Source organism: Ranitomeya imitator, chromosome 1 (genome assembly GCF_032444005.1).
Source record: "Ranitomeya imitator isolate aRanImi1 chromosome 1, aRanImi1.pri, whole genome shotgun sequence".
Classification (NCBI taxonomy): domain Eukaryota; kingdom Metazoa; phylum Chordata; class Amphibia; order Anura; family Dendrobatidae; genus Ranitomeya; species Ranitomeya imitator.
The window spans coordinates 342,585,445-342,657,533 of NC_091282.1; positions in this window are offsets into that span (position 1 = coordinate 342,585,445).

The window sequence follows — 72,089 nt, forward strand, 5'->3', positions numbered from 1 at the left end:
ACCAGAGACGCGGAATTTCCAGGACAGACAGACAGAAAGACAGGCAGACAGACAGACAGAAAGACAGACAGACGGAAAAACCCTTAGATAATTATATATATAGACTAGATTGTGGCCCGATTCTAACGCATCGGGTATTCTAGAATATGCATGTCCCAGTAGTATATGGACAATGATGATTCCAGAATTCGCGGCAGATTGTGCCCGTCGCTGATTGGTCGAGGCGACCTTTATGACATCATCGTCGCCATGGCAACCATTATGACATCATCGTCGTTCTGCCCGTTGCTGATTGGTCGAGGCCTAGCGGCCTCGACCAATCAGAGACGCGGGATATCTACGTCCTTTATGACATCATCGTCGCTGTGCTCGTCACTGATTGGTCGAGGCCTGGCGGCCTCGACCAATCAGAGAGCCGGGATTTCCAGGACAGACAGACAGACAGACAGACAGACGGAAAAACCCTTAGGCAATTATATATATTGATGCTGAACCAGTCCATCGGCAGGAGCGCATCCCCGGACGACCCCGCTCTGAGATCAGAGAACAGCATACCGATATATATAAATAGAATTGAAGGACAGATACCTCAGAATACACCAAGCGTTCCACCCTGGATCGCAAGCCGTACTGACCGGATAGATGTCACTGGCCCTCCCACCTATAAGGCTTTCCCCTTTGTGCTCTAGGGTGTGCTGTGTAATCACTACAGCGCGGAAATGCGCATGCGCCGCATTTGAGCTGAGCATAAGGGTTTGACCATAAGGGTTTGACCCCTCTAAAGGGTCACTCGATTGTAGCTGGCATAGACTCTATCTCCCAGAATGTTGGTATTTACATTGATCGAATCCTTAGGCCTTTTGTACTATCACTGCCATCATAAGTGAGAGATACTTCACACTTGCTGGGTCTATTGGAGGATGTCATGGTGGAGCCTCACTTCAAATTAGCATCAAGCAATGTGAAGGCGCAATATAGCAGCATTCCACATGACATCGGAACCCAAGCAGTGGACCACTTTCTCAGGACACAAGCTGTGGAATGTCTTGAACATAACATACTTGTTGGACAGCTTCTCCACTTAACTCTTACAAAGAATTACTTTATTTTTAATGGGAAGTACTTCCACTATCTCAGTGGCATGGCAATGGGGAGCCCCTGTGCTACCACATATGCTAATCTGTTCCTGGGCTGGTAGGAGGAAAGTACCATTTTTGTGGCAGTCGCTTATCTGTCTCTGGGCCAGATATATTGATGACATCTTGATTCTGTAGTCTGGCTCAGAGGCAGAATTCAATCGTTTTGTTGAAGAGATTAATGTGAATAATATAGGGATGAGGTTTACCTCTGAATGCCAAGATCAGAGCATTGCATTCTTGGACCTTACTATCACTTTATCACTTTAATATAATTGATATTTTATTTTATTTGATTACTGATATGTTGTTATAATGATATAGTTAGCACTTTGATGATAGCACATATTTGCACTTTATAATATTTGGCAGTGCGCATGCGCTGTCTTGATTACCTTGAATTCTTGAACTCTGGCAGCCCATGTGATTTAATACGGTCATGCACATTATCACTTTATTATAGCATACTTGATTATTATATGTTTATTTTACCTAGCTTTAATATGGTTACGCACATTATCACTTTAATACAATAGCAGACTTGATTACAATATGTTTACTATATACATACACCTAGCATTTCACTTTACAGGGTTGTGCACATGCGCTGCTTTGATTGCTCTGGATCTCCTGGCTCCAGCCGCTGATGGTAGCGGGTGACTTCCGCCAGGCTATGGTTGGGTGGAACGCATGCGTTCCATTGACCAGAGGTGGGTGGTTCCTGTGTCGAGTGATCTCAGCGCCGGATGCGCCGTTATGTCCCTGTCGTTGCACTTTTTCATCACGGACACCTACATAGTTTCATTAATGGCGCTGGATCGTGATTGGCTATCGGGTAGTTAAAAAGACCTCTCGCCTCCCTAGCAGACACCCCCCCGGAAGAAGAACAGACGAAACGCGCATCGGGGTGGGACGTCACGGCAGCTTGGGCACGCTACAGGTATTATATCGATTATAAGCATATTTTCATGGTCCCTAGTTATTTCCAACTTTGCAGATGGTCCTGATCAGCGTTTTCTTTACGAGCCACTGATAAAAAAAAGTTGCAATATTGGCAGCTTTGGCTATTTACTAATTATACTGGAGATTCATAATGCTTGGATCACTGATGATTTCAGATCAAGCTGCAGTTATTGTTATGGGTACCATATAGCGTTTATTGTATTCACTGTGACTGTTTCTGTGGCCATTTCTTTTGTTTCTTTCTAGTTCTATTTTGAGGTACCTATATGTATTGATATGATTTTATATGGATTTTTCTTATAAATAAAATTATTGACTTTTCTTACATTCCTTGTGCCATTAATTTGATTTGGCTTTGTGAGTATATTTAATTACAGTATATGTATTAAATGTCAAACTGAGGGTCTGTGTGTAGGGGAGACAGGACAAAAGCTGGGAACAAGGATGACTTCTCATTGACACACTATAAAAGAAAAAGAATACATCTATCTGTGGTAAAACATTTTTGTAGCCCTGATCACAGCATAATGGAAATGAAATTGTTGATATTGAAAGGTAGCTTCAAGTTTCAGAGAGTCTGGGAGTACAAACTTATGATGACCTTCGACACATTCATAGCAGGAATAAATGTGTCACCTGGATTTGTCTTTCTACATCAATTAGGGAATGTGCTCCTCAGATCATTTAGGGGCATTGCAACCCTGGACCAGACCTAGATCAGGGGACAATAAAACTTTCACACTCCTTATCTATGAACTGCTGCAATATTTACTGCCAAAATTTTTCTCCTCTTCCCACATTGACAGTTCTACTTCACATCTCTTGTCTTATCTACTGCAGTATTCCTATGCCCTGTTGTGTAGAAATGTGTCGCTTGAGATTTTGTGTTGTACTATGTCAGATGAGTAAGCCTAAGTAGTCCTGAAAGCCTGTTATTTGCTACTATCTTTTCAGTTAGCCATTAAAAGGTATCAGTAGCTGAGGATTGCGCCAATCCTCTGGAATGCTCTACCCCAAGAAATTAGGACCATCCACAATTTGCATAGTTTTAGGCGCTCCCTCAAAACACATTTGTTCAGAGCGGCCTATCATGTTCCCTAATCAGTTATTTTGTTTGTGTGTAGCCCATTCACTACTTCCATCTATCCCCCACCCCCTGAAGATGGCTGGACCATCATTGTAAATACATCATTGTAAATACACACCTGTACTTTGTATCTCCCCCACCTCATTGTAGATTGTAAGCTCTCACGAGCAGGGTCATCTTGTGTTGGTTTTGTCTCTATTTTCAGCAGGCCCTACAATGTTAATGTTCATGCATATTTGATGAATATGGCAATCATTTTTTTGTGGCTTGCCTTTTTAGCTCACTTTTTCAAAATGAACATCAAAATGAATTGCACCAAGTTTAATATAATCATGTGGCACTTTGATAAATTTGTCTCATAATAAATAGCAAGAAAAGCATAAGACAAGTAGGAAAACTTACCCCAAATTATTCCTTCATGTTAAGCTCCCCCTTTTAACTAGAAAAATATTTAGAATTGAGAATCCTCAGTGGTTGATACCTTTTAATGGCTAACTGAAAAGATGGTAGCAAATTGCAAGCTTTCGAGACTACTCAGGTCTCTTCATCAGGCATAGACTAATACAAATTCTGAAGAATCACAAATTTATACACAACACAGCACAGAAAAATATGCCCACAGCAGGGCAGACAAAGTACGCCTGCGCAGGAGCCACGACAGGAAGCAAAGAAGAGGACGTCATCGTATGAAGATGGGAGGCGCCAGACCCGGACCGTGACGCCCATTGGACCGGACCGCACAGGGACCGCCCCTGGGTGAGCATAATCTAACTTGTTTTTCTTATCTTTCAGGTTACATCGGGGGCTTATTTACAGCATTATAGAATGATGTAGATAAGCCTCTGATGGCGGTGGCCTTAGCTTATAGGCGAAAAATGGGGTGACAGATTCCCTTTAACACAATTTTGTGCATCTTTTGAGCTAGTTCACACATTCAGGCTGATTCATCGAAACTTTTAAGCCAGAAAACTGTAGTAAAAGCTTTAAAAAGTCAAAGGTTTTGTACAATGGGGACTTGCACAATCATGAAACATTTGCCATTTGCACACCAGTTTGAATCAGCTGTGCCAAAATGGGAGGACCTGGGAAGGAAGCATAGAGGGACAGGAGTGACCATGCCCGCACATCAAATTCCTCTAATGTGCTAGTGTTTTGTATGTCTGAAATCCTACTTCAGCCTCTGATTAGAATAGCATTTCTAGCACAGTGCAAAGAGGGACCCACGACATAGAAGAGGCACCAAATTCATTTTTTTCTGTGCATTTCTGTTTGTGCAGAAAAAATGCAGGGTTTTACAATTAACAAATGAGATTTCTAAAATCTCATTCATACAGTGCATTTTTCTCCAATAACTCCCCACAACAGCACCACAGGAGGATGTCACCTCATCCTAATAGTGACAGAAACGCAAAAGAGGTCAAATAAATTAGTATTTTCTATCTTGAGGAGCTTCTGGGTCTGGGCTTCATTCGCCTTTCTCCAGAAGTTCTTCCTGTATAGACATCGCCTCTAGAGAGTCCAAGTCTCCTTCTTGTACGATGATAATCTTCCTTTCCTTAGCCACGGGAAGGGTAATGCGAGCAGATGTAGGCTGAGAGAAAGAGGCTAGGGAAGATTGTATGTCAGGTAGTGCAAGCAGGGGGTGTAAGCGATGGGGTTGCGGTTCAGTTAGATCTGGCTAGTGGGGAAGTAAAGAATATTCTTAAAAATATGCAGGATTTTCTCACCCAATTGGAAGTGGGAGCTGCGGCGCCCGGGGCATTTAGAGGCGTGGGGTGGTCCACAGGTTAGTGGGTATGTTTTGCCATGGAGGGCATCAGAGTTGTTGGATAGGCTTTCTGAGCCTGTTTCGGTGTCAGTGCAGACGGGAAAAGAAAAGGAGTGTAGGATTAATTTGGATGATAGAGCGCATGGGGAGGTTTATGTTTGTTTTGAGGGTCCGTTGGGGGTTCATCTTAAAAAGGATGTTAGGGAAAAGATCTGGAAGGACGAATATGTGGAGATTTTTTTCTCTGCTTCTGCTAGAAAAATTTATTTTAGTTAAAAGCAAGAAGAATAACAGTAAGAAAGAGGAGGAGAAGGCTCGGTGGCATCTGATCCCGCAAACGTTTGTCAGTTGGCTACAGGCTTTTGCCATTTTGGCAAGCGATGTAGGTGAAAAGGCGCTGGAATAGAATTGCTATCCCTTATTTTGTTACATGGACACCATTGGTGAGGCCCATAGGACTTACGAAGGAAAAGCATGAATTGATGAGCAATTCCGGCAGAGGAAAGCAATTAGGCCTGCGATTCGGTGGCATCAAAAGGATATAGGTCTATGGTTGCGGTTCACGGCTCCTGCTAGTTTCGGCCATTCCTTTCATGGGGGAGCTGGAAGCGCCGGCCAATTCAATAGTCAGTCCAGCACACAAGGAACTGCGGGACAATCAGGTCAGTCAGGTGTGCAAAAATGGGCTTATGCTGGCAGTTTAATGAAAGCCAGTGCAAGTTTGGAGCCAACTGTAAATTCACACATTGCAGTGGCTCCTCTCATGGGGCCGCTAGATGTTTAAAGAGAGCCAAGCCCAAAACAGGGGGCAACAATGCACAGGGGGGAGACGCCAGTGAAGCTGGTAGAGATGGTCCCTTATCTACATTGGTATCCAGACAGAGACAAGGCAAAATTGTTGTTTTCAGGTTTCGAGGAATGTTTTGTCATTCCTGCTTCCTTTATGGGAATGTGGTTTCAGAGAAGTTGGGAAAGGAAGTCGCTTTCGGGGGATGTTGGTGATGAATGATGAGATTGATCCGGAGCTTTGCTATGTGGTCTATATGTCATTTGACGAAGCAGCACAATGGGTTAGGAGATATAGAATGGGGGCTCTGATGGCGAAGACAGATATTGAATCTGTGTTTCGGTTGTTGCCGTTTCATCTAGACAGTGTCAAATTGTTGGGTTGTTATTGGAAAGGGGAGTTTTTTTGTTGACAGATGTTTGCCTATGGGCTGTTCTTTATCTTATGCTTTCTTTGAGGCTTTCAGTTCTTTTTTGGAATTGGTTGTACTTGATATTTCAGGTTTTGATTCTCTCATTCATTATTTCGATTTTTTTTGTGCATTGCCCAGGTGATTCGGCTTGCTGCGAAACAATTCTGAAGGCAACTGGGGCCAAGCGTTTTGGGGTGCCTCTGGCCCCAGCAAAAATGGAAGGTCCAAGTACACGATTGCATTTTTTGGGCATTGTAATTGACACCATCAATTGGGAATTCAGATTACTGGAGGAGAAGGTGGTTGCTTTGAGGGAGGAGGTGGCTAGAGCACGACGTGTAAAGAAACTGTCTCTGCGTGATCTTCAGTCGCTGTTAGGGAAGCTTAATTTTGTGTGACGGATTATCCCGGTGGGGAGAGTTTTTTTTCAGAGGTTGGCAGCGCTCCCACGGGAGTTCGAGCTCCTCACCATTTTCTCTAGCTGTCAGCGGAACATAGATCGGATTTGAAGGTTTGGGGTTAATTTTTGGAGCAATATAACGACTGTTCATTGCTCATGGAGGAGATGGTGGATATGCTCTTTGGATTTGTTTATGGATGCGGCAGGATGAACTGGTTTTGGAGCATACTTTAGGGGCCAGTGGTGTGCAGCAAAATGGTCCACGGATTGGGTTACATCAGGTTTGGTTAGAAATATTGCGCTGTTGGAAATATTTCCCATTTTGGTGACTGTGCATTTGTGAAAACAGGGGGTTTGGAACAGATTGGTGTATTTCATTTGTAACAACATGGGGTTGGTGTGCACAATTAATAGTTTCACTGCAGTGTCACCTCCAGTTATTTGTGTGCTTTGGTAGTTGGTTCTGACGTGCTTGTCGATGAATCCACATGTGATGGTGTCTCATGTCCCGGGGGTTCGGAATGCCATTGCTGATACTCTTTCTCATTCACAGTGGGAACGCTTTTGGCTTTTGGCTCCAGGGGCAGAGCTCAAGTTGTTAGAGTGCTCGGCGGAGCTTTGGAGTGTGGTCTCTGGGCCGTGGAGTCTCTAAATCAGTCTTCATTGGCTCCCAAGACTTGATTGGCTTACCAGTCCGTATGGTATTTATGGAAGGGTTTTTGGCAGCGAGCGTGGGTCAACCAGCGCTTGAGGATCAAGTAGGAGTATTGCTTTTGTGGTTAAGTCGCAGGGCGGCGGAAGGTTGGTCATCGGCGAAGGTGTCGTGGATTAATGCAGCTCTGGCCTTTTGGTTTTAAGTTATGGGGCCAGCAAGATTTGACTAAATCATTTTTGCTAAAGCAGGCAGTAAGGGGGTTTCGGAGGGGTAATAGTCACGGGGACAGTAAGCGTCCTGTTTCTTTACTTTTTTTGGAGAGACTGGGGGGTGCTGGGAACGTTATGCAGCTCGTACTTTGAGGTTTGCCTTTTTAGGTTGCCGTTTTCCTTGCTTTTTGGGGGCTTTGAGAGTTGGGGAAGTGGTATCGCCGAGCCAAAATAAGATAGGAGAGTTCAGGGCTAAGAATGTGGGGGTTACATCTAATGGCTTGGAGTTTTGGATATCGAGGTTAAAGACTGATCAGGAGGGCCAGGGTAAGCGTGTATTTTTGGGACTGGTAAAGGACCCTTTTATGTGTCCTTTCTTGTCTAGGTACCAGTTTACAGCAATATTCAGAATGGGCTTGCAATTGCGTTTGGACGAATCTCACTTTGCACCTCATTCTTTTTGTATTGGGGCAGCGACAAAGGCAGCAATGTGAGGGCTTGGTGTGGAAGCTGTACAGCGGATTGGGAGGTGGCGTTCTAGGTGTTATCGCAGTTATGTTAGGCCTCAGGGGTTAGTTGCAGAATTTGATGGCTGAGGTCTTCATTTAAAATTTTGTTTTGTTGTGCATGCAGATGTTTCAAAGCCTTGTGTTTCATTTCAGGTTCCAATCCGTTGTTAGTGTGGATTTTCGGGTATTCGTACGTCCGTTGGGGAGCGCTGCGATCTGACGTGAGGAAGGAGAGTAGATTGTTGTGAATTCTGCTCTTGGGTTCCCTCCAGTGGTTGTAGGTGGGAATGCAGTTGTCTCTGAGTCGCAGTCCTGGCCAGGTGTATCTGCTGATTGCGGTTCTGACTGGGATATTTAGGTGTGCAGGATTCATTAGCCCTTGCCAGTTGTCAATGTTTCTTGTGAAGTGCTGGATCACTTTCTGGCTTCTCCTGCTTAGCTGCCAATTCAGCAAAGATAAGTATCTGTTTCTTTTTCTATGGCACACATGCAGTGTGCTTATATTCTGTGCTATTCATTTGTTTATTCTCTTGTCCAGCTTAGACTGTGTCAGTGTTTTCTCAGTCTTGTTGGAGTCTCTGGAGTTGCAGATATACGCTCCACATCTTTAGTTAGATGGTGGAGTTTTTGTATTTTCTGCTGTGGATATTTTTGGAAGGATTTTTAATACTGACCGCTTAGTATCCTGTCCTATCCTTTCCTATTTAGCTAGTGTGTGCCTCATTTGATAAATCCTGTTTCCTGCCTGCGTGTGTCTTTTCCTCTACTACTCACAGTCAATATTTGTGGGGGGCTGCCTATCCTTTGGGGTTCTGCTCTGAGGCAAGGTAGAAATTCCTATTTCCATCTATAGGGGTATTTAGTCCTCCGGCTGTGTTGAGGTGTCTAGGTTTTGTTAGGCACACCCCACGGCTACTTCTAGTTGCGGTGATAAGATCAGGGTTTGCGGTCAGTATAGTTACCACCTACTCCAGTGAAAGTTATTCATGCTGCTCCAAGGTCACCTGATCATAACAGTAGACAGCTCGATTTTCTCAGGAGTACGGCGGTGATCAGGTGGCTCGATTTTAGGGGGATGGGTTGGACAAGGTGTTACAGGAGGTACATAACAGTGCTAGGTTGGACAGGGCTCCTGATATTCTGGTTTTACACGTGGGCGGTAATGATCTTTGGGTTCGGCCATTTAGGGAATTGGAGAAAGACACAAAGCACGATTTGTTAAGGCTTTGGATGTCGTATTCGGGGATCATCACAGTGTGGTCAGAGATTGTGCCGTGTAATGTTGCCGGAACGCAAGGTCGGTGGAGATTAATAAAGCCAGAATAAAGGTCAACAGGGCATTGTCCAGTTTTGTTGTAGGAATGGTTCGGTTCGGCATTTTGAATTGGAAAAATGGGAGGATGATTTTTGGTTGGCAGATGGGGTTTATTTGAACGCAGTGGGTAGTGACTTCTGGGCACTTGGTTTACAAGATGGTATTGAAATGGCCATAGCTTTTCGGTTTAGGGGGTCTCAGGCCTTTGAGGTGTTCAAAGTCCCTCATAGTGGTGGTTGGGGGGTCCTTAAAGTTGGTTATAAATTGGTCTGGGGGATCCATTGGGATATGGATCCCTCCTTTTGTAATTTAATATAGTTCTGGATCTGGTGAAATGTGGAGGGGATTTTCGGCAAGGGTTTGTCGGATCCCCAGGAAGTTCAAGTGAACATTGTAACACTTGTGGTTATGGTGCTCCCAAGCCAGTGGGGTAGCGGCTGGGAGTAACTGATGGTAAATTTTATGTTCACTTTTTTATGTTTGGTAATCACCAGATTTTGGTAGCTTCAAGGACTCCTCTCAGCGTTTTAGGTATTTATGCTTTGATGTTTAATTTGTATGTTTTGTTTTAATAAAGGCTGCTGTGGCCATAACTTTCCAAAGAATTATGGTGTCATCTCATTGTTTATTTTAATGGTTAGTAATTAAGGGTGGTATAGTAAAGGGGTGTTACATTGTTAATGGTTATCCCCCACAAGTGAAACTTGGGAGATGGCCTCTGCTCAATAATATTCTTGAACATCCTTCTTCAAATCTCATCAAAGATTCTCTATTTGGCGCAAACCAGGTAACTATGATGACCACCCCAAAATCTTTCAGTACATCTGAAACCAATCCTTTGTGGAAGGTCCAGTGATGCCCAAGCTTCAGCTTCCTCACAGAAGACATGATATTTTCTCCTAGGACTTTCTAATAATTTATTTAATCTATTATTTAGTGCATTTTTAATTAATATGAAAATGTAGGAAGATGCAGTTTTCAATTCCAAAAAAAAACTAAAGAAATAAATGATTTTATAAGCAATTTAATGATGAAAGTAAGAAAATTGTATGTATATCAAACTATACATATAAACAATTGTAAGGCGGTGTGTTTTAACAAGTGTGTTGAAAACATGGATGTCATGTCAAGCGATAGGATACAAGACTTCAAAAACAGGAATATATCATGTAGAATCATCTGCAATATTCATTGGAAACATGAGGATAATCCAGTGAGGCTCTGCAGGACACTTTACTACAGAATAGATTCTGAATATTTTGTAGTACCCTATAAAGGGGGTCACCAGCAAAAGCAAATAGTTAGAGAAGTACAAATCAAGGTGTCTCAGAAGAGCTATATTTATAAAGTGTGAGACATCTGGTCTCCTGCTCCATGCAAGTGTGCTGGAAGGGGGTGCAAAGCAGGGTCTGGGAATCTTCCCACCTCACAATGATCTGAAATATACAGCTGAAAGAAGGTGCTTCATCTAAAGGCATTTCCCTCCCCACTGTATGGTAAAACTTTCCAGACCTACAGATTTATGGCGTGTTTCACATTTGCAACATGCTTAGATCAGGCTTGGGTGATGAAAGAGTGAGCTGTTTGCATGTGCAAGGATGCTTATAGCAGCAGTTCATCTTGAAATGTTGTAATTCTATGAAATGGGAAGAACGACCCTTGGACCCAACCTATAGTTCAGCCTATGGTCTACAATTATAATGGTTTTATTGGACAGGAAATAGCATTGGCTGCCATGTTCAATCTTCCTGCAATGATGACTTGACTCACATAGTATGTATACTGTATATGGGTATTATATTCATAGCAATGGAAAATGCTCATCTACAAATCAAAATGGTCTTTGGGTCCATGTACAGTGTAGAAAAAGCTAAATCTAGGAACAGTAGGCCATTTAGCTCAATAATCATAAATGAATAGTCATGTAACAATTCATCACCTCACAACAGTATTCCAAGATCATGATCTCGTCGCTGGCCTCTATGCTTTCCAGTTTTCATTTTTTACTCATACAGGGATTTGGACATCATTCCATGGTTGTGTCTCCAACGTAGCCACTGACCGGTGGAGAGAAGAAAGTGAATAACTAAATGGCTCAGAATCGGAGAACCTATAACAGGGATGGAATTGGATCTTAAAATGTAGATCGGAATAACCACTACATAGTCCAGGAGGTCAGATAGATCTCATGATTACCCCCCAGCACCATTAGTAATTGTAGCTGGACAGCTAAGCTGATTACATTTCTATTGCCGAGTTACTGTGCCAATGCCACGGCTTCAGTGCCTTATAGTGGATCTGCAATGGAGCTCTTTTTTAGGGTGTGTGACCTTTTTTTATATGTTGTACCCATCGGACATTAACACCACATCTGATGTAACGGATACCTTCTGTGATACTGTTCCCCAGATGGACCCTTACTACTAACCATGTCAGATCACATCACCCAAGAGCATCTGTGATTGTGAAGATGCCTTTTCCAATAGGAAGAACTATGTTATTACCATGGGTGTATTATTTTAAATATTTGTGATCCGTGGCTGTGTGCATCCATGGTGTTGCTCGTGGTGTCCGGCGTGCTGCTGGGCATCAGATGGCCTCTTGCACTCGCCCGAGCACCTCCCTGTGCGCGTGCAGTGACGCTGGACACCTTTTCAGCATATGCCAGGACCTTTCGGACCCACTGTGCATGCGCGATTGATACCACTGTGATTGGTGAATTTCTAACATGTGATCGGTCACCTGGGGCTTAAGAAGGTCCTGTGCATCCAACACAGTACATTCCCTTGAGAAAGCGGGACGCTACGCCCGCGAAAAGTACGTCGTGACTGCTTCACCTAACCAGGGGGGTCACTGTCTTGTTTCTGGGTAAGGACTGATGAGTGATAGGTATATTATGCAGTTACTTTTACTAAATACATTTGCTCCATGGAATGGTACCTTCCCCTGACGCACTGCACTTAAGCACTTTATTTTTTCTCTTCCCTCTTTCCCTTTCTGGGTAGATTGTGGGGCATGTGCAATTTTGTAATAGACACTGGTTGTAGCACCTTCATGCCTCAGGTTTTGGCACGGTCTTTTGAATTATGATGCACAGTTTGATACTAATACATATATAGATACGATTGCCTGACCTAGTGCCTTTTTAACCTGTATTGGTGCATTGATATAATAACACTGAATCCATGTAATTGTTTGATATCATGTGCGAGTGCATGGTTATACAACTATAGACAGTGACCTCAATATCTGTGTTTCCCTGAATGTGTTTTTTGTATTGCAATGTTTTTTTCTACTTTTTTCTACTACATATTTTTTTGATAGACAAATAGACAAATAAAATTACAAACATTTTTATATGCACTTATGTACTTCGTGTCCTATGTGTTTATGGAGTTGGGGCCAATTGAATTGAGGGTGGACCACCACTGTGTGATATCCCCCTCCTGCATTTAAAATGCAGCTGGGTTTTGTGTTTGCATGTACGTACTGTATATGACAAGTCTAAAGTGACATAACACATCACTCTAGACAGAGCGCTATAGCACATACTTTCTCAGATTTTACCGCTTGTCTTTGAATGCAAAGGGATTAGCCCAAATTCCAAATATAGTCATTCAAAAAGAGAATCACAGTCCTTCTGTTATGTTTTCCAGTCAAAATGAAGATCAGTATATAAGTATTCCTATTTAATAAATTGATAGTTTACTTAATTTGCCTAAAGACCATGATATGCCTTTATAAAATAGTCTGTGATAAGATATAAATTAAAAGAGAAGTCAGATTAAAATTAAAGCTGTTTAGTGTTTCTTAGACATAGTATCATTTCAATATCGTATTAGGACATTATATGATTTTTCCATGTTTCTATCAGAAGATCTTCTGCTTAAGGCCGAGGTCAAATTAGCATATAGCATTTGATGCAAGAGTTTTGGATGCAATATGCTAATGACACTCGTCTCATAGAATCCTAGAATGTTAGAGTTGGAAGGGACCTCCAAGGTCATCGTGTCCAACCCCCTGCTCAATGCAGGGTTCACTAAACCATCTCAGACAGATGTCTGTCCATCTTCTTTTTGAAGACATCCATTGAAGGAGAACTCACCACCTCTCGTGGCAGCCTGTTCTACTCATTGATCACCCTCACTGTCATGAGGGTGATCAAAGAGAAAATAATTGCAGATCTGAGCTGCCCCATAAAATAACATTGGTCCGAGTGCAATGCGATGTTTTATCGCATAGCTCTCAGCTGTGTAATAAGCTCACGTGAGCGACCCCTTAGTGCCCCTATGACAACACTAATTTCATCCCGATAACACTATGCTATCATGTTTAAATATTTTTCAATTTTGAAAAAGTATCACTAAATGTTTTACCATAGATCTCCTGTTAGTACTTCTTTAAGGGCCCATGGTGATGTAATTCGGCAAGGTTTCATATCCTGCAGCTGTAGCCTTACAGTATAGGTGTGAGATGAAATAACAGTATTCAGTTTATTAATCATTGCAACTATTTCTTGTACTATTCAGTGATTATTTTTCACAATTACTTCACCGTTTATATCTATTATACAATAGGTCATGAAAGGTGTTATTCCTCACTAAGAAGAACTTAAGCTGAAGAAACAACATTTCTAGATCATAAAAGTACCTATGCCTATCTAAAAACAAAATAATCAAAAGTGTCAACACAAATTGCTATATATAAAAGAAATGTAAAAAACATAGGCAACCCAAAGTGTTTGAAAAAGGTTATATTGGTTTTTCCACTGTAAGCATTCATGGCATGATGTTCAGGGGGTTGTCCAGTCAAAATTGATAAGTCTGCAGTCACTCTGTGTGACTGCAGACATATAAATCCCCCCCAGTGCATGTACTGTGAGATGCAAGGATTGGGAGCAGAGGGTATGCATGCGTTACACTTGTATGGAGGGAGGCCACACCCTCAAGGTGGTCACGCCCACTACAAGTGTATGGAACGAGGCCACACCCACTAAATGGGCTCTGGCTGGGACTATGTATGACGTATGCATACACTTCGGCCCTGGCTCAGAAACCAGCAAAACCCTGCAGTGCACACATGTCCTGTGGGCAGTGCCGATTTTAGGCAAAGTGGGGTCCTAGGCAAAAGTTTAAAATGGGGCCCCAAATGCTAACATATTGCACATCACCCAGAAGCATTTCTGTTGTATTTACGTGCGCTGTGTTCAGGCCGCTAAACTAGTGTGATCGACAATACTGAAGTCGTTTGACGCTTGTTTCCTAGACTCTTTACATCAACTGAGAAAGAATAATGGGAACAGAACAATCACTATTAGATCAATCTGTCCCCATACAGTATCATGTTATCAGCAGCACATCTGTAGTTTACACCAGTGATGTGTTGCTGAGAACAATGATTTTTGTTCCGGCATAAACAATCCAATCACTCGATTAACCCCTTTACCCCAAAGGGTGGTTTGCACGTTAATGACCAGGCCAATTTTTACAATTCTGACCACTGTCCCTTTATAAGGTTATAACTCTGGAACGCTTCAACGGATCCCAGTGATTCTTACATAGTTTTCTCATGACATGTTGTACTTGATTAATTTTGAGGGGTCTATATGATAGGAAATACCCAAGTGTGACACCATTCTAAAAACTGCACCCCTCAAGGTGCTCAAAACCACATTCAAGAAGTTTATTAACCCTTCAGGTGTTTCACAGGAATTTTTGGAATGTTTAAATAAAAACGAACATTTAACTTTTTTTCCCAAAAAATTTACTTCAGCTCCAATTTGTTTTATTTTACCAAGGTTAACAGGAGAAAATGGACCACAATAGTTGTTGTACAATTTGTCCTGCGTACGCTGATACCCCATATGTGGGGGTAAACTACTGTTTGGGCGCATGGGAGAGCTCGGAAGAGAAGGAGCGCCGTTTGACTTTTCAATGCAAAATTGACAGGAATTGAGATGGGACGCCATGTTGCATTTGGAGAGCCACTGATGTGCTGATGTGCCTAAACATTGAAACCACCGACAAGTGACACCATTTTGGGAAGTAGACCCCCTAAGGAACTTATCTAGATGTGTGGTGAGCATTTTGACCCACCAAGGGCTTCACAGAAGTTGATAATGCAGAGCCGTAAAAATAAAACAAAAATGTTTTCCCACAAAAATTATTTTTTAGCCCCCAGTTTTGCATTTTCCGAAGGGTAACAGGAGAAATTGGACCCCAAAAGTTGTTGTCCAATTTGTCCTGAGTACGCTGATACCCCATATGTTGGGGTAAACCCCTGTTTGGGCACACGGGAGAGCTCGGAAGGGAAGGAGCACTGTTTTACTTTTTCAACGCAGAATTGGCTGGAATTGAGATCGGACGCCATATCGCGTTTGGAGAGCCCCTGATGTGCCTAAACAGTGGAAACCCCCCAATTATAACTGAAACCCTAACCCTAATATCAATGGTAACCCTAACCACACCTCTAACCTAGACACACCCCTAACCCTAATCCCAACCCTATTCCCAACCGTAAATGTAATCCAAACCCTAACTTTAGCCCCAACCCTAACCCTAACTTTAGCCCCAACCCTAATTGTAGCCTTAACCCTAACACTAACCTTAACCCTAGCCCTAACACTAACCCTAATGGGAAAATGGAAATAAATACATTTTTTTAATTTTTTAATTTTTCCCTAACTAAGGGGGTGATGAAGGGGGTTTGATTTACATTTATAGCGGGTTTTTTTGCGGATTTTTATGATTGGCAGCCGTCACACACTGAAAGGCACTTTTTATTGCAAAAAATATTTTTTGCGTTAACACATTTTGAGAGCTATAATTTTTCCATATTTGAGTCCACAGAGTCATGTGAGGTCTTGATTTTTGCGGGACAAGTTAACGTTTTTATTGGTAATATTTTCAGGCACGTGACATTTTTTGATCGCTTTTTATTCCAATTTTTTGTGAGTCAGAATGACCAAAAACCAGCTATTCATGAATTTCTTTTGGGGGAGGCGTTTATACCGTTCCGCATTTGGTAAAATTGATATAGCAGTTTCATTCTTCGGGTCAGTATGATTACAGCGATACCTCATTTATATCATTTTTTATGTTTTGGCGCTTTTATACGATAAAAACTATTTTATAGAAAAAATAATTATTTTTGCATCGCTCTATTCTGAGGACTATAACTTTTTATTTTTTCATTGATGATGCTGTATCATGGCTCGTTTATTGCGGGACAAGATGACTTTTTAGCGATACCATGGTTATTTATATCCATCTTTTTGATCGCGTGTTATTCCACTTTTTGTTTGGCGGTATGAGAATAAAGCGTTGTTTTTTGCCTAGTTTTTTTTTATGGTGTTCACTGAAGGGGTTAATTAGTGATATAGTTTTATAGGTGGGTTCGTTACGGATGCGGCGATACTAAATATGTGCACTTTTATTTTTTTTTATATTTAGATAAAGAAATGTATTTATAGGAACAGTATATATATTTTTTTTGGGGGGGGGGATTTTTTTTTAATTTTTTTTTACACATTGGCATATATATTTTTTTACACTATAACATTGCCCCGGGGGGGGCATCATGTTATAGTGTAAGATCGCTGATCTGACACTTTGCTGTGCACTGTGTCAGATCAGCGATCTGACGTGCACTTTTCTTATGCTTCCCGGCGCCTGCTCTGAGCAGGCGCAGTGAAGCCACCTCCCTGCAGGACCCGGATGCCGCGGCAATCTTGGATCCAGGCCTGCAAGAAGGAGGAGGAGGTAAGAGACCCTCGCAGCAACGCAATCACATCGCGTTGCTGCGGGGGTCTCAGGGAAGCCCGCAGGGAGCCCCCTCCCTGCGCGATGCTTCCCTATACCGCCGGCACACTGCGATCATGTTTGATCGCAGTGTGCCGGGGGTTAATGTGCCGGGGGTGGTCCGTGACCACTCCTGGCACATAGTGCCGGATGTCTGCTGCGATAGGCAGCTGATACCCGGCCGCGAACAGCCGCGCTCACCCCGTGAGCGAGTCCGAATGCGCTGGACGTACTATTCCATCCTTGGGAAGTAAGGCCCACCCCACATGGACAGAATAGTATGTCCAATGTCAGAAAGGGGTTAATATGCAGCATTTTGCTTGTTTAGTATAATACACCCCATAGTCCTCCACATAGTATAATGTGCACCATAGTCCTCCATATTGTAAAATGCACACCCCATAGTCCTCCATATAATATAATGTGCCCCATAGTCCTCCATTTAGTATAATACACTCTTCAAAGTCCTCATATATTAAAATACACTGCTCAGTCCTCCATATAGTATAATACACTCCTCATATGGTATAATGCACCACCATAGTCCTCCATGTAGTATAATTCACTTCCCGTAGTATAATGCACTCCATAGTTCTTCATATAGTATAATGTATTCCCCATTGTCCTCGATACAGTATAATGAAGCCCACATATAGTATGCAGCCACCCCATAGAGCATAATGCAGCGACCCTAGAGTATAATGCAGCCGCCCCACAGAGTATAATGCAGCCACTCCACAGAATATAATGTAGTCCCCTCATAGTATAATGCAGCTCCTCCATAGAATATATGGTAGCCCCCACAGAATATAATGCAGCTGCTCCATAGAATATAATGCAGCCCCTCCATAGAATACTATGTAGCCCTCCTCATATAGTATAATGAAGCCCCCCATACAATATAATCTACCCCCCATAGAATATAATGCAGCCCCCCATAGAATGAAATGTAGCCCCCACAGAATATAATGCAGCCCACCTCCCCATAGAATATAATGTAGCCCCCATAGAATATAATACAGCCCACCTCCACATGGAATATAATGTACCCCTATAGAATATAACACAGCCCATCTCCCCATAGAATATAATGTACCCAAGACAGAATATAATACAGCCCACCTCCCCATAGAATAAAATGTAGCCCCCATAGAATATAATATAGCCCCCCATAAAATATAATACAGCTAACCTCCCCATAAAATATAATGTACCTCCATAGATTATAGTACAGCCCACCTCCCCATAGAACATAAAACAGCCCACCTCCCCATGCAATATGATGTACCCCCCACAGAATATAATACAGCCAACCTCCCCATAGAATATAATGTACCCCCCTCCCAAGAATGGCCCCACAGTCCAGTACTCACTGATTTATATATATAAAAAAAAACCACAATCCTCACCTCTCCTCGTGCCCCACGCTGCTCCAGGCTTGGCTCCGGTCTCAGATGATGCACTGCCCCGGCTTGGCAGACAGCAAGTGCGCAATGAAGTGACATCATCGTGCACCTGCTGTGGCAGAGGGGAATTATGGGAGAGGGAACGCCATCTGACGCTCTCTCCACAATCGTTGCTTTGAACAGTAATGGCGTCATAGACGCCAGTATAGTTCAATGCGGTAGCTGCGGCAGCTGTGGCGGTGGGAGGGTTGGCGCTCAGGGCTGATGGGCCCCCGTGACCCACAGGCCCCATAGCGGCTGACTGGGGGGCCACTGGGGGAGTGGAGGCCCTAGGCAGCTGACTGGTCTGCCAACAGCTAATGCTGGCCTTACGTGTGGGGATTCATAAGTCTGCGGTCACACAGAGTGACTGCAGAATTATCGATTTGTACAGGACAATCCTTTAAGATTATAACAGAAACATTTGGTGATCCATTAAACTGTGTATTTGTAAGTTTAGTTGCTATTATTTTTGTACTTTTTGTTATCCTTGTGGTTTTCAATATCTCTGCATGCAGTGATTCTATAGCAACCTCTATTATTTACCAATAGATAGTAATTAGTGATGAGCGAATATACTCGTTACTTGAGATTTCTTGAGCATGCTCGGGGGTCCTACGAGTATTTTTTAGTGCTTGGAGATTTAGTTTTTCTTGCCACAGCTGAATTATTTACATCTGTTAGCCAGCATAAATACAGTACATGTGGGGGTTGCCAGGTTGCTAGGATGAGGAAGAATCGAGCATACTTTGAAAAGAATACCTTGCTTACTGTGAAGCATGCCAGTGGTTCGGTGGTGCTTTAGGGCTGTTTTGTGTACTTGGGCACTGGAAACTTGGAACTTGTGGAGGGAAAGATGGATTGAAGCAATCAATAAATATCAGGAGATCTTAGGAAAAACCTTCTGTGATAAAACAGTAGCATGGGCATCAATGAATCTTCCAAAAGGTCAATGAATGATCCCAACCATACTTTAAGTACACCAAGGCTTGGTTTCAGAAATATTCTTGAAAGATTCTGGAGAGGTTGTCACAGTTGCCTGACTTGAGCCCAACAGAAAATCTATGGTGGGATTTGAGGAAATCAGTATCGGCCCACAGACCCAAGAATTTGAATGAACTAAAGGCCATTCCCCAGGAAAGCTGCCAGAAGATCGTGCCTTAGTATACATCACTTTTGCTGAATATCATAACAGTCAAATGGTGCCCTACTAAGTACTAAAGGGTTGAGCGAAACGGATCTGACAAATTCAAAAATCGCCGACTTTCGGAAAAGTCGGGTTTCATGAAACCCGACCCGATCCTAGTGTGGGATCGGCCGTGAGGTCGGCGATCTTCACACCAAAGTCGCGTTTCGTATGACTCTTTCAGCGCTATTTTTCAGCCAATGAAGGAGGATGCAGAGAAGAGCATGACAGTGATTGGCTTGCTTTCTGCGGTGTCACAGGGGCTATAAAGGGGCGTGCACGCCGATCACCATCTTACTTCTGCCGATCGTAGCATAGGGAGAAGTTGCCGCAGCTTCATCAGAAGAAGGGATATGGTTAGGGAGGGAAGATTAAGCCCTGAAATTGCTTGTGCTGTAGCGATTTCCACTGTCCAACACCACCATTTGTTTGCAGTTACAGTGGAGGCTATATTTTTGTGCATCAGCTCTGTAGCTTATTAGGCTGCCTTATAAGGCTCCCTGATAGCTGCATTGCTGTTTGCACGCCGCTGTGCAAACCAACTGCTTTTTTAAAAGCAAAAATCCTGTTGCTCCTTTCTGCAGTTATATTGTTTATTTGTCCACACTTTTGTGTGCAACAATCCTTTTTATTGCTGCCATACTTTTCCTGAGATCACTGTAGGGAGATTGAAATTGTACTACAGTCCTTGTATTTTTTCATATATCTTCCAGCCACTTTCTACCACTGCATCGATTCAAAGTGACAGGAGACAGCATTTGTCCAGTATGGTTACGAGCTACTTTTCCTCCCTTATCGATGTTCTCCTTCACAGGTCATTCCCCTTTGATTACTGGGCATCTAAAATAGATACCTGGCCTGAATTGGCAGAATATGCATTACAGGAGCTCGCTTGCCCTGCTTCTAGTGTGCTATCAGAAAGAGTCTTCAGTGCTGCTGGTTCGATACTGACCGAAAAAAGGACACGTCTGGCTATCCAGAATGTTGATGATCTAACCTTCATTAAAATGAATCAATCATGGATTTCAAATTATTTTGCCCCACCTTCTCCTGCAGACACATAGCTTGCCTGAAAAATGTCTTGCTTTTGGCCTCCTCTTACTGACTTCTCCAATTCCGCCATTTGCAGCTGCTGAATGTCCACCATAGGACATTTTTATACCTCCGTAAATGGGCTGACTCCCCCCACAGGGCCGTGGTCACCACCTGGCGCAAGCACCTGTGCGAGTGCCGTTTGCCTGGACAGGTGGATGCGCCCACTCTTGGGTGACGGCACTGGCACAGGGTCCCACATAGTACAATGAAGTGTCTCTGACGGTGGTGGTGCACAACCATCATCAGACACACCGTCGTAATATGAGGGGCCCTGTGCCAGTACCGTCGCCCACGAGAGAGTGTTCCCCCTAGCACGAACAGTGCTCTACTACTTGCAATACTTACCTCTCCCTGCTCCACCACTGTGTAGTCTGTGCTGTTAAATCCTTCAATGGCATTGCCAATACAAATTTGTTGAAATGATAGTTAAAATATACAGGGGCCCTGGCCTCCATTTTGACCAGTTAATACTTTGCGCCTACTACCACTGTCTGCTACTCAGCAGAGGAGCCCACCCCAGTACCTAGCTATGCCGCCTGTTTAGTCCTGTTACCAATTTTGAACTGCATTTAGCCTACTTTATTATTTGGGCCTACTAACTGTGTCTGCCACTCATTACAGTGTTCCTCCACTGAACAAAGCAATGCCGCCTGTTTAGTCCTGTTACCAATTTTGAACTGCAATTAGCCTACTTTATTATTTGGGCCTATATCTGTGTTTCCTCCTCATCCTGCCCATTGCCCAGCCACTGCTAGATGGGTCTGCTGGTACATTGACCCAGACCACTACATTCCCCTTGCACTCTATACAGCCTGCCTGAATCTGACCCTGCTGAAAGTCAGGTTCCCCTTCCTGCATACTATACCACCTTACACAGGGACAAAGAGGAAGGTGCAGATGAAAGTGCAGGTTCCTTCATCAGGTGGGGGGGCATACTCGTTGGCGACGTCACTGGCACAGGTTCCCTCATAGTACGCAATGGCAGTGGGAGGCGCCACTCACTGTCAAACACACCGCCGTACTCTGAGGGACCCTGTGCCAGTGCCAAGTGCCAACAAGTGCCCCCCTGCTTGCTCAGGATCACAGCACTTGCAAAGTTGAAATACTTACCTCTCCCTTCTCCACTGCCATGACGTATTCCGCATTTCCTGGGCCCACGAAAATCTTGAGCCAGCCCGACCCCCCCACAACTTTAGCCAAATGACCCCCTGTTTTCAATGCCTAACTATTATTATAAAGTAAATTAACATTGCCAAGCTTAAAAAATAAGAATTGATGTTTTTGGCATTAAAATGGGCACTGTAGGTGTTTTCCTGTCCTCCACTCACTGCCGACTTTGATTCCCCATTGGCTTGCATTGGATTTCGTGTTTCGGTCGGCCCCCGACTTTTCGAAATAATCGGCCGATTTCACCTGACCCGACTTTTGACAAAGTCGGGTTTCACGAAACCCGACTCGATCCTAAAAAAGTAAAAGTCGCTCAACTCTACTAAAGACGCTTGGCATAAAGGTGTAAAATAGGGTTGAGCGAAACGGGTCGGCAATTTTCAGAAGTCGCCGACTTTTGGCAAAGTCGGGTTTCATGAAACCCGACCCGACCCCTGTGTGGGGTCGGCCATGAAGTCGGCGATCTTCTGAATCTGGAATCGGAATTCCGATACCGATTCCCGATATGTTTAAGATATCAGGAATTGGTATCGGAATTCAGATTTAAGTGTAAAATAAAGAATAAAAATAAAAAATATCACTATACTCACCCTCGGACGCACCCTGGTACTAACCGGGAACCTTCCTTCCTTCGAATCAGCGCTTCCAGGACCTTGCGGTGACGTCGCGGCTTGTGATTGGTCACGCGACCGCCCATGTGACCGCTCGCGCTACCAATCAGAAGCCGTGACGTCACCGCAAGGTCCTGCAAGCGCTGATTCTTAGGAAGGAAGGCTGCCGGAAAGAAGCAGGGCGCGTCCGAGGGTGAGTATATACCTAATAGGTAGCGGTCACATGGGCGGTCGCGCAGCGGTCACATGGGCGGTCGCACGACCAATCACAAGCCGCGACGTCACCGCGACGTCACCGCAAGGTCCTGGAAGCGCTGATTCGAAGGAAGGAAGGTTCCCGGTTAGTACCAGGGCGCGTCCGAGGGTGAGTATAGCAATATTTTTTATTTTAATTCTATATTTTACACTTAAATATGGATCGCAGGGCCTGAAGGAGAGTTTCCTTTCCTTCAGACCCTGGGAACCATTGGAAACCCAATGCTCTGCATTGGGTTTCGAGTTTCGGCCGACCCCGACCCCGACTTTTTTATAGGATCGGCCTATTTCACTCAACCCGACTTTTGAAAAAGTCGGGTTTCGTGAAACCCGACCCGATCCTATAAAAGTAAAAGTCGCTCAACACTAGTGTAAAATATTCTGGGATTGTAGTAGTCATTAATAATGGCATTTTGGGTTGAATTGGGAGAAACCAAAATTACAATCTTAAATACAACCACATTTGACCTTTCTAGTTATTACTCACAAATGAAGCAAAATTAATCCATGAGATACATAACATATTTCTACTTAATAAAATATATACAATTTAGTTGCACATATGTGACTAAAAATAATTACCAAGAAATATTTCCCACATACTAGTATTTACAACCATATAAACTGATGTGCATGAAGCAAGACCACTAGACAAGTAGAATTGCTGCACACACAGGTTAAAGCTAAGAAATTCTACAATACATATATACACTGGTTTATATAGACTAACTTTAATTTAAACTAACCTTGTAAACCTTAAACCAATATATACAGTACGTATATATGATTATTGCTTAGTCTTTATCCTGCATGTGTGCAGCATTTCTGCTTGTCTAGTGGTCTTGCTCCATACACACCAGTTTATCTGTTTGAAATGGTTATATATTATATATTTGTTATATGCGGGAAATATTTATTGGTAATTATTTTTGGTCACATATACTCAAATGATTTGTAATACATTTTATTAAGGAAAATTATATTATACTTTTATTGGATTAAAGTACTCTATTTTGCTTCATTTGTGAGTAATCGCTGTAGGCGCCAAGTATTGTTTTATTTAGGATTGTACTGTATGAGCAAATAGTATTTTCACATTTTATCCACTTGTTATATAAGTTGTGTTGAGGTATTTAAATTGTTTATTTTTGATTGGCTTGTTACAAACAGCAGAATGTTTGCAAATTTTACAAAAAAAATCTCATTTGCAATGGGTGCTAAATAACTTTGATTGGAACTGTAGCTGCAAGCAATGTTCTTGAGAACATTGTTCCTCTAAGCAGAGGGCTCATCAAATTATTCAATACGTATTCTAAACTCTACCAAAAGAAAAGAACTTGAACTTGCTGATCCTTATTAGCAATCTGCCATTGTTTCTTTCAGAGGATGCTTAGCTTGAAGGAAATCTGTTAGTAATAGTAAGATAAACTCTCCAACCAAAAAAACCCCCACATGTATGAGCATGCAGGCCTTTGACATTTAAATCAAATGACACCTTTATATCTTCTATCTTTTGCTGCATTCTTGAGAAAGGAGCATTTTAATTTGTATGCAATTGCAAAAATGCTCTGGGTGTGACTGAGCACTTATTAAGCCCCTGCCTCACTAGGTTGCTTCCCTGCCCAGCACCAGTCTCTTCAGTGATTCAGGCATGAGAGGATGTAGCTCCAGAGGTGCTCTGTCATGCTCCGAATACTTATCACCTATTGTATCATTTGTATATGAATGAAAACACTAGTAATATCAGAATGCAGCAGCAGATAGAAGATATAAAGGTGTTGATGGATTTACAATTCAAAGATCAGGAAGGAAGGTGGGGTTGATGGTATTTGTTACTCATTCCCTTTACTTCTTGAACTTCAAATTGATTTAAAATATGCATAGGGAATTTGTACGACTTTAAGATATGGCAAATAACATTTATAAGCTGAAATTGAAATACATTTTTAATAATGCCAATAAGTGCTAAAAAATATCACCAAATATACCATAATATATTATCAATGTTTACACAGTTCTAAAATTATTATTATTTATTATTATTCTAGCGCCATTTATTCCATGGCACTTTTCATGTGGAAAGGGGAAATACATGAGTTGTAGAGTGCTTCTATAAACAGAACTTATATGACTGAAAAATAGTGTAAGCGTGTGAATTGAAAATACCACACAGTGACATACAGAGACTAAATAATGCATTACCAAAGTAGTGTTATATAGTGTTCAGTAATGCATAGAGGTAAATAGTGCCAAACAGAGCCTACATTAACAGTACACACATTTACAAAGAATGCTATATGGTGCACAAGTAGTGTACGTACCTAGGCAGTGCCTGACATTGTCCAAAGACAGACCAACTGCCCTCCTTGTCTTTATAACAGATATGTTTAAGGTAATGACATCTAAACCGTACTATATTACTTACTAAATATGATCTCACCTTAGTTCTAGAAGTTCTGTCACTTTGCAGAAAGATATCATGCTGCCCTCTGCTGTACTTTGCATCACTGAGGCTGGAAATATCTCAGATCTGACAGTGCTATGACTGCCGGGAAGTCCCAATGGCAATTTTAGCTCTAGTGAACATTATGGGCTTTGCCGTCAGCAGTATAAAGATAGTTAACTATGGAAAGAAAAAACAATCCCATACATAAAAGACATACTAAAGCAATATGCAATATAATGTGCTAATTATGAGACCGCACATAAAACAAAAGCAAATTGATGTAACCAAAGAACTAGTTAGTCACATAAAGCACTTGAATATGGAAGGGATAGGGGTGATTCTGACTAAAAAGGAACCTGACAGTGTAAATACTGTATGCTGTCTGAACCATGGGCAGTATGTGTAAGACACTGGATGAATGATTTCAACCATGTATGTTCAACTCTGCAACACTGCGTCCTTTCAGAGAAAAATATACCATATATACTCGCGTATAAACCGAGATTTTCAGCACATTTTTTTATGCCCCTCTCGGCTTACACACGAGTCATTGCAAGCAGGGGAGGGGGTGGGGGAGCAGAAGACATCATACTCACCCTCCCCGTGTCATCGCTGCATATCAGTCCCTGCATTTTGGGGTGCCAGCATCTCTCTTCCTATCTTCCTTCCTGTGTTTAGCGTTCACGTGGTACTGCTCATTAAAGTAATGAATATGAACACGTCTCCACTCCCATAGGGGTGGAGCACATATTCATTACTTTAATGAGCGGTATCACTGACATCTCAGCACAGGAAGAAAGACAGGAAGAGAGATGCAGGGACTGATATGCAGCACCAGGAGAGTGAGTAGAGCTGGGAGAGGGGGAGCCATGCGAGTCCCCGCTCCACCGCCGCGTTGTGTCTTCCGGGTCCTCTGGCTGTGACATTCAGGTCAGAGGGCGCAATGACATGGTTAGTGCGTACCCTCTGCCTGAACAGTCACTGCAAAGAGTCGGCGACGCTGAGGAGCAGCGGGCAGCGACGAGAGGTAAGTATGTAATTTTTTTTATTTTTTTTAATCGTAGCAGCAGCATTATATGGGGCATATTTTATTATACAGCATCTTCTGGGGCCATCAATATCCTTTGAGCAGCATTATATGGGGCATATTTTTCTATGGAGCATCTTATAGGGCCATAATTAACCTTTATGGAGCATTATATGGGCATATTTTAATATGGAGCATCTTATGGGGCCATAATTAACCTTTGTGCAGAATTATTTGGGGCATATTTTTCTATGGAGCATCTTATAGGGCCATTATTAACCTTTATGGAGCATTATATGGGGCATATTTTTGTATGGAGCTGTGGCACCCCAGAGTACGGTTGCCACGGTGCCATTGCCTCCCTCTGTAAGGGTGATGTCATGCCTGGAAGCAGGAAGAGGTCCCCATGCCAGGCAATACACAGCATGCAACACAATCCCTGCTCCAGGCCAGAAGGGGGAGCTCTAGACCCGATTTCTAGGGAGCTGCTCTTTCTGGTCGGGAGGAGGAGTCAGAGTAGTTTGTTACAGTTAGTGTGAGGAGAGAAGAGAGAGAGGAGCACTGACAAGAAGGATGCCAGAGTCCTTGGCTGTGTGGGTGCTGTACGCCCCTACAACAGAATCTCGAGGGTAGGGGACTGTAAGCTCCCTGGCCACACCGAACACCTGGAGGCACCACAGCAGACCAAGAGCCCGGAGCTGCCAGTGAAAAGGCAGTGCCCTTGATAGGCTCACACTGTCTGCCATGCAGGGCAAAGCCAACACGCAGGAGAAAGCCACAGCTTAGCTACAGGCAGCAGGGACCTGAAAAGGGAGCGCAGCAGGAAGTCCTCCAACCCCACCTGGTAAGGTGACCCCCTGAATGCTTCCAGGCTAGCTGGATTCTTTCTGCCATCAGTAACTGGTACCCCAAACTGCATGTTCATTTACCAAGAAGTAAAGGTAAAGAAAACTATATTTTTTTGCGTCCTTTGCTTATTCTCTGCACCACAATGTTCACAAACACCTGAACCGCCTGTTTTATCTGCCCTGGGGAAACGATTCATACCGAAACAGGGGATTGTCCCGACCACTGTATCGAATCGTTTTACCCTAAGCTCGTATTTGCAGCGATAAGATAAGTACCTTGTTCATATCCTCCTCCTGATGAACCTCGGATAAGAGGGGAAACGCGTTGAGTAATTGTCTTCAACTTGGTACATGTTTCTATGGGCAATATGCCTTGGGAGTCGGTAGTTGACTCAAATATCTGATATAGGGCGTAATGGCTACGTGAAATTATAGGTTGCCATTTGACCAATAGTATCTGGTATTGTTTTTAGGGTGTTCTGTTTTTTTCTTTTTGGTTTAAAATAATTTTTTCTGGCCTATATATGTGCAATAACCCTCTTGGTGACTTCATGTTATCTTTTGTTTGCATCGCAACTTTGTTGTATAAACTAAGATATATCTTGCCAATACACCTAGATTGTTAGGGATTAGATCTCCTGCATTTTTTTGCACATAGTGGATACAATAGAGTGTGTAGTATATTTCCCTTAAAGTGAACTCTATATACAGTTTATATTAAGATTTGTAAGGGTGTAGAAAGCTATCTCTTCCATAGGAATATCGTACAAGACATCTTATTATATTATCGAGCAGAAGAGATCTTTTATAGATACAGTCATTTTAGAGAAGTACTGACAACGCATCTTTTAAGGGCAGTCGCAACTTTAGCTTGGAAGTTCTACCAGAATACTAATCTAGCTGATGCATCAAGTTATACTATTCAAGCTACCTGTATAGGAACAATACTGCACACATACCTCTTCTCTTTCTCACCAGCCTGTTCACCATCTTCCTCACTCCCTGCCACTATAGGGCCCAGCAGGGTGAGCAGGGAGAGCCGTCGAGGAGCGGGGGCGCCACTGTGCAGGTTTAGGGTGCCAACCTCTGCAAATAGGTAGGTTGAGATAGGCCAGTGTAGGGCCAGGCACCCACCTGGTTGTTTTCTTTCTTGTGGTGTTGGTGTGTTGTTTATATTTATTAAGGTCTAATAAAGGTTAAAATTTTAAATAAAGGGTGGATATCTGTGAGCCGTGTCACAGAGCATCTTATGGGGCCATCACTAACCTTTATGCAGCATTATATGGGGCATATTTTTCTATGGAGCATCTTATGGGGCTGCTGATTCTTTATGGATATTTAAAAACATTTAACCTACTGATGTCTCAATTAACTTTACTTTTACTGGTTTCTATTTTTATTTTTAAAATTTATCAGTAGCTGCTGCATTTCTCGCCCTAGGCTTATACTCGAGTCAATAAGTTTTCTTAGTTTTTCGTGGCAAAATTAGGGGTCTCGGCTTATACTCGGGTTGACTTATAGTCAATGGCGTAACTACCACGGTCGCAGCGGTCGCCACTGCAACCGGGCCCGGCAGGTCAGGGGCCCGGCAGGTCAGAGGCACCCAACACCATGTTGCAGTGCAGGAGATCCCTCCCTCCCACACAGCAAGAGTCAGAGGCATATCTAGAGGGAGGGGGCAGCCGGGGTATGTGAGAGATAGGAAGCAGCTCCAGTCAGCATGGTGAGACAGCTTCTCCTGCTCTGCAGCCCCGGGACAGAAGGCAAGAGCACAGGAGGTGCGGGACAGGACAGAGCTGCTGTAAGCAGGAGAAGCTGAGGAGCTGCACGTTTATATCAGCCTCCCCTTTACCAGATAGGAGAGTGTGGGATGTGTATGTGAGCTGGTGTGTGTTTGTGTGTGATATCTATAGTGTGTGTGTGTGATATCTGTAGTGTGTGTGTGATATCTGTAGTGTGTGTGAGATATCTATAGTGTGTGTGTGATAGCTGTAGTGTGTGTGATAGCTGTAGTATGTGTGATATCTGTAATGTGTGTGTGATATCTGTAGTGTGTGTGACATCTGTAGTGTGTGTGTATGTGTGACATCTGTAGTGTGTGTGTGTGATGTCTGTAGTGTGTGTGTGTGATGTCTGTAGTGTGTGTGTGTGTGTCTGATATCTGTAGTGTGTGTGTGACATCTGTAGTTTGTGTGTGTGTGTGATATCTGTAGTGTGTGTGTGTGTGTGATATCTGTAGTGTGTGTGAGGCAGGGGCGTAACTACCACAGTCGCAGCGGTCGCCGCTGCAACCGGATCTGGCAAGTCAGGGGCCTGACAGGTCAGAGGCACATGACTCCCCCGTCGCAGCCGCAGTGAACTATACCAGTGTCTATGATGCCGGTACAGTTCAAAGTAATGATGGAGGAGAGAGTGTCAGCTGATGCTCCCTCTCCCATCATTCCCCTTTGCCTCTGACACTGCGGGTGCGTGATGACATCACTTCATCGCGCACCCGCTGTGTGCAGGGCCCAGGCAGTGCAGCATCTGCACAGGTGATGGTGGCCACCATATTGGCAAAGCCTGTGGCGGCTGCTGGGACCGGAAACAGGCAGCTCCGGAGCTAGTGGGGGGCACGTGGACCGAGCCGCCCAGGAGAGCTCAGCCATGAGGAGGATCCAGGGATGAACATGGAGGTGTACGGGACCGGCAGAAGTGAGGTGTGTCTGCTGCCCGTGTGTCGCCATCTTAGCCCCCAGCGTCTCTTGCCCCCTGTGACACCAGCCCTGTTTCCTCCCTGCCCTCCCGTGCCCCATGTCCTAGTAGGTCCCCAGGTTCAGGTCATTGTGCTCCTTTGGGCCCCCCGTACACACCTTGTTCCTCCTCCCCTGGTCCCCCAATGCTCCCCATCTCCCATGCCCTGAGTCCTCCTGCACCCCCCATGCATTCCCTGCCCCTTGTCCCCATGTGACTCATCTGCCCTGCTCTCAAGTCTCCCCTGTCCCCTTTCTCACCGTGTGTTCTCCATCTACCCTGTCCTTGTAATCCCTGTGCCCCCTTCTTCCCTCCTCTCAAGTCTCCCCTGTCTTCCTCTGTCCCCTTGCAGCCCTTGCGTCCCTATCTACTCTGCCCTCAGAGTCCCCTTATGTCCTCTTGTGCCTGTCTCCCTTGCCCCCTAGTCCGTGTGTCCTATTGTGCCCTTCTCCCCTTCCTCCTAGTCCCTATGTGTCCCCTTGTGCTTGTATCCCTTGTCCGCGTGTGTAGCCTTGTGTCAGTGTCCCTTGCCCACTAGTCCCTGTGTGTTCCCTTGCGCCTGTCTCCCTTGTCCCCTTATGCTTGTGTCCCTTGTCCGCGTGTGCTAGTCTCCCTTGCCCATTAGTCCCTGTGAGTCCCCCTGTCAGTCTCCCTGGCCAACTAGTCCCTGTGTGTCCCCTTGTGCCAGTCTCCCTTGTGTCAGTCTCCCTTGCCCACTAGTCCCCTTGTAACCTTTTCCCCTGCCTCCTAGCCCCCATGTGTCCCCTTGTGCCTGTCTTCCTTGCTCCTTAGCCCCCTATGTTACCCTTGTGCCTGTCTCCCCTAGCACCCTTGTGTCCTTCTACCCTCCCCCCTAGACACCATTTGCTTGTGTCTTTCTCATTGCCCCTGTATGGAGGGGCTGCATTACACTGAGGGGGGCTGCATTATATTCTATGGGGTTACATTGTATTGTATGGCAGGGCTGCAGTATACTCTGTGGGGTGGCTGTATTATACTATATGTGGGCTGCATTATACTGAATCGAGGACTATGTGGAATATATTATAATATATGAAGAACTAGGGTGCATCATACTATGGGAAGTGAATTGTACAACATGGATGACGATGGCGGTACATTATACTATATGGAGCACTATGAGGAGTGTATTATACTATATGGAGGACTGAGCAGTGTATTTTAATATATGGAGGACTATGTGGAGTGTATAATACTAAATGGAGAAAAAACAGCAAAATAGGGCAGAGATGCTTACCTGCCTAGGCCTCAAACAAATGCAATATCAGGATGCAGTGGATCCATGTTGGGCCCATTCTTGTCTTGTAAACTGTGGTGTCTGTTCACATGGGGTGCATTTGGTTAGCGCTGGGCAGGCCCGCCTGATCTAATAGAAGGGTGTCACTACTAGGCTTGCCTGGATGCTGTGCATCTCCATTGTGTGAACAGCGCCGCATACAAGTCTTTTATGTGCAGCAATGTGCCAAGCAGCCACCCCCTCCATTAGTTTGGCAGGTTGAGAGTGGCTGCCTCATCGGTTATGCTGCACCTGTGTTTTTATTCTATCTTAACCACATGGGTCCACTGCATCCTGATAGTGCATGTGTTTGAGGCCTAGGCAGGTAAGCATCTCTGCCTTATTTTGCTGTTTTTTCTAATTTTTGGAGGATCTTTGAATCCCATTTTTGGGCTCTTGCTGTTTAGAGTTAGGACTCATGAGCGTGGGGACCCTTGACGCAGGTCATGAGCTTCTGTATTTTGGCCAAAATATCAACTAATCCCTCACATAAAGATTTTTTTCTTATGTGTTTTTTGCACTTTTTTTCGGGGTGCAGTTGGGACCATTTTTGTCTTGCAAACTGTGGTGTCTGTTCACATGGGGTGCATTTGGTTAGCGCTGGGCAGGCCCGCCTGATCTAATAAAAGGGTGTCACTACTAGGCTTGCCTGGATGCTGTGCATCTCCATTGTGTGAACAGCGCCGCATACAAGTCTTTTATGTGCAGCAATGTGCCAAGCAGCCACCCCCTCCATTAGTTTGGCAGGTTGAGAGTGGCTGCCTCATCAGTTATGCTGCACCTGTGTTTTTTCTATCTTAACCACATGGGTCCACTGCATCCTGATAGTGCATTTGTTTAAGGCCTAGGCAGGTAAGCATCTCTGCCTTATTTTGCAGTTTTTTCTAATTCTTGGAGGATCTTTGAATCCCCTTTTTGGGCTCTTGCTGTTTACAGAATACTAAATGGAGGACTGAGGAGTGTATTATACTATATGGAGGACTATGAAGGGTGCATTATACTATATGGAGCACTATGAGCAGTGTATTATACTATATGGAGGACTGAGCAGTGTATTTTAATATATGGAGGACTATGTGGAGTGTATAATACTAAATGGAGGACTGAGGAGTGTATTATACTATATGGAGGACTATGAGGGGTGTATTATACTATATGGAGCACTGTGAAGAGTGTATTATGCTATATGGAGCACTATGAGGAGTGTATTTTAATATATGGAGGAGTGTATTATACTATATGGAGGACTGAGGAGTGTACAATACTATATGGGGACTATGGGGAGTGTATTATACTATAAGGAGGACTATGGGGGTGCATTATACTTTATTTTATTTTATAGATTACATAACAATGGCAGTACGGGGGACAAATATATGCCAGGATGGGGCACTGGATAGTTATGCAACTGAGGTCACACTATACAACTTTGCAATAAAGCTATAGAGTGCAAAATTAATAGGGAAAATGTGAATTTGGGTGGAAAATATTTTGGCATGGTGGGGGGGCCCCATTTGAAAGTTCGCACCGGGGCCCATAACTTTGTAGTTACGCCACTGCTTATACTCGAGTATATACGATACTTTAAAAGCCGTCTGGAAATTGGTATTTTCAACAAGAAACCCATGTGGCTAGGTCCTCGGCAGCTTCTCCCTACCCACTGCCAAAGACTGCCAAGTCTCTCCCCATATACACACAGAGACACCTCTCACTCAAGGGGAGAGAGCAGGAGGAAGCCACCAGGGACTCACCTATCCATCTAGTTTCCCATGCAGCTTGGTTCCCGGCAGCTTTTTCTGTGAAACAAGGTAGCGTTTCACACATACCTGACTAAAATCGTAATATATGCCACACAATTTACTGGAGAAAAAAAGATTCACACACAATATCAATATTTATTGGAATTACATAATGGAACAAAAAGGATCCAGGTTTTGGGATAAAGGCAGCAAAAAATAAATAACATGATCAATATGATGCAAAGTGCAATACAGTTATGCCAGGTAGAAATATAATGAAATAAGTAGAAAAGTAACTCATGCCATTGCAGTAGTCACTAATGATATTAAATAATTACAACTCATATTATTTGAACATAGAAAACTCTTGAACATAACTTAAGTATTGGACTAATTCTATTTGAATAGAATAGAGGGCTTTATAGTGCAGGTGATTTTAACACAAACATAAAATACCATAATCAAATACCTGGCAACTCAAAAAGAAAATGTTCTGAGACAAACTCTACATTGCCTTCGGCACAATAATCCGTTCCACTACATGTGTTTCGTGCTAGACTCCCTCAGGTGTGAAATCATGCACCTAGTTTCTCTTACATGTTGTCCATGGTTCGGGCAGCATGTATCTGCTCTCAGGTTCCCATTAAATAGATGTTGGTGACAGGAAAAGGGAGGACTTTGACCCCTTTCCACTATATGTATTCCATGATTATCACACCTTGTACATCTGCTGGCTATCACAGATCAGCATTTCCCAGCAGAGCACAGTTTGTAAGGAATAGTCGTTTTCCATCACCAGAGTCACAGGGTGAGTCTGACTTTTGTAGAGTGAAAGCTCTTATGATCGGCGGGGTCCTCTCTCTCTCCCTTCTGTAGAGTGTAAAGCTACATCCCTATGGTCAGTTTTAGGCAGCGCTTTGGATGCAGCATATGTCCTCTTTGTCCAAAGTGCTGCTGGCTTTTGAACTCAGGTAATTCCGCATGTGTTCATTTAACCACCGAGCCCAATACATTGGACTGGTGTTATTTATCTTGCGGAGACTGAGCATCTCCACAAGATAAATACACATGCTGTGGTCTGGAAAGATGCACCACATGTCCGTCTCCGCAGGGAAGCCAGAGTCATCTGTGCAATCATAGTGGAGATGGAATTTCTTGAAATCCCATCCACTATGCTGTAACATGTTGATGCTGTGGTTGGACACTGCGGATGTATGCAGCGTCCAACCCGCACCGTTCACGGACCGTGGGAACATACCCTAAGATGTAATAATCAGCAGAGTCTTCTCTCTCTCCTGTGGAGTGTAAGTTCTTATGATCAACAGGGGCCTTGCTCTCTCCCTTCTTTATTGTGTAAACTCTTAATATCAGCAGGGTTCTATCTCTTGTAAAGTGCAAGCTCTTACGATCAGCGGGTCCTCTCTTTCTCCTCTACAAGGCAGCCATATGGGAATTACTGCCCTTATCGCTGTATGTGTCCCGGTGAGCAGAAGTAAAGAGGGGAACCCCCCTCTTGTGCTTCTGCTCTCCAGACCCCAGGGTATGATAAAGTATCGTGCGCTGATGAGCCACCTTATGCGGCGCACATCTCTGCGCAGGGTGCCTTCCGGGTGCAGCTCCAAGGGAGTCCTTCCGCCTCTTCTCAATGGGACTGTGGAAGGTTTGAGGGTGCAGGCACATCAGGGGTGGAGGTGGAGCTGGAGTGAAGCCTGGGCAGAGTCTCAAGGGGGTCCAAAAATTTTACCAGTATGGGGCCCTCATATTCGTGGTGGCAGTCATGCTCTTCTGTGCACAGAAGGGTCACTGTTACTATACTAAGGCACAGATAAGGCATTATTACCTTTGGAGGGACAGAGTTGAGTAATATTACTATATGAGAAAAATAGGGCATCATTACTATATAAAAGCACAGTGGGTGTACTATTACTATATGGAGACACAAAGGGGGCATTACTACTATGTAGAGGCACAAAGGAGTTCAATCTTACTATATGGAGGGATTTACTATATGGTATCTTTCCCTCCTCATTTAAGCATGCCATCATACATCCTTTACTTAAAAAACCATCCCTCGACCAAAACTGTGCTCCTAACTATAGACCTGTCTCTAATCTTCCCTTCATCTTTAAACTTCTGGAACGCTTGGTCCACTCCCCTCTTATCCGCTATCTCTCGATAACTCTATTATCGACCCTCTTCAGATCTGGTTTCCGCTCTTTACACTCCAGTGAAACTGCCCTCTCTAAAGTCTCTAATGATCTACTAACAGCTAAATCTAATGGTCACTACTCCATGCTAATTCTCCTGGATCTCTCCTGGTTCTCCTCCTACCTCTCTTACCGCCTGTATCTTTTGCTTGCTCCTCCTCCTTTCATCTTCGCCTTACTGTTGGGATTCCTCAAGGATCAGTCCTAGGCCCCCTCCTCTTCTCCTTGTATACTGTCCCTATTGGACAAACAAACAGTAGATTTGGTTTCCAGTGCCATCTCTATGCTGATGACACTCAATTATACACCTCTACTCCTGACATTACATCTGCATTACTAGAAAAGACCAGTTACTCTCTTGCCACTGTCTCCAACATCATGTCCTTCCTCTATCTGAAATTGAACCTGTCTAAAATTGAGCTCCTTGTTTTTTCTTCCCTCTAATACCTATTCCCGACATTTCCATTTACGTGTGTGGTTCTACCATTACACCCCAGCAACATGCCCACTGTCTTGGGGTCATACTTGATTCAGAGCTTTCATTCACCACTCGCATCTGATCACTGGCTCGCTCTTGTTTCCTTCACCTCAAAAACATCTCTAGAATTCGACCTTTTCTTACTTTCGACTCTGCAAAAACTCTTACTGTTGCTCTTATTCATTCTCGTCTGGACTATTGTAATTCTCTATTAATCGGTCTCCCTCTTACCAAATTCTCTCCTCTCCAATCTGTCTTGAATGCTGCAGAATGCTGCAGCTAGGATCATATTCCTCACCAACCATTACACTGATGCCTCTACCTTGTGCCAGTCATTGCACAGGTTACCCATCCACTCAAGAATTCAATATAAACTTATTACTCTCACCCACAAAGCACTCCACAGTCCAGCACCACCCTACATCTCCTCCGTCGACTGAGTCTACCAACCTACCCGTGCCCTCTTTTTTGCCAATGACCTAAGGTTAACATCCTCAACAATCAGAACCTCCGACACCCATCTCTAAGTGGAATGCAGTACCCAGGATAATTCGATTTGGTATCTGTTGATTTATGTGATTTTTATTATGCTGTAATGTCTTTTGTCAGTACAATTCCCCCTAAAATGTAAAGTGCTGCGAAATACGTTGGTGCTATACAAATAAAATAATAATAATAATTATTATTATGGAGGCACAGAAGGTTTACTATTTAATATGTGGAGGCAAAATTGAGGCATTATTACTATATGAAGGCATAATAGGGCACTGTTACTATATGGAGGCACATTGGGGGTTCTACTACTGTGTGGAGGTGCAATGGGTGTATTTTTTACCATGTGGAAGCACAGATGCTCAGACAACCCATTACTAGTGTATGGAGGCAGGGGGCAATGTAACTCTATAGAGGTACAAAGAGTGGCTATGTTACTGTGTGGGGCATTAACCCCTTTCTGACATGCGATGAACTATCCCGTCCATGTGGGCTGGGCCCATCTGACCATGGACGGGATAGTACATCGAAGCCGACTGGCTGTGCACACGGGTGGTGTGAGGCCGATTGGGGCTGGGTGTCAACTGATTCTCACAGCTGACACCCAGCACTAAGTGCCAGGAGCGGTCATGGACCACTCACGGAACTTTAACCCTCAGAACACTCTGATCAAACAAGATCGCAGCGTTCCGGTGGCATAGTGAAGCATCGCGCAGGGAGCGGGCTCCCTGTGCATTTCCCTCAGAACAACACAATGTGATCGTGTTGTCCTAAGGGTCTCCATGGAGACCCCTGGCACCAAGATGGCCGTGGGGTCCTTCCGGGTCCTGCAGGGAGGTGGCTTCTCAGTGCCTACTAAAAGGAGGTGCCGACAAGTCTCCTTCACTGCCTGTCAGATAGCTGATCTGATACAGTGCAGTGCAAAGTGTCAGATCAGCGTTCTGACTTTATATAGTGATGTGCCATCCGGTGACAATGTAAAGTAAAAAATTAAAATATTGGCATGCGTAAAAATATTTTTTTTTAAATTCCTACAAAAAGAAAAAAAATAAATATTTTTCCAATAAATACATTTCTTTATGCAAATAAAGAAACAATAAAAGTACACATATTTAGTATCGCTGCGTCCGTAATGACCCAACCTATAAAATTGTCCCGCTAGTGAACCCCTTTAGTGAACCCCATAAAAAGAAGTAAAAAAAAAACCAAGGTAACAAAACAATGCTTTATCATCATACCGCTGAATAAAAAGTGGAATAACACGCCATTAAAAAGACAGATATAAATAAACATGTATGTACTGCTGAAAAAGTCATCTTGTCCCGCAAAAACGAGCCACGATATAGCATCATCAGCAAAAAAATACCGTAATAACGTTATAGCTCTCAAAATAAAGCAATGCAAAAATAATTATTTTTTATATAAAATAGTTTTTACTGTATAAAAGCGCCAAACATAAAAAATGATATAAGTGAGGTATCGCTGTAATCGTACTGACCCGAAGAATAAAACTGCCTCATCAATTTTACCACACACGGAACGGTATAAACACCCCCCCAAAGGAATTCATGAATTGCTGATTTTTGTTCATTCTGCCTCCCAAAAATCATAGTAAAATAAGTAAAAATTATAGCTATCAAAATGCGGTGATGCAAAAAACATTTTTTGGCAATAAAAAGCATATTTTAGCGTGTGACAGCTGGCAAACATAAAAACCAGCTATAAATAGTAAATCAAACCCTCCTTTATCACCCCTTTACATAGGGAAAATAATAATATAAAAAATATGTATTTATATCCATTTTCCCGTTAGGGTTAGGGCTAAAGTTAGGGTTCTAGTCGGAGGCTAAAGTTAGGGTTAGGGTCAGGGTTGGAGCTAAAGTTAGGGTTAGGGTTTGGGGCTAAAGTTAGTGTTAGGGTTTGGATTAGGGTTAGGGTTTGGATTATGTTTACAGTTGGGTTTAGGGTTAGGTTTGGGATTAGGAATGTGGTTAGGGTTATGGTTAGGGTTGGGATTAGGGTTAGGGGTGTGTTGGGGTTAGGGGTGTGTTGGGCTTAGGGTGATGGTTAGGGTTGGGATTAGGGTTACGGGTGTGTTCAGGTTAGGGGTGTGGTTAGGGTTATTGTTAGGGTTGGGACTAGGGTTAGGGGTGTGTTGGAGTTAGAATTGGGGGTTTCCACTGTTTAGGCACATCAGGGGCTCTCAAAACGCGACATTGCAGCCAATTCTGCGTTGGAAAAGTCAAACAGTGCTCCTTCCCTTCCGAGCTCTGCCGTGCGCCCAAACAGTGGTTTACCCCCACATATGGGGTATCAGCGTACTCAGGACAAATTGGACAACAACTTTTGCAGTCCAATTTCTCCTGCTACCCTTGTGAAAATAAATATTTGGGGGCTAAAAAATCATTTTTGTGGGAAAAAGAATGATTTTTTATATTCACGGCTCTGCGTTATAAACTTTAGTGCAACACTTGGGGGCTTAAAGTTCTCACAACACATCTAGATAAGTTCCTTTGTGGGTTTATTTTCCAAAATGAAGTCACTTGTGGGGGTTTCTATTGTTTGGGCACATAAGTGGCTCTGCAAACGCAACATGATGCTCGCAGACCATTCCATCAAAGCCTGCATTCCAAAACATCACTGCTTCCCTTCCGAGCCCCGACGTGTTCCTAAACGGTAGTTTTCTCCCACATATGGGGTATCAACATACTCAGGACAAATTGGACAACAACATTTGGGGTACAATTTCTCTAGATACCCTTGGGAAAGTAAAAAAAATTGGGCTAAAATATCATTTTTGTGGAAAAAAATTTTTTTTTTGTTTTCATGGCTCTACATTATAAACTTTAGTGAAACAATTGGGGGTTCAAAGTCCTCACCACACATCTAGATAAGTTTCTTAGGGGGTCTGCTTTCCAAAATGATGTCACTTTTGGGGGGTTTCCACTGTTTAGGCACATCAGGAGCTCTCCAAATGCGACACGGCGTCCGATCTCAATTCCAGCCAATTTTGCATTGAAAAGTCAAACAGCGCTCCTTCCCTTACGAGCTCTGCCATGCGCCCAAACAGTGGTTTACCCCAACATATGGGGTATCAGCATACTCATGACAAATTGCACAACTTTTTGGATCCAATTTCTCCTGTTACCCTTTTGAAAATAAAAAATTGGGGGTGAAAAGATCATTTATTGTGAAAAAATGTTATTACGTCTCTAGATTATAAAATTCTGTGAAGCACTTGGGGGTTCAAAGTCCTCACCACACATCTAGATAAGTTCCTTATGGGGTCTACTTTCCAAAATGGTGTCACTTGTGGGTGTTTTTCTCTGTTTAGGTACATCAGGGGCTCTCCAAATGCAACACGGCGTCCAATCTCAATTCCAGCCAAATTTGCATTGAAAAGTCAAACGACGCTCCTTCCCTTCCGAGCTCTACCATGTGCTCAAACAGTGGTTCACCCCCACATATGGGGTATCGGCGTACTCAGGACAAATTGCACAACTTTTTTGTCCAATTTCTCCGGTTACCCTTGGTAAACAAATTGGATCTGAAGTAAATTTTTTGTGAAAAAAAGTTAAATGTTCATTTTTTTTTTTAAACATTTCAAAAATTCCTGTGAAGCACCTGAAGGGTTAATAAATAGTGATGAGCGAGTATACTATTGGCTCATCACTATTTACATGTATATTTGGGGGTTGCCTGGTCATTAGGGAATCCCAACATGTAATCAAACTGTCTGGAAGCCACAAATCATGCAGCTGTGGCGATGAAAACGAAATCTCCAAGCACTCACAAATACTCGGAGACTACCCGAGCGTGCTCGGGAAAACCTCACATCTGTCATTTTCTGATCACTCCACTATTTTCCCTCACTCCTCTCATTTTGCACTCACACCCCTCATTTTCACCTCACACCTCTCATTTTCCCCTCAGTATATACATGTTTGTCATCTCCCTTATATATAGTATACACCTGTATGTCATCTCCTGTATATAGTATATACCTGTATGTCATCTCCCTGTAAATAGTATATACCTGCTGTATGTCATCTACTCCTGTATATTGTATATACCTATGTGTCATCTCCTCATGTATATAGTATATACCTGTATGTCATCTCTTCTGTATATACTATATACCTGTATGTCATGTCCTCCTATATATATTATATACCTGTATGTCATCTCCTGTATATAGTATATACCTGTATGTCATCTCCCCTGAATATAGTATATACCTGCTGTATGTCTTCTCCTCCTCTATATACCTATATGTCATCTCCTCTTTTATATAGTATAAACCTGTATGTCATCTCCTCCTGTATATAGTATATACCTTTGTCATCTCCTCCTGTATATAGTATATAGCTGTAAGTCATCTCCTCCTGCATATATTATAAAACTGTGTGTCATCTGCTCCTGTATATAGTATATACCTGTGTGTCATCTCCTCCTGTATATCCATCAGGATATCTCAGCCCAATCTCCTCAGTGCCTGGATCCCCTTCTCTGCCGCACCTCAAGCTCACTAGACATCTTTGAGCCTGTTTCAGAAGAAGTTTCCAAGCTCCTCACTTCTGCTCGGCCTACAACCTGCAATAGTGACCCCATTCCTTCACCTCTCCTGCAGTCTCTCTCACCAGTGGTCACCACTCACCTGACTAAAATATTTAACCTCTCTCTTTCCTCAGGCATCTTTCCCTCCTCATTTAAACATGCCATCATTACCCCTTTATTTAAAAAGCCATCCCTGGACCAGAACTGCACGGCTAACAACAGACCTGTCTCTAACCTTTCCTTCATCTCTAAACTCCTGGAACGCTTGGTCCACTCCCGTCTAATCCGCTATCTCTCGGATAACTCTCTTCTTGACCCCTTACAATCTGGTTTCCGCTCTTTACACTCCACTGAAACTGCCCTCACTAAAGTCTCTAATGATCTAATAACAGCTAAATCCAAAGGTCATTGCTCCCTGCTGATTCTCCTGGATCTCTCTGCCGCATTTGACACTGTGGATCATCAGCTCCTTCTAACCATGCTCCGCTCCATAGGCCTCAAGGACACAGCCCTCTCCTGGTTCTCCTCATACCTCTCTGACCGCTCCTTCACGGTATCTTTTGCCGGCTCCTCTTCCTCTCCTCGTCCCCTTACTATCGGGGTTCCACAGGGCTCAGTCCTGGGCGCCCTCCTCTTCTCTCTATACACTGCCCCTATTGGACAAACAATCAACAGATTTGGGTTCCAGTACCATCTCTATGCTGACGACACCCAATTATACACTTCTTCCCCCAACATCACCCCTACCCTAATTCAAAATACCAAGGATTGTCTGTCTGCTGTCTTTAACATCATGTCCTCCCTCTATCTGAAACTAAATCTCTCAAAAACAGAACTACTTGTGTTTCTCCCTTCTACTAACCTCACTCTGCCCAACATCGAAATTACCCTGGAGGGTTCAACCATAACTCCGAAGCAGCATGCCCGCTGTCTTGGGTTGATATTCATAGTAACATAGTAACATAGTAACATAGTTAGTAAGGCCGAAAAAAGACATTTGTCCATCCAGTTCAGCCTATATTCCATCATAATAAATCCCCAGATCTACGTCCTTCTACAGAACCTAATAATTGTATGATACAATATTGTTCTGCTCCAGGAAGACATCCAGGCCTCTCTTGAACCCCTCGACTGAGTTCGCCATCACCACCTCCTCAGGCAAGCAATTCCAGATTCTCACTGCCCTAACAGTAAAGAATCCTCTTCTATGTTGGTGGAAAAACCTTCTCTCCTCCAGACGCAAAGAATGCCCCCTTGTGCCCGTCACCTTCCTTGGTATAAACAGATCCTCAGCGAGATATTTGTATTGTCCCCTTATATACTTATACATGGTTATTAGATCGCCCCTCAGTCGTCTTTTTTCTAGACTAAATAATCCTAATTTCGCTAATCTATCTGGGTATTGTAGTTCTCCCATCCCCTTTATTAATTTTGTTGCCCTCCTTTGTACTCTCTCTAGTTCCATTATATCCTTCCTGAGCACCGGTGCCCAAAACTGGACACAGTACTCCATGTGCGGTCTAACTAGGGATTTGTACAGAGGCAGTATAATGCTCTCATCATGTGTATCCAGACCTCTTTTAATGCACCCCATGATCCTGTTTGCCTTGGCAGCTGCTGCCTGGCACTGGCTGCTCCAGGTAAGTTTATCATTAACTAGGATCCCCAAGTCCTTCTCCCTGTCAGATTTACCCAGTGGTTTCCCGTTCAGTGTGTAATGGTGATATTGATTCCCTCTTCCCATGTGTATAACCTTACATTTATCATTGTTAAACCTCATCTGCCACCTTTCAGCCCAAGTTTCCAACTTATCCAGATCCATCTGTAGCAGAATACTATCTTCTCTTGTATTAACTGCTTTACATAGTTTTGTATCATCTGCAAATATCGATATTTTACTGTGTAAACCTTCTACCAGATCATTAATGAATATGTTGAAGAGAACAGGTCCCAATACTGACCCCTGCGGTACCCCACTGGTCACAGCGACCCAGTTAGAGACTATACCATTTATAACCACCCTCTGCTTTCTATCACTAAGCCAGTTACTAACCCATTTACACACATTTTCCCCCAGACCAAGCATTCTCATTTTGTGTACCAACCTCTTGTGCGGCACGGTATCAAACGCTTTGGAAAAATCGAGATATACCACGTCCAATGACTCACCGTGGTCCAGTCTATAGCTTACCTCTTCATAAAAACTGATTAGATTGGTTTGACAGGAGCGATTTCTCATAAACCCATGCTGATATGGAGTTAAACAGTTATTCTCATTGAGATAATCCAGAATAACATCCCTCAGAAACCCTTCAAATATTTTACCAACAATAGAGGTTAGACTTACTGGCCTATAATTTCCAGGTTCACTTTTAGAGCCCTTTTTGAATATTGGCACCACATTTGCTATGCGCCAGTCCTGCGGAACAGACCCTGTCGCTATAGAGTCACTAAAAATAAGAAATAATGGTTTATCTATTACATTACTTAGTTCTCTTAGTACTCGTGGGTGTATGCCATCCGGACCCGGAGCTTTATCTATTTTAATCTTATTTAGCCGGTTTCGCACCTCTTCTTGGGTTAGATTGGTGACCCTTAATATAGGGTTTTCATTGTTTCTTGGGATTTCACCTAGCATTTCATTTTCCACCGTGAATACCGTGGAGAAGAAGGTGTTTAATATGTTAGCTTTTTCCTCGTCATCTACAACCATTCTTTCCTCACTATTTTTTAAGGGGCCTACATTTTCAGTTTTTATTCTTTTACTATTGATATAGTTGAAGAACAGTTTGGGATTAGTTTTACTCTCCTTAGCAATGTGCTTCTCTGTTTCCTTTTTGGCAGCTTTAATTAGTTTTTTAGATAAAGTATTTTTCTCCCTATAGTTTTTTAGAGCTTCAATGGTGCCATCCTGCTTTAGTAGTGCAAATGCTTTCTTTTTACTGTTAATTGCCTGTCTTACTTCTTTGTTTAGCCACATTGGGTTTTTCCTATTTCTAGTCCTTTTATTCCCACAAGGTATAAACCGCTTACACTGCCTATTTAGGATGTTCTTAAACATTTCCCATTTATTATCTGTATTCTCATTTCTGAGGATATTGTCCCAGTCTACCAGATTAAGGGCATCTCTAAGCTGTTCAAACTTTGCCTTCCTAAAGTTCAATGTTTTTGTGACTCCCTGACAAGTCCCCCTAGTGAAAGACAGGTGAAACTGCACAATATTGTGGTCGCTATTTCCTAAATGCCCAACCACCTGCAGATTTGTTATTCTGTCAGTTCTATTAGATAGTATTAGGTCTAAAAGTGCTGCTCCTCTGGTTGGATTCTGCACCAATTGTGAAAGATAATTTTTCTTGGTTATTAGCAGAAACCTGTTGCCTTTATGGGTTTCACAGGTTTCTGTTTCCCAGTCAATATCCGGGTAGTTAAAGTCCCCCATAACCAGGACCTCATTATGGGTTGCAGCTTCATCTATCTGCTTTAGAAGTAGACTTTCCATGCTTTCTGTTATATTTGGGGGTTTGTAACAGACCCCAATGAGAATTTTGTTACCATTTTTCCCTCCATGAATTTCAACCCATATGGACTCGACATCTTCATTCCCTTCGCTAATATCCTCCCTTAAAGTGGACTTTAGACAAGACTTTACATAGAGACAAACCCCTCCTCCTCTCCGATTTTTACGATCCTTTCTAAACAGACTGTAACCCTGTAAGTTAACTGCCCAGTCATAGCTTTCATCTAACCATGTCTCGGTTATTCCCACTATGTCAAAGTTACCTGTAGATATTTCTGCTTCTAGTTCTTCCATCTTGTTTGTCAGGCTTCTGGCGTTTGCGAGCATGCAGTTTAGAGGATTTTGTTTTGTTCCAATCTCCTCACTGTGGATTGTTTTAGAAATGTTCTTACCTCCCTTCTGAGTATGTTTTCCTGGGTCGTCTTTGTACGAGTCTAATGTTTTTCTTCCCGTCCCCTCTTCTTCTAGTTTAACGCCCTCCTGATGAGTGTAGCGAGTCTTCTGGCGAATGTGTGTTTCCCAGGTTTGTTGAGGTGTAGTCAGTCTCTGGCGAGGAGTCCATCATACCAGTAATTCACACCGTGGTCCAGGAATCCAAATCCTTGTTGTCTGCACCATCGTCTTAGCCAGTTGTTTGCATCAAGGATCCTGTTCCATCTCCTGGTGCCATGCCCATCTACTGGAAGGATAGAAGAAAAAACTACCTGTGCATCCAGTTCCTTTACTTTCTTCCCCAACTCTTCAAAGTCCTTGCAGATTGTCGGTAGGTCCTTCCTTGCCGTGTCATTGGTGCCAACATGTATCAGAAGAAATGGGTGGACGTCCTTGGAGCTGAAGAGCTTTGGTATCCTATCGGTCACATCCTTGATCATCGCACCAGGAAGGCAGCATACTTCTCTTGCAGTTATGTCCGGTCTGCAGATGGCTGCTTCTGTGCCTCTCAGTAGTGAGTCTCCCACCACCACCACTCTTCGTTGCTTCTTGGCTGTACTTTTTGCTGTCACTTGTTGCTGTGTGCCCTTTTCTTTTTTGCTTGCTGGTATTGCTTCATTCTTAGGTGTGCCATCTTCATCCTCTACAAAGATTTGATATCGGTTCTTCAGTTGTGTGGTTGGTGATTTCTCCATGGTCTTCTTGCTTCTTTTGGTCACATGCTTCCACTCATCTGCTTTTGGAGGTTCTCTGACACTTTTTGCACCTTCTGTGACCAGTAGAGATGCTTCTGTTCTGTCTAGAAAGTCTTCATTCTCTTTGATGAGTTTCAAAGTTGCTATTCTTTCTTCCAGACCCCGCACCTTTTCTTCTAAAAGGGCCACTAGTCTACACTTCTGACAGGTGAAATTGGATTCTTCTTCTGGTCGATCTGTGAACATGTAGCACATGCTGCAGCTCACCATGTAGGTTGTCACATCTGCCATGTTGCTCCTAGATCCTGCTGACTTGCTGTGTGTTTTCCTTCTTGTGTAATCTACTCAGCCAAGCTCTCTTGCAATAATGTCCTACAGGCAAAAATTTTGATATTCGACACCGAACTTTCCTTTACTCCCTATATCCGATCACTCACTCGCTCCTGTCACCTGCATCTTAAAAACATTTCCAGAATCCGACCTTTTCTCACCTTTGAAACTGCTAAGACTCTTACTGTCGCTCTCATTCATTCCCGTCTGGACTACTGCAACTCTCTTCTGATCGGACTCCCTCTTTCCAAACTTTCTCCTCTCCAATCCATCTTAAATGCGGCAGCCAAGGTCATATTTCTGTCCAGCCGCTTCACTGATGCCTCCATCTTGTGCCAGTCATTACACTGGCTACCCATTCGCTACAGGGTCCAGTATAAACTCATCTCTCTCACCCACAAAGCTCTCCACAGTTCTGCACTGCCTTATATCTCCTCTCTCATCTCCGTCTATTGCTCTCCGTTCTACAAATGACCTAAGACTAACATCCCCCGTAATCCGAACCTCGCACCTCCGTCTTCAAGACTTCTCTCGTGCTGTGCCAGCTCTCTGGAATGCACTTCCCCAGACGATCAGACTGATACCTAGCCCCGACCTATTCAAGCGCACTTTAAAAAGCCATCTCTTCAAACAAGCCTACCAAATCAACTACTCAGTAAACTAACCTTGTCCTGTTCCCTCCTGCCAAATATTATCTGCATGTGAATCTACACCCTACTATTCATCTTTCTCCACACCCTCCATGCACATGATAACTGCACTTGATACTTGACTATTGCACTTAAACACACGGGCTGATGACTAGTGTTGAGCGATACCGTCCGATACTTGAAAGTATCGGTATCGGATAGTATCGGCCGATACCCGAAAAATATCGGATATCGCCGATACCGATATCCGATACCAATACAAGTCAATGGGACATCAAGTATCGGAATGTATCCTCATGGATCCCAGGGTCTGAAGGAGAGGAAACTCTCCTTCAGGCCCTGGGATCCATATTAAAGTGTAAAATAAAGAATTAAAATAAAAAATATTGTTATATTCACCTCTCCGGCGGCCCCTGGACATCAGCGGGAGGATCCGGCGTCCGGCACGGCTTCTTTCTTCAAAATGCGCGCCTTCAGGACCTGTGGAATGACGTCCCGGCTTCTGATTGGTCGCGTGCCGCCCATGTGACCGCCACGCGACCAATCAGAAGCCGCGACGTCATTCCTCAGGTCCTAAAAGGCGCTTATTCTAGGACTTTAGCTGAGGAATGACGTCGCGGCTTCTGATTGGTCGCGTGGCGGTCACATGGGCGGCACGCGACCAATCAGAAGCCGGGACGTCATACCACAGGTCCTGAAGGCGCGCATTTTGAAGAAAGAAGCCGTGCCGGACGCCGGATCCTCCCGCTGATGTCCAGGGGCCGCCGGAGAGGTGAATATAACAATATTTTTTATTTTAATTCTTTATTTTACACTTCCGATACCGATACCCGATATCACAAAAATATCGGATCTCGGTATCGGAATTCCGATACCGCAAGTATCGGCCGATACCCGATACTTGCGGTATCGGAATGCTCAACACTACTGATGACCGGATCATGCAGCTTTATATGAAAATCCCTATTTATTATAATTGCTAGACCTGAAATAACAAGCACTTTTCACCTATTGTGTCCCCCCATTTCCTTGTAGATTGTAAGCTTGCGAGCAGGGACCTCACCCCTAATGTCACTGTTTAAATTGTCTTAACTTGTACTGAATTTATTGTCTGTACATGTCCCCGCTTAATTGTAAAGTGCTGCGGAATTTGTTGGCGCTATATAAATAAAAATTATTATTATTATTATATAGTATATACCTGTCTGTCATCTCCCCTGTACATAGTATATACCTGTGTGTCATCTCCCCTGTATATAGTATATACCTGTGTGTCATCTCCCCTGTATATAGTATGTACCTGTATGTCATCTCCCCTGTATATAGTATATACCAGTGTGTCATCTCCTCCTGTATATAGTATATACCTCTGTGTCATCTCCCCTGTATATAGTATATAAGTGTGTGTCATCTCCTCCTGTGTATAGTATATACCTGTATGTCATCTCCTCCTGTATATTTTATATACCTGTGTCATCTCCCCTGTATATAGTATATATATGTGTGTCATCTCCTCCTGTATTAAACCTCGTTCACACATTATTTGCTCAGTATTTTTACCTCAGTATTTGTAAGCTAAATTGGCAGCCTGATAAATCCCCTGCCAACAGGAAGCCCTCCCCCCTGGCAATATATATTAGCCCACACATACACATAATAGGCAAGTCATGTGACTGACAGCTGCCGTATTTCCTATATGGTACAGTTGTTGCTCTTGTAGTTTGTCTGCTTATTAATCAGATTTTTATTTTTGAAGGATAATACCAGACTTGTGTGTGTTTTAGGGCGAGTTTCATGTGTCAAGTTGTGTGTGTTGAGTTGCGTGTGGCGATATGCGTGTAGCAACTTTTTGTGTCGAGTTGTGTGCAGCAAGTTTTGTGCATGGCGAGTTTTGCGAGTGGCGAGTTTTATGTGTGGTGCGTTTTGAGTATGTGCAAGTTTTGTGTGAGGCAACTTTTGCATGTGTTGCAACTTTCGTGCATGTGGCAATTTCTCCGCGTGTGGCGAGTTTTCCATGAGGTGAGTTTTGCACGTGTGGCGAGTTTTGCGTGAGCCTAGTTTTGCACGTGGCGTGTTTTGCGCGTGGCGAGTTTTGAGCGGCTACTTTTGTGTTTCGAATTTTATGTGGCGAGGTTGGTGTATGTGTGGTGAAATGTGTGCTGAGGGTGGTATATGTGTTCAAGCACGTGGTAGGGTGTGGAGCATTTCGTGTGTGTGTGTTCATATCCCCGTGTGTGGTGAGTATCCCATGTCGGGGCTCCACCTTAGCAACTGTATGGTATATACTCTTTGGCGCCATCTCTCTCATTTTTTAAGTCCCCCTTGTTCACATCTGGTAGCTGTCAATTTGCCTCCAACACTTTTCCTTTCTCTTTTTCTCCATTATGCTCGTAGATAGGGGCAAAATTGTTTGGTGAACTGGAATGCACAGGGTTAAAATTTCGCCTCACAACATAGCCTATTACACTCTTGGGGTCCAGACGTGTGACTTTGCAAAATTTTGTGGCTGTAGCTGCGACGGTGCAGATGCCAATCCCGGACATACGCACACACATTCAGCTTTATATCTTAGATATACCTGTAAGTCATCTCCCCTGTATATAGTATATACCTGTATGTCATCTCCCCTGTATAAAGTATATACCTGTATGTCATCTCCTCCTGTATATAATATATAGCTGTATATCATCTCCCCTGTATATAGTATATACCTGTATGCCATCTCCTCCTGGCTGTCAATTTGCCTCCAACACTTTTCCTTTCACTTTTTCCCCATTATGTAGGTAGGGTCAAAATTGTTTGGCGAATTGGAATGTGCGGGGTTAAAATTTTGCCTCACAACATAGCCTATGACGCTCTCGGGGTCCAGACTTGTGACTGTGCAAAATTTTGTGGCTGTAGCTGCGACGGTGCAGATGCCAATCCCGGACATACACACATACACATACACACACACTCACACACACACACACACACACACACACACACACACACATTCAGCTTTATATATTAGATAAGGGACAGTGGTCAGAATTGTAAAAATTGGACTGGTCATTAACATGCAAACCACCCTTGGGGTAAAGGGGTTAATACTGTCCAGGACATTATGGAGGGTTACAGCAATATAGAGTTTGTTTTGAATTGGGAAGAGGGTGCTGAAAATGTGTTTACATTCTGGAAAGACAGTTATGAATAGAAAAAGTTGGACCACAGAGAGAAGAAATATTTAATTTTAACAATGTGACAATAAAAGTCAATGTCACCTGTGAGTCACTGGATTTTTCTGTGCAGCATACACTTTTATGGCCTATGTGTAGAACTGATAATAACTATCAATATATGATCATTGCATAGTGGTAGCACTGGACTTAATACAGTGGTTCTGATGCAGGTATTAAGCGGTTATGGTCTGATGGTATTATTTGTCCTCAGTGGCGTAGGAAGGAAAGGCGGGGGGGGCGGGCCGCCCCGGGCGGCACAATGTGGGGGGCGGCCGGCGCTGCAGGAGGAGGAAGAAAAAAAAAAAAAAAAAAGACGCGGGCACTTTAAATCTTTGGGCGGCGCCGTCCGCCGCCAAGACCAGGCTCCCCCCACCCCCGGCCCCCGGCTTCCGGCCCCCGCTCTAATACTCACCTCTCCTGGTTCCTGCGGCAGCTGCAGCGTCTTCAGCGCCCTCTGACTCTGCGACGTCTCAGGGCAGAGGGCGCGATGACGTCATCACTGTGCGCGCTGCTCAGCCTCTCTGTCCTGAGCGTTGCAGAGCCGGAGAGACGCTGACTGGCTGCACCGGACCTGCGCTAGGAACGGGAGAGGTGAGGATTTTTTTTTTCTTTATGTCTGACTCTGGGGGCAATGCTGGAGACACTGGGGCAATACTGGAGACCATGGGGCAGATTGCTGGACACACCGGGGCAATACTGGAGACCATGGGGCAGATTGCTGGACACACTGGGGCAATACTGGAGACCATGGGGCAGAATGCTGGACACACTGGGGCAATACTGAAGACCATGGGGCAGAATGCTGGACACACTGGGGCAATACTGGAGACCATGGGGCAGAATGCTGGACACACTGGGGCAATACAGGAGACCCTGGGGCAGATTTCTGGACACATTGAGGCAATGCTGGAGACCCTGGGGCAGATTTCTGGACATACTGGGGCAGATTTCTGGACATACTGGGGCAATGCTGGAGACCCTGGGGCAGATTTCTGGACACTGGGGCAGATTGCTGGACACGCTGGGGCAATGCTGTGCACGTTGGGGCAGATTGCTGTGCACTCTGGGGCAGATTGCTGTGCACTCTGGGGCAGATTGCTGTGCACACTGGGGCAGATTGCTGTGCACACTGGGGGCAATGCTGGACACACTGGGGGCAATGCTGGAGACCCTGGGGCAGATTTCTGGACACACTGGGGCAATGCTGGACACTGGGGCAGATTGCTGGACACTGGGGCAGATTGCTGGACACACTGGGGGCAATGCTGGACACACTGGGACAATGCTGGACACACTGGGGCAATACTGGAGACCCTGGGGCAGATTTCTGGACACATTGAGGCAATGCTGGAGACCCTGGGGCAGATTTCTGGACACACTGGGGCAGATTTCTGGATATACTGGGGCAATGCTGGAGACCCTGGGGCAGATTTCTGGACACTGGGGCAATACTGGACACTGGGGCAGATTGCTGGACACGCTGGGGCAAAGCTGGACACTGTGGCAGATTGCTGTGCACACTGTGGCAGATTGCTGTGCACACTGGGGCAGATTGCTGTGCACACTGGGGCAATGCTGGAGACCCTGGAGCAGATTTCTGGACACACTGGGGCAATGCTGGACACACTGGAGCAATGCTGGACACTGGGGCAGATTGCTGGACACACTGGGGGTAATATGCTGGACACACTGGGGCAATGCTGGACACCATGGGGGTAATATGCTGGACACACTGGGGGCAGGACTTGAGGCATGGGCAGAATGTAGATACGGGGCATGATTGGAGACACGGGGCCAACTCGGGGACAGCCCCGGGCGGCAAAAGCTCTAGCTACGTCTCTGTTTGTCCTTATATAGCAGCATTCATGATAAGACTGGTCTTGTATAGTTGTTGTTAATGATCAGTTTTATGGTCTCTATGTTGTATTAATATGAGGTCATGGTGTGGAAGCAGGTACGGACTGGGGATGAAATTCAGTCCTGGCATTTGAAATCACACAGGCCCATGTTGTCCCCATCCCCATGAACCAGAAGGGATATATTACTAATATTACCCTGGATGGAGGAAAGGAAGATTTACAACAATATCAATACTTCTAATGATACACGTGGCCTTATGGGGTAAGTGACGGATTCAGCAAATTTGTGCTTAGTCACAACTCTAAACAGTATGGGTATCTTGAGAACATTGATTCTGTAAACAACGTAGCAGATAAGACAGCCCACAGAACCGGACAGGCCCTTCTGACATTTACCTGTATTACCAGATAGCCAGTCCAGACCTGTGTGGAAGTATTAGGGTATGTTCACACTGGGCGTTTTTGCTGCTTTTTTAATGCTAATTTTCAGCTGCTTTTTACAGTACCAGTAAAGCCTATGATATTTCAGAAATCTCATGCACACAAATTGGTTTTTTGTGTCATCAGGATTTTGTGCTTTGCTGCTTTTTTGGATACTTCTTTCAGCGTTTTTGCAGCGTTTTTCACCCACTGGCTTGAATGGGTGTTGAAAAAATGCTGCAAAAACGCAGCAAAAACACATCATTATTTGCAGCGTTTTTTCTGCAGAAAAGTCAATGGACATTTGCTTGGACAAAGACACACAAACTCACCAAAACTGCACCAAATCCGCACCAAAAACGCGCCAAAAAATGCACCTAAACCGGCATTTTTGCCGCAGCTTCTTTCCTGCCAAAAAATCAGGTTTTGCTGCAGAAATACAAGTAGCAAAAATGCCCTGTGTGAACTTACCCTTACTTGTCCCTTGGTTAATCATATTAGCATTGTTTAGTAAAAGTATGATGATTCTATGTCTACAATAGTATGTTATGGTGACAGAACTTTTATACTCTGTAAATATGATACACATCCAGATCAGCCATAACCCACAAGTGCACCCTACAGCTCCACTACTATGAGTGCAGGTCACAGCAGTGGAAATTCTTACTGCACATGCTCACAAGCATCTGTAGCATGAGTGCAGGTCACAGCTATGGAAATTCTTACTGCACATGCTCACAAGCATCTGTAGCATGGCAATTCTCACAACGTTTTTACAGCATTTTGGTTATCCATGGAAAGCAATCAGAAAGTTTTAAAACGCTGCGAAGAAATGCAACAGAATTTTTGCTGCATTTTCAAAACCTTTTCGGTGACTAAAACTAACTTTATGAAACCTGTACTGCAGACGAAGCACACATGTAATGTGCACCCAAAAATTTGGTGAAAAATGCTCTTCAGAGTCTGAAAAATGGGTGTTTTGAAAGCAGCGTTTTTACTGACGAGAGCAGGTTTTTGATGCGTGTGAATATAAAATTACATTCTAGGACAGGTTTCTGTTGTCAGTGTAAGAAGACTGTGGCCATTTTAATATACTTAACTATAGTTATTATCTTCTTAGACAAAATTATTGTGATATGCTAATTAAAGGTTTTTAGGAATATATTTCAAATTATATTTATATTTTTTTTTTCTTTAAGTCATGCTACACTTCACTTGTAATGTACATCCTAGATGATCAGTTCATTTGTGACTTTAGTAAGTTCATATTGTAGAAAAGAATAAAAGTCTAAAACTGTTAAATAGGAACAAAAGTAAACCAAAAGGAGTGACAAATTCTAACTACTGTATATGACAAAGGTTTAGCTTCACCTTTGTGTTACGATGACCAAAAGGGGAATGTAATGATGGACCAACAGTGTATAATAATAGCAATCATAACATGACATTTGGCTGAAATAATGTGCTTTTTCTTAAGAATTGTAATAGAATCACGCATAGTGACCCTGGGATTTCAATAGCCTTTATGATATGAGAAGCACGTAAAAATCAGTAGTATTTAGTGCATATAATGTATTGCTCAGATCCTGCCAAAGGAAATGGGACACAGAGATGCTGAAAAAAGACAGAACAAAAGATGAAAGAAAAGGAAGGAAAATAATCAGATGAATAAAGTAAACATAAGAAGCGCAAAAGAAAGGGAAAAGTATTGTCAGGTCTCTAAGTTTAGTACATGATACAGTGATAATAATTGTAAATTATTTATAAGACTGTCTGTAACCATCCGCACAATACATGCATGCATTAAGTGTATCTAAACCAGCTAATGGTATATATGTAGTTTAGATACATTATGTCCAGTCTGGTTACCATTAAAAATATAAGAAGCAAGGGAAATGAATAAGAAAAAGAGAAACTAAAGGAGAAATAAAGTGAAAGAGGAGATGTCTTATAAAATAAACAAAGCATACAGAGAAAATCTAACATAGGAAAGAGGAAAGGGTAAGACGAGAAGCTGAAAGGAGGAGAAGGAAAAAGGAGACTGTGATAGGTTAGACAGAATGAATGAAACCCGCCTCTCCAGCACTATGCTTAATTGCCAGGCCATTGAAATTCCCTCTGTTTCAGGTTTCCTTCAAGCACTGCCAAAAATCAGTAAAAATGAGAAACATTTGGAAATCTTTGTCTTGTTCTGAAGCTAAGGTATCGCAATGTTTCGTGTTAGTGAGAAGCACTGGAAATATTTCCTTTCACTTCGCTATGAACTTACTGCAGTGTAAACTGAGCAGATTAATCCGCAGTCTTGGTGGCTTGCTGTAGGGTTTGGGGGTCAGAAAAGAACATGACTTAGTTCTTAGAAATGCTCAAAATCAGAGAAAAGACCTCAGAAGCAAAATAATAAAGAAGAAGACGCTCAAAAACAGAAAAGCTACTCTATACATACTACATACAATAATTGATCATTTTGTTATGGGCTCTCTGATACCTCGCTTATAGTCAGCAGAAATCTCCAATGTTTGTTCGAAAAAGAGCTTATACAAAATGCAAGCAATGGGCATCTGTCATGTCGGATGCTATTCACACTAGGGTGTCCGACAGACAGCGGTAATTCTTCATTCGTCCTCTATGCACTCAGTGGCGCCGGCTAGATTTTATCTTGGTTAATCTAGCTGGTACTCGGATTGGAGGCTGGGTCACGCCCACGGCCATTAAATAGTTCTTCTGAACTTTGGGCGTCACCGATTATAGCTTGTGTCTTTTACCTGGTGATCTCGGTTCGGAGTGGTGTTCTTGGAGTGGAAATATCATATCTGGTGGTGTATGATCCTTTGTCATATTTCTCCTTCCTATTTGTGTTTTGTTTTGCCCTGTGCACATTATAGTGTTTTCCTGAGTGTGTTTGCGGCGTGGTGCGTTTTTGGTTTTCCCTGCCTGTGCTTTCTGTAGGGGTTGGTGTGAGGAATTATCACTGGGTGGAGGGTGGACGTTTCAGATTAGTACTGAAACAGGAGTTAGGGTCAGGCCTGGCGGCCCAGACAAGCACACCTTCAGTGTAATCTCTGGGAGAGGGACAGACAGGGTTTCCCTAGTCTGAGGGATATCGCAGGGGCCCGGGTTATTAGCTTTGCCTACCTAGGCTCCCCGTGACATTATAATCGGCCCATATTTTTGTATTCCATGGATCCCATGACTTCCATAACCCGCCAGTTGGAGGCGCTGTCCCTACAGGTCACTGAGTTGAAGGGGGCAGTTCAACAACAGGGTCTAGTAGTAGCTAACGTGCAAGCTGAATCTGCAGGTAGAGTTGCTGAGCCTAAGTTTCCTTTACCTGAAAGGTTTGCTGGGGAACGCAGTAAACTTGTTACTTTTCGTGAAGCTTGCAAACCTTATTTTCGTATGCACCCGATCTCCTCAGGTAATGAGGTTCAGCGTGTGGGCCTGGTGTAGTCATTAGTCAAGCATGGGCGTTTTCGTTACCATCTGATTCAGCTGCATTTAACTCAGTGGAGAGTTTTTTTTCTGCTCTTGGACTCATTTATGATGATCCTGACAGAATAGCTCTAGCAGAATCTAAAATTCGCACTATCCGCCAGGGGGAGCGTATGGCAGAGGATTACTGTTCTGAATTTCGCCGCTGGGTGGTTGACACACAATGGAATGATCCCGCGCTGTGGAGTAAGTTTATTCATGGGGTTTCAGGAAGGGTTAAAAACGCCCTTCTGATGTACAAGACTCTTGCTTCTCTAGAGTCCGCTATGAGTCTTGTTGTCCGCATTGATCGCCGTTTGCATCAGGGGGAGCAAGAGACGCCGCCGATGGGAGAGGGCGTAGGTACACGTGAGGTTGCTGCAGGTGAGTCCACGGAGCCTATGCAAATCGCAGGGGTGTCACATGTTAAACATCAAGCCCCTCTGCTCAGGAAGCAGGGAGCCTGTTTTTGCTTTGGTAAAACTGGTCATTATGTAAATACTTGTCCTCTGCTATCTAAGAAAAGCGCAACGGCAGAAAACTACTAAGCTCAGAGGGTGTGGAGGAGGCCAATCTGAGCTTATGCATATCCTCCATGGTGGTTTCTCAATGCATGCTCCCTGCCAAAGTTATGATCGCTGGCAGAGAGCTGCTAATCACTGTTTTTGTGGATAGTGGTTCTGCCACTAATCTCATTGATGAGGAGTTTGCGCGCACGGCCGGTTTCAGGATCGAACAACTGCCTCATCCTATCCGGGTGGTTACCATCAATGCTGCTCCTCTCCCACAGGGGAAGATTACTGAGTTTGTGGCTGAGGTGAAACTCCTCGTTGGGGTTCTACATTTCGAGCAGGTTACATGTAGGGTTCTCAGGAATCTTCCTGCACAAATGGTTTTGGGTTTTCCATGGTTATCTATGCACAACCCGGTGATTGACTGGAAAACTCAGGACATAATTCAGTGGAACAAATTCTGCCAGGAGAATTGCCTGGCCACATGTGTGTCCGCTGTGACTCCTAGCATTCCTGAGTCACTGCTGGATTTCACGGATGTGTTTTCAGAGAAGGTTTGCTCTGAATTGCCACCATATCGCCCCTATGACTGTACTATCAGGTTTAAACCAGGGGCCAAATTGCCGAAAGCAAGGATGTTTAACATCTCTGGTCCTGAGAGGCAAGCGTTAAAGGACTACATTGCTGAAAGTTTGAGCAAAGGGCACATCAGGCCTTCGTCCTCACCGGTGGCAGCGGGGTTCTTCTTCGTTAAGAAGAAAGATGGCGGTCTACGCCCGTGTCTGGATTTCAGGGAGTTAAACCAGATTACGGTTCGTGATCCATACCCTGTGCCATTGATACCTGATTTGTTCAACCAGGTGGCAGGTGCTAAGTGGTTTTCCAAGCTTGACCTCAGGGGGGCGTACAACCTCATAAGAGTCCATCAAGGTGATGAGTGGAAGACGGCTTTTAGTACTGCTGAGGGTCATTTTGAAAATTTGGTGATGCCATTTGGGTTGACAAACGCGCCTGCAGTATTTCAACATTTCATTAATGATGTGTTCTTGCATGTTTTGGGGATGTTCATTATTGTGTACCTAGATGACATTCTCATTTATTCATGCGACCGTGATACTCATTTAGAGCATGTCAGGCAGGTGTTACAGCTTCTCAGAGAGAATAAGCTTTATGCAAAACTTGAGAAATGTGTATTTTCGGTTCAGGAGTTGCCTTTCTTGGGTTATATTGTGTCCGCTTCTGGGTTTAAAATGGACGCCGCTAAGGTGCAAGCGGTGCTGCGTTGGGAACGGCCTGATAACCTAAAAGTGCTTCAGCGGTTCCTTGGGTTTTCTAACTACTATAGGAAGTTTATCAAAGATTTTTCTACCATTTCTAAACCGCTTACTGACACGACGAAAAAGGGTACCAATTTCTCCGTCTGGCCTGAGGCTGCTGTGCGCGCATTTGAATTTCTTAAGAACAGTTTTGCTTCGGCCCCCATTCTGGTGCAGCCGGACGTATCAAAACCATTTACCATGGAAGTCGATGCATCTGAGGTTGGTGTGGGGGCGGTGCTGTCACAAGGCTCATCCTTGAGCGAGTTGCGTCCTTGCGCCTATTTCTCCAAGAAACTGTTGCCTGCCGAACATAACTACGATATCGGCTATCAAGTTGGCCTTTGAGGAATGGCGACACTTTTTGGAGGGGTCGGTTCACCAGGTTACTGTTATTACCGACCATAAGAATTTGCTTTATTTGGAGTCTGCCAAGTGTCTGTCCTCCAGGCAGGCTCGCTGGACATTGTTTTTCTCACGGTTCAACTTTTTTATTACTTACCGACCTGGGTCTAAGAACACAAAAGCGGATGCTTTGTCCAGGTGTTTTCCGGGGGGAGAACCTCGGGAAGAACCCGTACCCATCCTCCAAAAGGGTGTAGTGGTCTCGGCTCTCACAACCGAGGTTGAGGCTGAGATTGCCGAGGCTCAGGAGGAGGTACCACCTGAGCTTCCCATTAATAAATCATTTGTATCGCTCCGTCTTCGCATAAAGGTATTGGCGGAGCATCATGATGCTGTCCTGGCCGGCCACCCAGGGGTTAGGGGCACTTTGGAGTTGGTGTCACGTCAGTTTTGGTGGCCCGAAATCTGACAGGACATTGTCTCGTACGTGTCAGCATGCACCACGTGCGCTGGGGCTAAGACGCCCCGCTCCCGTCCTGCTGGCACACTACTTCCTCTCGAAGTACCCAGTAGGTCGTGGACGGAGATCTCCATGGATTTTATCACAGATTTGCCCTCCTCAGCTGGGAACACGGTCACCTTGGTGATTGTTGATCGTTTCTCAAAGATGTCGCACTTTGTGTCCTTACCTTCGTTGCCTAACGCTAAGACTCTGGCTCAGGTATTTGTGCAGGAGGTGGTCAGACTTCATGGGGTCCCATCTGACATCGTGTCTGATAGGGGTTCTCAGTTTGTGGCAAAATTTTGGAAAGCATTTTGCTCACAATGGGGGATCAAGTTGTCACATTCTTCGGCGTCTCATCCTCAGTCAAATGGTCAGACCGAGCGGATGAACCAAAATTTGGAGCAGTACTTACGCTGCTTTGTTTCTGACAACCAGGAGGAGTGGTCGACTTTCCTTCCTTTGGCTGTTTGCCATAAATAATAACCGACAGGAATCTTCTGGGGAGTCTCCGCTTTTTTGTGTTTACGGGCACCATCCTCAATTTTGTACTTCGAGTCAGGGGGGCTCTTCCGGCGTCCCGGAGGAGGACCAGTTAGGAGCACAACTGTCATCAGTCTGGAGGAGAGTGAAACAGCGCCTGTTGAGCATGGGGGCAAGGTACAAACATGTGGCTGACAGTAAACGTGTGCCAGGTCCGGACCTGAGTGTGGGTGACTGGGTGTGGTTGTCCACAAAAAACATAAGACTCAAAACACCATCCCTTAAATTGGGTCCAAGGTTTATTGGTCCATTTAGGGTCACTGCCATCATTAACCCGGTAGCCTACCATTTGGAGCTCCCTACGGTATATAAGACTCACAATGTGTTCCACAGGTCTTTATTAAAAAAGATGGTGGGTTCCGTGGACGCGGCGCCGATGCTACCTCCAGTTTTGGTGGATGGAAATTTAGAGTTTGAAGTTTCCAAGGTGGTTGACTCTCGAGTAGTGTGCCGCACTTTACAATACCTGGTACACTGGCGGGGTTATGGGCCTGAGGAGAGGTATTGGGTACCAGCCTCGGACATACATGCGGACCGGCTGGTCAGTATGTTTCACCGCCACCATGCGGACAAGCCAGGTCCTATAAGTCGTGAGGGCCCTGGGGTCCATCGTAGAAGGCAGGGTACTGTCATGTCGGATGCTATTCACATTAGGGCGTCCGACAGACAGCGGTAATTCTTCATTCGTCCACTATGCACTCAGTGGCGCCGGCTAGATTTTATCTTGGTTGTCCGGGGTTAATCTAGCTGGTACTCGGATTGGAGGCTGGGTCACGCCCACGGCCTTTAAATAGTTCTTCTGAACTTTGGGCGTCGCCGATTATAGCTTGTGTCTTGTACTTGGTGATCTCGGTTCGGAGTGGTGGTCTTGGAGTGGAAATATCATATCTGGTGGTGTAGGATCCTTTGTCATATTTCTCCTTCCTACTTGTGTTTTGTTTTGCCCTGTGCACATTATAGTGTTTTCCTGAGTGTGTTTGCGGCGTGGTGCGTTTTTGGTTTTCCCTGTCTGTGCTTTCTGTAGGGGTTGGTGTGAGGAATTATCACTGGGTGGAGGTTTCAGATTAGTACTGAAACAGGAGTTAGGGTCAGGCCTGGCGGCCCAGACAAGCACACCATCAGTGTAATCTCTGGGAGAGGGACAGACAGGGTTTCCCTAGTCTGAGGGATATCGCAGGTTCCCGGGTTATTAGCTTTGCCTACCTAGGCTCCCCGTGACAGCATCATGCAAGTGGCTGGGCAGTTTGGCAGAGCCTGTTCAGAAGCACACAAGGTATCCATGACTTATGGTTTCTCTGTATGTTTTCTTTACAAAGCTTGGGGTCTAAGAGATAGCGTTTCTCCTTGTGGAGAGTGACATGCCTAGTATGTCAGTGTAAGGAGGCTTATAAGTCAGGCTCCTCTGGGGAATTAAATATGCAAATTGCCTCTTCAGGAAGAAAGAGGACCTGAACTCTGGCGCCACCTATTGGAAGAGGCAATCCTAAAATCAATGTTGACCCTGCAATATGACTTCGGATGAAAGTTAAACTCGAATCTTCATTTACAGACACGTTTTGGAGTGTTTCCCCTCATCAGTGCAAAGCATGACTCTGAGAGGGACTCTTCAAAGTTTGTATAATGTGGAATACCATTTGGCATCAGATAAAGAGCATATATTGTGTTTTTTTCTCAAACTGTACATAAACTTGATCGAAAATAAACTCTTTGTTGTATTCTATAGAAGTGTATCATATTATGGCGCTGTACAACTTGGAAAGTATGCACTTCTGTCTGCACAAGTCCTTAGTAGGGTTGAGCGAAACGGGTCGAACATTTTCAAAAGTCGCCGACTTTTGGCTAAGTCGGGGTTTCATGAAACCCGATCCGACCCCTGTGCGGGGTCGGCCATGCGGTACGCGACTTTCGCGCCAAAGTCGCGTTTCAATGACGCGAAAAGCGCCATTTCTCAGCCAATGAAGGTAAACGCAGAGTGTGGGCAGCGTGATGACATAGGTCCTGGTCCCCACCATCTTAGAGAAGGGCATTGCAGTGATTGGCTTGCTGTCTGCGACGTCACAGGGGCTATAAAGAGGCGTTCCCGCCGACCGCCATCTTACTGCTGCTGATCTGAGCTTAGGGAGAGGTTGCTGCCGCTTTGTCAGAAGCAGGGATAGCGTTAGGCAGGGTCCATTAACCACAAAACCGCTTGTGCTGCAGCGATTTGCACTGTCCAACACCACCCTCGGTGTGCAGGGACAGTGGAATTTTTTTTTTTTTTTTTTTTCCCCTCAGCGCTGTAGCTCATTGGGCTGCCCTAGAAGGCTCCCTGATAGCTGCATTGCTGTGTGTACGCCGCTGTGCAAACCAACTGCTTTTTTCAAAGCACAAATCCTCTTGTTCCTTCCTTTCTGCACAGCTATCTTTTTTGTTTGTCCACACTTTTTATTTCATTTGTGCATCAGTCCACTCCTTATTGCTGCCTGCCATACCTGGCTGAGATTACTGCAGGCAGGGAGATAGTAGCTGCCTGCCATACCTGGCTGAGATTACTGCAGGCAGGGAGATAGTAATTGTAGGACATTCCCTGTTTTTTTTTTTTTTTTTTTTTTGGTGGGAGATTAAGATTGGCAATTTGGCATTTCTGCTAGAGTGCCATCCCTGTGTGTGCCATCTCTCTCACATAGTGGGCCATAGAAAGCCTTTTCATTTTTCTGTATTTTTTTTTGTGGGGTGTATAAATTCTCCCTGATAAAAATACAGTGGGAGATTAATATTGGCCTTTGGGCTTGTGTGCCAGTCCTGAGTGTGCCATCTCTCTCACAAATAGTGGGCCATAGAAAGCCTATTTTATTTTTTTTTGGGTTTTATAAATTCTCCCTGAAAAAAAGGGAGATTAATATTGGCCTCTGGGCTTCTGTGCCAGTCCTGAGCGTGCCATCTGTGCCAGTCCTGAGCGTCCCATCTCTCTCACAAATAGTGGGCCATAGAAAGCCTATTTAATTTTTTTTTTGGGTTTTATAAATTCTCCCTGAAAAAAAGGGAGATTAATATTGGCCTCTGGGCTTCTGTGCCAGTCCTGAGCGTGCCATCTGTGCCAGTCCTGAGCGTCCCATCTCTCTCACAAATAGTGGGCCATAGAAAGCCTATTTAATTTTTTTTTTGGTTTTATAAATTTTCCCTGAAAAAAGGGAGATTAATATTGGCCTCTGGGCTTGTGTGCCAGTTGTGAGCGTGCCATCTGTGCCAGTCCTGAGCGTGCCATCTCTCTCACAAATAGTGGGCCATAGAAAGCCTATTTAATTTTTTTTTTGGTTTTATAAATTTTCCCTGAAAAAAGGGAGATTAATATTGGCCTCTGGGCTTGTGTGCCAGTTGTGAGCGTGCCATCTGTGCCAGTCCTGAGCGTGCCATCTCTCTCACAAATAGTGGGCCATAGAAAGCCTATTTAATTTTTTTTTTGGTTTTATAAATTTTCCCTGAAAAAAGGGAGATTAATATTGGCCTCTGGGCTTGTGTGCCAGTTGTGAGCGTGCCATCTGTGCCAGTCCTGAGCGTGCCATCTCTCTCACAAATAGTGGGCCATAGAAAGCCTATTTAAATATTTTTTTGGTTTTATAAATTCTCCCAGAAAAAAAGGGAGATTAATATTGGCCTCTGGGCTTCTGTGCCAGTCCTGAGCGTGCCATCTGTGCCAGTCCTGAGCGTCCCATCTCTCTCACAAATAGTGGGCCATAGAAAGCCTATTTTATTTTTTTTTTGGGTTTCAGAAATTCTCCCTGGAAAAAAAAAGGGAGATTAATATTGCCCTTTGGGCTTGTGTGCCAGTACTAAGCGTTCCATCTCTCTCTCTCTCTCAGTCAGTGGGCCATAGAACGCATATTTTTGGTTTTATTTGTTTTCTAAATTCTCCCTGAAAAAATCATTTTATTTTATTTGGTTTCTAAATTCTTCCTGATAAAATCATATTTTTTTTATTATTTTTATTTCTAAAGTCTCCCTGAAAAAAAAAAAAAAAAAAAACAACCAAAAAAACAGTGGGAGATTAATATTGGCCTTTCTGCTTGTGTGCCAGTCTTGACTCCTGGGTGTGCCATCTCTCTCTCTCTCTCTCTCTCTCTCTCTCTCTCTCTCTCTCTCTCCAATTGTGGTCCATAGAAAGCCTATATTTTTTTTCCTTGATTTGGGTTCTAAAATCTACCAGAGAAAATAACTACATCAATCATTGGTAGAAAAATATTGGCCTCTGGGTTTGTGTGCCACTCCTGACTCCTGTGTGCGTCATCTCTCAGTCAGTGGGCCATAGAACGCCTATTTTTGGTTTTATTTGTTTTCTAAATTCTCCCTGAAAAAATCATTTTATTTTATTTGGTTTCTAAATTCTTCCTGATAAAATCATATTTTTTTTATTATTTTTTTTTCTAAAGTCTCCCTGAAAAAAAAAAAAAAAAAAAACAACCAAAAAAAACAGTGGGAGATTAATATTGGCCTTTCTGCTTGTGTGCCAGTCTTGACTCCTGGGTGTGCCATCTCTCTCTCTCTCTCTCTCCAATTGTGGTCCATAGAAAGCCTACATTTTTTTTCCTTGATTTGGGTTCCAAAATCTACCAGAGAAAATAACTCCATCAATCATTGGTAGAAAAATATTGGCCTCTGGGCTTGTGTGCCACTCCTGATTCCTGTGTGCGTCATCTCTCACTCAGTGGCCCATAGAAAGCATATAGTTTGTTACATTTGTTTTCTAAATTCTCCCTGCAAAAATCTATTTTTTTTTTTTTGGGGGGTTTCTAAAGTGTTCCTGAAAAAAATAAAAATAAAAAAAAAATAATAGTGTGACATTAATATTAACATTTGTGCTTCAGTGACAGTCCTGCGTGTGGGGCATCTCTCTAATTTGCAGCCACCAAAAAAAGAGTGTGTAACATTGGGCCTGATTTTCGCTGTGGTCTCACCAACCTGTAAAGGGGTAGCTAAATCATACAGAAGTTATAGCTCACCGTGTAAGTTGTGTGACTGCAACAAATAACGTTAGTTTGGTTACGTTTTTAAAACAATGAGGAAGTCTAGTGGAAGAGGTCGTGGCCGGGGGCGTTCATTGTCAGCTGGTAATGAGGGTAGTGGTAGTGGTGGAGCATCAGGTGGTCGTGGGGGAAAAAATATTGCACCTAAGTCTGGAGCTGTGGAGCCAGGTTCGTCGTCCGGCTACACAAGGCCTCGAACGCTCCCTTTTCTGGGATTAGGAAAACCGCTTTTAAAGCCGGAGCAGCAAGAGCAAGTTTTGGCTTATCTTGCTGACTCAGCCTCTAGCTCTTTTGCCTCATCTCGTGAAACTGGTAAAAGTAAAAGCAGCGCGTCGTTAGTGGATGTTCACGGTCAGGGACAAGTCACTTCCTTGTCCTCTTCAGCAAAAACAACAACAGAGAAGAATGCAGCAGGCGACACAACGGGTTACTCCATGGAGCTCTTTACACATACCGTCCCTGGCTTAGAAAGTGAAGCAGTTAACAGTCCATGCCCATTACAAATTGAATCTGACATGGAGTGCACTGACGCACAGCCACAGCCAGACTACTATGCTGGTCCTTTGACTCAGACCACAACATTGCCCTCGCAGGGTGCTGATCAAGAATCAGACCCTGATGAGACTATGTTGCCCCATCACGAACGCTATACCACCGAACGACACGGTGACACAGACGAAGTTGCGCAGGAGGTACAAGAAGAGTTATTAGATGACCCAGTTCTTGACCCCGATTGGCAGCCATTGGGGGAACAGGGTGCAGGCGGCAGCAGTTCTGAAGCAGAGGAGGAGGAGGGGCCGCAGCAGGCATCAACATCGCCACAGGTTCCATCTGCCGGGCCCGTATCTTGCCCAAAACGCGTGGCAAAGCCAAAACCTGGTGGAGGACAGCGTGGCCATCCGGTTAAAGCTCAGTCTGCAATGCCTGAAAAGGTATCCGATGCTAGAAAGAGTGCAGTCTGGCATTTTTTTAAACAACATCCAATTGATCAGCGCAAAGTCATCTGTCAAAAATGTTCTACTTCCTTAAGCAGAGGTCAGAATCTGAAAAGTCTCAATACTAGTTGCATGCATAGACATTTAACCACCATGCATTTGAAAGCTTGGACTAACTACCAAACGTCCCTTAAGGTTGTTGCACCCTCGGCCAATGAAGCTAGTCATCAACGCAACATCCCTTCCGGCAGTGTAGGACCACCATTTAGCGCACCACCTGCTGTATCTGTGCAGGTATCTTTGCCAGGCCAAAGCAGTCAGGGTCAGGGAATCACCAGTTTCGTAGTAGGAAACACTGCATCTAGGGCACCGGCGGCAACAATACCATCTCCCACCGTCTCTCAGTCTGCCATGTCCACCGGCACCCCCGCTAGTTCCACGATCTCCAGCTCTCCAGTCCAGCTCACCCTACATGAGACTATGGTTAGAAAAAGGAAATACTTAGCCTCGCATCCGCGTACACAGGGTTTGAACGCCCACATAGCTAGACTAATCTCGTTAGAGATGATGCCCTACCGGTTAGTTGAAAGCGAAGCTTTCAAAGACCTGATGGACTACGCTGTACCACGCTACGAGCTACCCAGTCGACACTTTTTTTCCAGAAAAGCCATCCCAGCCCTCCACCAGCATGTTAAAGAGCGCATCGTCCATGCACTCAGGCAATCTGTGAGCACAAAGGTGCACCTGACAACAGATGCATGGACCAGTAGGCATGGCCAGGGACGTTACGTGTCCATCACGGCACACTGGGTAAATGTGGTGGATTCAGGGTCCACAGGGGACAGCAAGTTTGGGACAGTTCTGCCTAGCCCACGGTCTAGTAAACAGTTGTCTGTAGCCGTTCGCACCCCCTCCTCCTCCTCCTCCTCGTCCTCCTGCAGAAGCAAGAGCTCGTCCACAGACCGCAGTCGCACAAACACTCCATCCGCACCTGCCACTGTTGCACACCAGGTCTCCCATTATGGGGCAGCTACTGGCATACGTCAGCAGGCTGTATTGGCTATGAAGTGTTTGGGCGACAATAGACACACCGCGGAAGTTCTGTCCGAGTTCTTGCAGCAAGAAACGCAGTCGTGGCTGGGCACTGTAGATCTTGAGGCAGGCAAGGTAGTGAGTGATAACGGAAGGAATTTCATGGCTGCCATCTCCCTTTCCCAACTGAAACACATTCCTTGCCTGGCTCACACCTTAAACCTGGTGGTGCAGTGCTTCCTGAAAAGTTATCCGGGGTTATCCGACCTGCTCCTCAAAGTGCGTGGACTTTGCGCACATATCCGCCGTTCGCCTGTACACTCCAGCCGTATGCAGACCTATCAGCGTTCTTTGAACCTTCCCCAGCATCGCCTAATCATAGACGTTGCAACAAGGTGGAACTCAACACTGCACATGCTTCAGAGACTGTGCGAACAGAGGCGGGCTGTTATGTTTTTGTGGGAGGATACACATACACGGGCAGGCAGTAGGATGGCAGACATGGAGTTGTCAGGTGTGCAGTGGTCGAAGATTCAAGACATGTGTCAAGTCCTTCAGTGTTTTGAGGAATGCACACGGCTGGTTAGTGCAGACAACGCCATAATAAGCATGAGCATCCCCCTAATGCGTCTGCTGATGCAAAGTTTGACGCACATAAAGGATCAGGCGTCTGCACCAGAGGAAGAGGAAAGCCTTGATGACAGTCAGCGATTGTCTGGTCAGGGCAGTGTACATGACGAGGTACCGGGCGAAGAGGAGGTGGAGGATGAGGAGGATGATGGGGATGAGTATATTTTTAATGAGGAAGCTTTCCCGGGGGCACGGGAAATTGGTGGCGTGGCAAGGCCGGGTTCTGGTTTTTTGAGGGACACAAGTGACGTAGATTTGCCTGCAACTGCCCCTCAACCAAGCACAACCGCAGATTTGACAACGGGAACTTTGGCCCACATGGCGGATTATGCCTTGCGTATCCTCAAAAGGGACACACGCATTACAAAAATGATGAACGATGACGATTACTGGTTGGCCTGCCTCCTTGATCCTCGCTATAAAGGCAAATTGCAAAATATTATGCCACATGAGAACTTGGAACTAATATTAGCAACAAAACAATCAACTCTTGTTGACCGTTTGCTTCTGGCATTCCCTGCACACAGCGCCCGTGATCGTTCTCACACGAGCTCCAGGGGCCAGCAGACCAGAGGTGTTAGAGGGGCAGAAATCAGAAGTGGCGTTGGACAGAGGGGTTTTCTGACCAGGTTGTGGAGTGATTTTTCTATGACCGCAGACAGGACAGGTACTGCAGCATCAATTCAAAGTGACAGGAGACAACATTTGTCCAGTATGGTTACAAACTATTTTTCATCCCTTATCGACGTTCTCCCTCAACCGTCATTCCCATTTGATTACTGGGCATCCAAATTAGACACCTGGCCAGAATTGGCAGAATATGCATTGCAGGAGCTTGCTTGCCCGGCAGCTAGTGTCCTATCAGAAAGAGTATTCAGTGCTGCAGGTTCAATACTAACAGAAAAAAGGACTCGTCTGGCTACCCAAAATGTAGATGATCTAACCTTCATTAAAATGAACCACAACTGGATTTCAAAATCTTTTGCCCCACCCTGCCCGGCTGACACCTAGCTTTCCTATGAAAAGGTCTTGCCTGTGGACTATTCTGAATGACTTTTCCAATCTCGTAATTTTCTTCACCTGATTGTCCAGCATACGACATGTTTCCACCTCACGAAATGGCCAAACTCCCCACACGGGGCCGTGCTATCGCCACTTTGCGCTTGGACCCTTGAGAGTGCTGTTTGTCTGAAGAGGTGGGTGTGGCCGCTTTTGGTCGACGGCACTGCCACTGGGTCCCTCATAGTACAATAAAGTGTCTCTGGCGGTGGTGGTGCGCACCCAACGTCAGACACACCGTTGTAATATGAGGGGCCCTGTGCCTGTACCGCCGGCCACAAGACAGTTCCCCCCCCCAGCTCAAACAGTGCTCTACCACTAGCAAAATTATCTCTCACAGCTTCACCAATGTGTAGTCTAGCCGCTGACATCCTTCAATGCCTGGCACTGACAATACCATTGTTTTGACATTTTTGTTATGTTAGGCCTTCGAAGCCTGTCTGCGGTCCCTTCTTTCTACAACTACTACACTGACCAGGCCACTGCTGGCCGTGTTACCCTGGAACCAATTTAAAAGTGCCTACAGTCAGCCCAATTTTGTTATGTTAGGCCTTCGAAGACTGTCTGCCGTCACTCCTTCCACTAGACTTCCACTGACCATACACTGCTGCCCATGTACCCCTGGAACCAATTTAAAGTGCCTACAGCCAGCCCAATTTTGTTATGTTAGGCCTTCGAAGCCTGTCTGCGGTCACTCCTTCCACTAGACTTCCACTGACCAGACCACTGCTGCCCGTGTACCCCTGGAACCAATTTAAAAGTGCCTACAGCCATGTGTTATTATTTTAGGCCTTCGATGCCTGTCTGCGGTCACTCCTTCCACTAGGCCTCCACTGACCACACCACTGCTGTCCGTGTACCCCTGGAACCAATTTAAAATTGCCTACAGCCATGTGTTATTATTTTAGGCCTTCGATGCCTGTCTGCGGTCACTCCTTCCACTAGGCCTCCACTGACCACACCACTGCTGTCCGTGTACCCCTGGAACCAATTTAAAATTGCCTACAGCCATGTGTTATTATTTTAGGCCTTCGATGCCTGTCTGCGGTCACTCCTTCCACTAGACTTCCACTGACCAGACCACTGCTGCCCGTGTACCCCTGGAACCAATTTAAAAGTGCCTACAGCCAGCCCAAGTTTGTTATGTTAGGCCTTCGATGCCTGTCTGCGGTCCATTCTTTCAACTACTACTACACTGACCAGGTCACTGCTGCCCGTGTACCCCTGGAACCAATTTAAAATTGCCTACAGCCATGTGTTATTATTTTAGGCCTTCGATGCCTGTCTGCGGTCACTCCTTCCACTAGGCCTCCACTGACCACACCACTGCTGTCCGTGTACCCCTGGAACCAATTTAAAATTGCCTACAGCCATGTGTTATTATTTTAGGCCTTCGATGCCTGTCTGCGGTCACTCCTTCCACTAGGCCTCCACTGACCACACCACTGCTGTCCGTGTACCCCTGGAACCAATTTAAAATTGCCTACAGCCATGTGTTATTATTTTAGGCCTTCGATGCCTGTCTGCGGTCACTCCTTCCACTAGACTTCCACTGACCAGACCACTGCTGCCCGTGTACCCCTGGAACCAATTTAAAAGTGCCTACAGCCAGCCCAAGTTTGTTATGTTAGGCCTTCGATGCCTGTCTGCGGTCACTCCTTCCACTAGGCCTCCACTGACCACACCACTGCTGCCCGTGTACCCCTGGAACCAATTTAAAATTGCCTACAGCCAGCCCAATTTTTTTATTTTAGGCCTTCGATGCCTGTCTGCGGTCCATTCTTTCAACTACTACTACACTGACCAGGTCACTGCTGCCCGTGTACCCCTGGAACCAATTTAAAATTGCCTACAGCCAGCCCAATTTTTTTATTTTAGGCCTTCGATGCCTGTCTGCGGTCCATTCTTTCAACTACTACTACACTGACCAGGTCACTGCTGCCCGTGTACCCCTGGAACCAATTTAAAATTGCCTACAGCCATGTGTTATTATTTTAGGCCTTCGATGCCTGTCTGCGGTCACTCCTTCCACTAGACTTCCACTGACCAGACCACTGCTGCCCGTGTACCCCTGGAACCAATTTAAAAGTGCCTACAGCCAGCCCAAGTTTGTTATGTTAGGCCTTCGATGCCTGTCTGCGGTCCATTCTTTCAACTACTACTACACTGACCAGGTCACTGCTGCCCGTGTACCCCTGGAACCAATTTAAAATTGCCTACAGCCATGTGTTATTATTTTAGGCCTTCGATGCCTGTCTGCGGTCACTCCTTCCACTAGGCCTCCACTGACCACACCACTGCTGTCCGTGTACCCCTGGAACCAATTTAAAATTGCCTACAGCCATGTGTTATTATTTTAGGCCTTCGATGCCTGTCTGCGGTCACTCCTTCCACTAGGCCTCCACTGACCACACCACTGCTGTCCGTGTACCCCTGGAACCAATTTAAAATTGCCTACAGCCATGTGTTATTATTTTAGGCCTTCGATGCCTGTCTGCGGTCACTCCTTCCACTAGACTTCCACTGACCAGACCACTGCTGCCCGTGTACCCCTGGAACCAATTTAAAATTGCCTACAGCCAGCCCAATTTTTTTATTTTAGGCCTTCGATGCCTGTCTGCGGTCCATTCTTTCAACTACTACTACACTGACCAGGTCACTGCTGCCCGTGTACCCCTGGAACCAATTTAAAATTGCCTACAGCCATGTGTTATTATTTTAGGCCTTCGATGCCTGTCTGCGGTCACTCCTTCCACTAGACTTCCACTGACCAGACCACTGCTGCCCGTGTACCCCTGGAACCAATTTAAAAGTGCCTACAGCCAGCCCAAGTTTGTTATGTTAGGCCTTCGATGCCTGTCTGCGGTCCATTCTTTCAACTACTACTACACTGACCAGGTCACTGCTGCCCGTGTACCCCTGGAACCAATTTAAAATTGCCTACAGCCATGTGTTATTATTTTAGGCCTTCGATGCCTGTCTGCGGTCACTCCTTCCACTAGGCCTCCACTGACCACACCACTGCTGTCCGTGTACCCCTGGAACCAATTTAAAATTGCCTACAGCCATGTGTTATTATTTTAGGCCTTCGATGCCTGTCTGCGGTCACTCCTTCCACTAGGCCTCCACTGACCACACCACTGCTGTCCGTGTACCCCTGGAACCAATTTAAAATTGCCTACAGCCATGTGTTATTATTTTAGGCCTTCGATGCCTGTCTGCGGTCACTCCTTCCACTAGACTTCCACTGACCAGACCACTGCTGCCCGTGTACCCCTGGAACCAATTTAAAAGTGCCTACAGCCAGCCCAAGTTTGTTATGTTAGGCCTTCGATGCCTGTCTGCGGTCACTCCTTCCACTAGGCCTCCACTGACCACACCACTGCTGCCCGTGTACCCCTGGAACCAATTTAAAATTGCCTACAGCCAGCCCAATTTTTTTATTTTAGGCCTTCGATGCCTGTCTGCGGTCCATTCTTTCAACTACTACTACACTGACCAGGTCACTGCTGCCCGTGTACCCCTGGAACCAATTTAAAATTGCCTACAGCCAGCCCAATTTTTTTATTTTAGGCCTTCGATGCCTGTCTGCGGTCCATTCTTTCAACTACTACTACACTGACCAGGTCACTGCTGCCCGTGTACCCCTGGAACCAATTTAAAATTGCCTACAGCCATGTGTTATTATTTTAGGCCTTCGATGCCTGTCTGCGGTCACTCCTTCCACTAGGCCTCCACTGACCACACCACTGCTGTCCGTGTACCCCTGGAACCAATTTAAAATTGCCTACAGCCATGTGTTATTATTTTAGGCCTTCGATGCCTGTCTGCGGTCCATTCTTTCAACTACTACTACACTGACCAGGGCACTGCTGGCCGTGTACCCCTGGAACCAACATCAGAAAATATAAAAATAAGTATTTTGCTTATAAAAAAGAAAATACTGGTGAGATATCAAATGCAGACATTTTAACATTAAAAACAAACACACAACTCTAATCTGGTACAGTACTAAAAATGGCCACCAGCTACAATTACTTTCTCCTGCAAGTAGTTAACTGAAAGTTTTTTTAAATTGAAAACACACATATGGCATCCACCGAGTGTTGTCCTGTCGCGTCTTCTTTATATTATTGCCGAGAAGATGCAAAATAATGAAAATAATAAAATCATTAATTACCAAAATAATAGAGAAAGTCAACACCACATTGCAAATAAACATTCATTCCAAATAAAGAAGCAGGGCGCGTCCGAGGGTGAGTATATACCTAATAAGAATATAATCACCCTCGGACGCGCAATGCTTATTTCCAACAGCCTTCCTTCCTAAGAATCAGCCCTTCCGTCGTGTAGAGAGACGTTGTGTTACACTCCAAGGTGTTCCCCAGGTTGCCTTTCCTGAGCTTCGATCTTCCGGCTCTCGTTTAGTAGTTCTTGGAAACTACTCTGCATTAGGCCTTCAAATTGGGTATGGGGTGTAGAGAGATGGTGTGTTCCACTCCAAGGTGTTCCCCAGGTTGCCTTTCCTGAGCTTCGATCTTCCGGCTCTCGTTTAGTAGTTGTTGGAAACTACGCTGCATTAGGCCTTCAAATTGGGTATGGGGTGTAGCGAGAGGGTGTGTTACACTCCAAGGTGTTCCCCAGGTTGCCTTTCCTGAGCTTCGATCTTCCGGCTCTCGTTTAGTAGTTCTTGGAAACTACACTGCATTAGGCCTTCAAATTGGGTATGGGGTGTAGAGAGAGGGTGTGTTACACTCCAAGGTGTTCCCCAGGTTGCCTTTCCTGAGCTTCGATATTCCGGCTCTCGTTTAGTAGTTGTCGGAAACTACGCTGCATTAGGCCTACAAATTGGGTATGGGGCGTAGAGAGAGGGTGTGTTACACTCCAAGGTGTTCCCCAGGTTGCCTTTCCTGAGCTTCGATATTCCGGCTCTCGTTTAGTAGTTGTCGGAAACTACGCTGCATTAGGCCTACAAATTGGGTATGGGGCGTAGAGAGAGG